This window comes from Lynx rufus, unplaced genomic scaffold (assembly GCF_022079265.1).
Source record: "Lynx rufus isolate CCGP_SWC_20201006 ecotype Redwood Valley unplaced genomic scaffold, mLynRuf1.p SCAF_4, whole genome shotgun sequence".
NCBI classification, from domain to species: Eukaryota; Metazoa; Chordata; class Mammalia; order Carnivora; family Felidae; genus Lynx; species Lynx rufus.
The window spans coordinates 11011694-11081789 of NW_025814856.1; the positions used below are offsets into that span (position 1 = coordinate 11011694).

At 49.3% G+C, this 70096-nt stretch overlaps 4 protein-coding genes across 4 annotated transcripts in view; all 4 read right to left on the bottom strand.

Annotated features, from left to right (window-relative positions):
- Positions 1-2959: 2959 nt before the first annotated feature.
- LOC124522909 (cytochrome P450 4F3-like) lies at positions 2960-19462 on the bottom strand. Its single transcript, XM_047094594.1, has 12 exons — positions 19271-19462; positions 14915-15059; positions 13247-13300; positions 13025-13152; positions 11454-11575; positions 10476-10746; positions 10078-10144; positions 9759-9888; positions 4086-4219; positions 3925-3989; positions 3658-3740; positions 2960-3266 (listed from the first exon to the last, which is right to left on the bottom strand). The coding sequence occupies exons 1-12, from the start codon at positions 19460-19462 to the stop codon at positions 3089-3091; spliced, it is 1569 nt and encodes a 522-aa protein (XP_046950550.1). The 3' UTR covers positions 2960-3088.
- A 13676-nt stretch (positions 19463-33138) lies between these two features.
- Positions 33139-41403, bottom strand: LOC124524017 (cytochrome P450 4F3-like). Its single transcript, XM_047096011.1, has 8 exons — positions 41296-41403; positions 40330-40600; positions 39932-39998; positions 39613-39742; positions 34173-34306; positions 34012-34076; positions 33744-33826; positions 33139-33353 (listed from the first exon to the last, which is right to left on the bottom strand). The coding sequence occupies exons 1-8, from the start codon at positions 41370-41372 to the stop codon at positions 33176-33178; spliced, it is 1005 nt and encodes a 334-aa protein (XP_046951967.1). The 5' UTR covers positions 41373-41403; the 3' UTR covers positions 33139-33175.
- Positions 41404-42858: 1455 nt separating this feature from the next.
- LOC124522910 (cytochrome P450 4F2-like) lies at positions 42859-50217 on the bottom strand. Its single transcript, XM_047094595.1, has 6 exons — positions 50093-50217; positions 49534-49726; positions 46941-47005; positions 44757-44836; positions 43090-43143; positions 42859-42995 (listed from the first exon to the last, which is right to left on the bottom strand). The coding sequence occupies exons 2-6, from the start codon at positions 49723-49725 to the stop codon at positions 42859-42861; spliced, it is 528 nt and encodes a 175-aa protein (XP_046950551.1). The 5' UTR covers position 49726; positions 50093-50217.
- Positions 50218-63402: 13185 nt separating this feature from the next.
- LOC124524715 (cytochrome P450 4F3-like) overlaps positions 63403-70096 on the bottom strand; it is a 10084-nt gene continuing 3390 nt past the window's right edge. Inside the window, exons 6-10 of the mRNA XM_047097104.1 lie at positions 69879-70008; positions 64429-64562; positions 64268-64332; positions 64000-64082; positions 63403-63609 (exon numbers count right to left, since the gene is read on the bottom strand). Coding sequence (XP_046953060.1) covers positions 63432-63609; positions 64000-64082; positions 64268-64332; positions 64429-64562; positions 69879-70008 — 590 coding nt within the window. The 3' untranslated portion in view covers positions 63403-63431. The remainder of the gene's footprint in view (positions 63610-63999; positions 64083-64267; positions 64333-64428; positions 64563-69878; positions 70009-70096) is intronic.

A 70096-nucleotide genomic window follows, 5' to 3' on the forward strand; every position in this document is an offset into this window, starting at 1 on the left:
TGGCTGCACCAGCTTGCGATCCCAACTAACCAGATCTTCTAATGATAATTTTCTTCACAGAAGATTGTCACATTTCCCAATACTTAAATTTAACTTTTGCGACTACAGCCTTTTACATGTTAGAATGCGATACAAAAAGAAGAGAGTACTTACCACCTACTGATTGAGTGATGTTGCACATGTTTGCTTATTCAGTCTCTCCATCAGTGTAACAAGGTGGCTATAACTGTATGGTAACAGAACTCAGCCTCAGAGAGACCAACAATTTCCCCCCCCCAAACAGCTAGTGAATAGCAGACTGTGATTGTGACCTTGGCAGTAAAACTCCAAGGTGCCGTGGATCCAGGGTCATCTGAACCTAACTGCATCTAGTTATCTGCCCCACCTTCCTTGAAGAGTAGTCTTACCTCCTTGATCCAGGATGAAGCTGCAGGTCCCCACATCACCCCAAGACGCAGCAAAGAAGAAAGGGGAAACTGGACAGAGAGAGTGTCTACCTCTCCATAAGGAGAGCTTCTAGAATTACCAGGTACTCTTTGACTTTTCCTATGGGACAGGGTATAGTCATTTAGCCAATCTAGTTTCAAGGAAAGCATTCAAATGCAATCTGTATTTCAGCCTGCCATGCACCTAAACTAAAAACTAAGGGTTATAGGAAGGCAAAAATGAATATGAGGAGACACAGTTAGCAGTCTCCAGCACAGTCCATCCTGTTGACAAAACATCCAATGTGTACCCCTCTCTCTAACCAGGAACATCCCCGGGGGAGCCAGTCTCAAAGACCACCTGCTCCCTCCATGTCGCCCAAATTCCAGGATCTCTGGAGGATGTGCTGTCCCCTCCCTTAAACCCTGATGTGAGCTTTTGTGGTCCAGAAATCTATACACTTAAAAGCAATCATCGCCCTGAATACGTTCAACAGTAGAGTGATAACTGGATCATCACCATTTAAAATTCCAACTGAGGGGTGCCTGGGTGGCTCAATTAGTAAAAGATCCTACCCTTGATTTTGACTCAAGGCATGATCTCACAGTCGTGAGACTGAGCCCCATGGTGAGCCCTGAGCTGGATGTGAAGCCTGCTTAAGATTCTCTCTTTCCCTGGTCCTCTGCCCCTCCCACACTTGCACGTGTTCTCTCTCTCTCTCTCTCTCTCACACACACACACACACACACACACAAACTAAAATGAAATGGATAAAATTCCAACTGAGACTTCGTGTTCCATTAATGGCAAGCTAGGTTATTGGGATTAACCTTTGAATTTAAAAAAACACAACTCTCATAGCTGGATACTTTTCCAATAACTTTTTTTTTAAGTTTACTGATCTATTTGAGAGAGACAGAGAGAGTGCAAGTGGGGGACGGGCAGAGAGAGAGAGAGAGAAAGAGAGAGAGAGAGAATCCCGAGCAGGCTCCACGCTGCCAGCACAGAGCCCCATGCAGCCCTCAAACCCACGAAACTGTGAGACCACGACCTGAGCCAAAACCAAGAGTCCTAACCAACTGAGCCACCCAGGTGCCCCCTTTTCCAATTTCTTAAATGCATAAATGACCTGAAAAGACAGTAAAGAATTACAAAGATGTCACTCAAGGGGCACCTGGGTGGCTCAGTCAGTTGGGCGTCCGACATCCGCTCAAGTCATGATCTCACAGCTCGTGAGTTCAAGCCCTGCATTGGGCTCTGCTGACAGCTCAGAGCCTGGAGCCTGCTTCCGATTCTGTCTCCCTCTTTCTCTGCCCGTCCCCCGCTTGTGCTGTGTCTCTCTCTCTCTCTCAACAATGAATAAATGTGTGGGGGGGAAATGTAACAAAGATGCTACTCAAATGAAAAAAGAAGCCTGGGGGCTCCTGGGTGGCTCAGTCAGTTGAGCATCTGACTTCGGCTCAGGTCATGATCTCATGGTCTGTGAGTTCGAGCCCCGCATCAGGCTCTGTGCTGACAGCTCAGAGCCTGGAGCCTGTTTCAGATTCTGTGTCTCCCCCTCTGTCTGACCCTCCCTCCCTCATTCTCTCTCTCTCTCTCTCTCTCTCTCCCTCTCTCTCTGTCAAAAATAAATAAACATTGAAAAAAAGAAAAGAAAAAAGAAACCTGGAGTTAAGGAGCATGAATTATACTTTTGCGCTGGAGCGAGTCAGGGAAGTGTGAAACTCTTTTGACGGCCTCACGGCCAGGGGAGACAAATCAAAGCCTAGAGTGACATGGGAAAGAAAACTTGTAAGAAGATCCTCCTTACATAGGTGGAAGCCTCCAGGAGCTACACTGCTCAGGGGGTGAACACACTGGTAGAGGGGACTACAAGTGTGACCTCTGCTGGAATTTAAACTGCCTTAGTGATCTTGGCACCACAAGCCTTGAACTCCATTGAACATCATCCTTGACCAGCAAGGCTCGAAGAATGCCTCCTAAAGAAAGCTACCTTCTCCAAATTCTACACATGTTATTTCAAATATGATAACGGATACTCAAGCAAAGATAAACAGGCACACGAGACCACTAACCCTACCCGTGAAAACTAGCAAAACAACAGACCAGATACCGGATACAATGATTGCCATGATCAGACACACAGGAGAAAGCATCGATGTTTATTTCAGTGAACATAGTGACCATGGAAACATAGTGAAGGATTCTGGGGTAAGAAAAGTTTGGGTATATTAGATAGGAACAGAGGTCAGAGTGGCCAGAGAGTAGTTGCACTATGGGTTCTCCACTGTGACCCAGGCTTCAAACATGCCCCTCAGTCAGTGTTTAACGGTGGTCCCTCTCCTACTCAAACACCTCCCATGGCTCCCTATTGCCTACAGGATAAAAGCCCTTATTGGGCTGTGGGAGAACCCGCAATCAGCATGGCGGGGTGGGGCGTGGTCAGCTGGAAAGGCTGCCAGGGTCCTGGGCTCACACACCAGCCTCCCCTCCACCCCGCCCCTCGCCATCGCCCTCCCACTGCGTTCCCGCAGTCCCGAGCGCCCCCTGCTGGCTGTCAGTGGCGCCCAGGCAGAAGAGACCACACAGGTCTAGTCCTGGGAATCCGCCAGGGGGCGTGTGTAGGGTCGGGGTGGATCCCAAGCCAGGGGGAGCTGGCGGGTCACTGGGGGCCCGCGCTCAGCGGCTCCACCCGCAGCCAAAGCCCGCCCTCAGCGCGCAGGATGATCTCAGGCTTCCTGCGCGGCTCCTCCTTGTCGGGCAGGACCCGAAAGCGCAGCAGCGTGAGTGCCAGGACCACCTTTATCTCGGTCAGGGCGAACGTCTGCCCGATGCAGTTCCTGCGGGCGGCAGTGGGCACTCACTCGCCAGGGACCCCAGCAGGTCCCGTCGCGCCCCGAACCTGGCCCGGGACCGCCAGCCCTGCCCGCAGGGATACCGGAGGGGACTAACCGTGCCCGGGACCCCCATACAGGGGTCCCTGAGCTTGGCTCAGATCTCAGCCTTGAGCTCCCAGACAGAGGGAAGGGGCTCTGAGCACACCGTGGAGCCCTCCTTGGACCCAGCCACCCCCCACTGCCCAGGCCTTTACCCCCAACCTCTGGAGGAGTGGAGAGAAGGAGAACCATCCTCAACACCCCCTCTCCCGCCCCCACAGCCACGTCTGGGATCTCAGGCCCAGGCCCCTGCCCTCACCACCTCATCCCCACCTCAGATGCCCGCTGCGCTCACCTGGGTCCCGCGGAGAAGGGAATAAAAGCCAGGGAAGACCTTTCCTTGATGTTTTGTGGGTCAAAGCGGAAAGGATTGTATACCTGGGGGCGGAGAGAGGCGGGACTGTTGGATGGGGTTTCCCAGGACAGCCGGCTTTGGAGACACAGGTGTGCCTTTATGGAGGGAGCGATTTGCCAGGTCAAAACCCTGAGCCCTCCCTTAGGCCCCGCTAGGGAAGTGGCCAAGCATGAGGGTGGGTGGAGGGGAGGGAGGGGGAGGCAGCACCTCAGGGTCTGGCCACACGGATGGATTGCGGTGGGTCCCCAAAATACTAAGGAGGCAGACAACACCTGTGGGAAGGGAGGGGCCAGTCAGGAAGGGTTTCACCCTGCCTGATGGGCCCCTCTTCCTGCCCACGAGGCTCCTCCCCCTGGTGTTGTGGGCACCTTTGGGGATGACCCGGCCATCTGGGAGCACGACGTCCTGGGTACAGCAGCGGGAGATGGCTGTGACCGGGGGGTGCAACCGCAGACTCTCCTTGATGCACATGGTCAGGAAAGGCAACAGGGCCAGGTCGTCCCTAAGGAAGCCCCCTAACGATTAGCCAGGGATCGAATCAGACTCCCACAGACCTCCAGCTGCTCCCCGGATTCTGTGTCTCCCTCTCTCTCTCTGCCCCTCCCTGTTCTCTCTCTCTCTCTCTCTCAAAAATAAATATTAAAAAAATATATTTTTAAGTATTTCTGAACAAAGCCCAACATTCACACGGTACCTTTAAAAGTTAGAAAGTCTAAAGTTATACAATTTATTTAAAAAGCAAAAAAAAATCTCTTTGCTGGACTTACCAGGTTATTTGAACAAACAAAAGGCACCCTCCTAGGTGGAATACCTAATATAACGGTGTGGATTGTTTCTAAGTTAATTAATGTATCCAATGCACGCAATTAAAATCTAGTTGGTGTTTTTGGAGCTTAGCAATCTTATTCAGTTTGAAAAACTTAAAGTTCGGGGCGCCTGGGTGGCTCAGTCGGTTAAGTGGCCGACTTCGCCCCAGGTCATGATCTCGCAGTCCGTGAGTTCGAGCCCGCGTCAGGCTCTGTGCTGACAGCTCAGAGCCTGGAGCCTGTTTCAGAATCTGTGTCTCCCTCTCTCTGACCCTCCCCGGTTCATGCTTTGTCTCTCTCTGTCTCAAAAATGAATAAACGCTAAAAACAAATAGAACGAAAAAAACTTAAAGTTCAAAATCTATGTCGATTTAAAAGACCAAAGAAAGAGAATCCATTCACTTGATATTAAGACCCATTACAAACGTATGGTGATAATTAAAAAATTAAATTAAATTAAATTAAATTAAATTAAATTAAATTAAAAGGCAGCAAAGCACTGTCGCAAGAACAGGAAAACAGACCCACAGAACAACATAGAGAGCTCAGAGATAAGTACATGAATAGGTGAAAACGTAGCATCCGGTAAAGGAAGCCCCGCCACCCCCAGAAAAGGGATGGTTCAGACACAGACACAGACACCCCCACAGTCTCACCAACACACAGTCCAAAAGAACTGAAACATCATGCACTCCACATATAAGATGGGGTCTTCTCTTACACATGAAAGGTAAAGAAATAAGGGTAAAAGAAGATGTAATATAGAAGACACCTCTGTTACCTATGAGTAGGAAAGAATTCTTAAAGCCCCAAAACATAAAACAGAAGACAAAAAAAAGAAAAGGAAAAGAAAGGAAAGAAAGAACGAAAGGAAGAATGAAAGAAAGAAAGAAAGGAAAGAAAAGAAAAAAACAAGAGAGGAAAGAAAAAAGAAAAGAAAAAACATGCACAGAATTAAGAATTTCTGTTTAACAAAGCACTCCATTCTATGGAACAATTAACATTCAGATGAGAGATTCACATAAGATAGTTGCAATAAATATATAGATCTAGAAGAATATCTGGAATAGACAAGGAATTCCTACCAATCAACAAGAGAGATGGCAGGCGACTCAAAAGAGTAGACAAAGGACATGGTCTAGAAATTCATGGGAGCTCAAACTCAGAGATTTAAAACATGAAGAGATGGGGCGCCTGGGTGGCTTGAGCATATGACTTCCGTTTGAGCATATGACTTCGGTTTACATCGTGATCTCGAGGTCCATGAGTTCGAGCCCCGTGTCGGGCTCTGTGCTGAGAGCTCGGAGCCTGGAGCCTGCTTTGGATTCTGTGTCTCCCTCTCTCTCTGCCCCTCCCCCACTTGTGCTCTCTCTCAAAACTAAATAAATAACCATTGAAAAGAAATAACTAAATAAAACGTGAAGAGATGCTCCAAGTCGCCGATTACCAGAGAAATGGAAATTATATAGCAATGGGATGTTACCTCATATGTATTGGAGTTGAGAATTAACAAGGAGGGTGATGGCAAAGCCCGGCTGAGGCACCGGGGTGGGGGGACTCCACTCACTGACAGTAAAGGTATGGACAGGAGCCACCACTCTGCAAGGCATTGGCATGGTCAAGGAAAGGCGATGTGTGTTTCATGACCCAGCAAGTTGGCTCTCAGCCTAGGACCTGGAGAGATTCTCAGACAGGTAGATAAAGACATGAACACCAAGAGGTTCCTTGTGGTCATGAGATGGAAACCTCCTGGATATTTAGGTCCAAGGGACTAGAGAGGAACTTTCCACATGACAGTCCAAAGCAACAATCTAAATGTACATGGAACCACGGATGTCTGACAAAGTCATAGTGCTATGTTTCTGAGAAAGATAAGAACCAGCAGCAGATCTGTGATATAACACATATCTGTGAATTTTTAAATTTGTTTGAATGTTTATTTATTTTTTGAGCGAGAGAGACAGCATGAGCAGGGAAGGGGCAGAGAGGGAGAGGGAGACAGAGAATCCGAAGCAGGCTCTAGGCTCTGAGCTGTCAGCACAGAGTCCAAGGTGGGGCTCAAATTCATGAATCACGAGATCATGACCTGAGCCAAAATCAAGAGTCGGACGTCCAACCAACTGAGCCACCCAGGTGTCCCATAAACAAAATATTTTTAATAAATGAACCCATTACAAGAAAACAAACAAGTTTTACAGTTTAGCATTAGAATGGGAAGGGCCTTTCTAAGCATTGAAAAAAAAAACAACAGAAGCTATAAAAAAAAGTTAATAAACGTGACTCCAAATAAATGAACAAAAACTAAAATAAAGTCAAAAGTCAATCCAGGAAAGAATTTTTGCATAACAGAAAACGAACTAAGTTTCTTTACATGTAAAGAGTCCTCACAAATCCATTTTAAAATGAAAAACAGAAAAAACTCAAAGTGAAAAGGGCAAATTATGCAAATTGAAGCTTCACAGAAAAAGAAATATGCATGGTTCATAAACATGAGAAAATCGTGCTCAGTTTTACCCATTCTTAACGTGATACTCATTAGGACAATGAAGTATTATATTCACCTACCAGATTGGCAAGAGTTTCAGAATTTCATTATGCACACTGTCAGCAATGATGCGAGAAAATTGTCACTCTCAAAATCTGTCTAGAGGAGTGGATTTGTCAAGAGCGATTACATTGTGAAAACTCAAATGGTCTTTGATTCAACAATTCCACACCCAGAAATTTGTTCTGGAGAGACATCCTCACATGGGAGCAAAAATCCGTGTGTACATGGATGTTTGGTACATCATGTTTATTACAGCATAAGGCTCCAAACTATACAAATGCCCTCGGCAGGGGAATGTTTACATAATTATGGTACATCCATATGATGGAATACTACACAGTTATCAAAAGGAGGAAATACAGATCATTAGTCCATTCAAACACTGCGGGGAAAATCGGTACAGAGGTGCTGAAAAGCAATTCAGCAATATCTGTCATCACTGAAAATCATCACATAAACGTCCCCAACAGAGGGGTGAGCTGAATAAAGTGTGCGATTTACAATTAGAGAGGAGGCGAAAACAACTGTTGAGAGAAAAGAGAAAAGAACAAGTAACCAAATGTGTGTGTGTGTTTCTATTAAAACCATTATAACTATAGAAATACATAGCTACAAGACCTTCTGAAAAGTCTGAAAGGACATATGACCAATTGATGTCCCTGGAGACCCCTCGGGAGACAGGGGATTGATTAGGCTTGGGGAGACAGCAACAAAGGTGGACCTAACCTTCTCCGTAGTGTTGCATTTTGTGCAAGGAAAAGAAAAGAAAGGACTTCTTCCCATTATGGATTTTGTAATTCAAAATTAATTTCCCAAAACTTACATCTGGAGGGGAAAGGAAAAGATCTTGAAGTTATATTGTCAGTGTGCATGCCTGAATGCTCTGTGTTTTCTCTCAGCTGTGGAGAGAAAAGACTATGCGCAAAATGAGAGAGACTGTGGGCACATAGGTGTGGGCAGAGATGATCATTGGAAGCACACCAGAGATCATCAAAGGTGGGGATGGGATTGGGGTGCTGGATAAGGCAGAGGCTTGTGTGAGGTAAGGAAATTACTTACCCCTGTGCTCATTTTGCAATATATACGTATATCAAACCCTCGTGGTGTATACCTTGTGTTGTATACACAGTATTTTATGTCAACTATATCTCAAAAGAACCGAGATTGAAAAAAGACAAAGGCTTATTATATCCATTGTAAAGCATTTTGCACGATTTGAATTGTTACCAAATGCACTAAGTGTTTGAAATTGAGAGACACACACAAACACTTCTCCACTTCACACAACTGCTGTACTGAGCCCTGCCTTGAAGTTGAAGGCACTACCTCCAAACTGTTCAGTCCAACATCTCCTCCCCATCCTTCAGCCCTTGGCCCCAAATCTCCCTGGGACCCCCAGGCTCCACCTCATCCCCTCCAGTTTGCAGATATGTTTCATTCGAATATCTGACTTGTCTCTCCCCTGCTCAAACATCTCCCATGGCTCCCCACTGCCTTCCGAAATTAGTCACGAATCTCCCTTCAAGAAAGAACGTGATGTCCAGCTCCAAGGAGTGCAGTCGGCTGACAGCCTCCAGTTAGAGGGTCTCTGGGCTCTGCAGCAGCATTCAAGCCAAGACCACACCCTCTTGGGCAGGTCCCAGCCACTGAGAGAGCATGGTGGGCCCCTAACTTTATGATCACTTCTGCCCAGTGTGAGACTCCCTCCCTGAGAGCAGTATCCCTGAACACTTTTATCTTTTATCCAATACTGGCTTCCCAGAGGACTTGAACTGACACCTTTGGAAAATCTTCACGTGGTTTCCAAAGCAGACCAAGAAGGGCTTCCATTACCAACTACCAGCTCCAGCCTCACTGGGAGCCTCTCAGATGCTTCACACTGTAAATTTCACAAGGATCCAGCCACGTTTACTTCCTCCCAAACACGCCAGGCCCACCGCTGCATGCCTCCATCGGGGCCTTTGCACAAGCTGTCTGTAAGGCCTGGAGCACTGCCCACTACCCAGTCCCAGAGGGCTGAATTCATATTTGCTTCTTTGCTACCCAGCCTCACCCCCTTCTTTCCTCCACGATCCAGCCTTGACCAAGTAGGACTTGAATGGGACTGGACATGGAGTTGACAAGGGCCGGCAGTGCAGACATGTTTACTGAACCAAGCAATGAGTAACGATTTTACCCTCAAGGACCACTTGTGAATCCCTGGAATAGATAGTAGGTGGGAATTAGATATAAGAGCAAAAATTAAGAGCAGGGGTCTTTAGTGGAAATGTGTAACTTCAGGCAGAAAAGCAAGGGAGAGAAGTTCATTTACTGAACGCACACTGGATGGCATCTGTTCTACACACACTGCCACGGTTCTCCAAGCAGCCCTTGGAGGAGACATTCCCTTACCTGTTCTGCCCCCATTTCCAGAGGAGAAAAGTGGCACTCAGAAAAGGGAATTGGTTTTATTCAAGTCACATAGCAAGCAAGCAGGGCAATAAATGTGGACACTCCAACCTTTCTGTTGCATAAGCTTGCTTTCCCCTGCTCTCCAGGCGGGGTACCATACCCTTGCCTCTGGGTGCTGCTCCTAGTCTCTCTAAGCAACAATGACACAATCAACAAAAAGTTCTTTCCCCTTCCCCAGCAGGGGAGCAGAGCCAATGAGAGGGGTTCCAGAACAGGACATGAGGACCCGCACTCACCATTCAATCTCTTTAGGCTCACGGTCCCTCAGGATCTCTTGCACCTCCTGCCGACAGCGCTCCTGATACTCTGGGTGCTTCGCAAGGTTGTACAGGACCCAGGAGAGACCACTGGCCGTGGTGTCATGGCCTGAGAGGCAGCCAGACAGGCTTGGGTCTCTGGGCTTGTTCAGCACCAGAGGGCGGACAGCGCCCTTCGTTAGGGCCCTCAGGGAGGATGGGGAAGGTGCAGTGGGATGGGGTGGTCCAGGGCCCACCTGCCAAGTACCTGGGATTGGACAGACTCCTACCCCCTGCACTCCCACACTGGGATGCTTACCCCCAAACATGAAGGTGTCAGCTTCAGCTCGGATATCCTCATGGGACAGTTCCTTCCCATCTTCATCCTGCAGAAAGGGCACGACCTCCTGAATCACACCGGCTCGGAGGGCACCTGAGTCTCGCCTGAAACAGTCCCTCAGGCTCCATCAACAAAGCAGGATTCGTCCCTCATCATCTCTAGAGCCCTATCCCACAGGTCTCCCTGTCTCCAGCTTTCTTTTCCCAAGCAGCCTTCTACAAAGTCACGTCTCAAACATATCCCTGACCTGTCTCTCCCTTCCTCAAGCACCTTCCATGGCTCCTCAGTACCCGCTGGGTCAAGTCCAAGTTCTCCCATCTGACTTTTGAAGTCAAGGTCCATTGTAACTCTTGAATTCTGATCCCAGGGAAGCCCACCTTGGCCAGCAGGAGCACATCAATGAAGTCCAAAGTCTTGGCCTTAGCCTTGGCCTTGAGGAAGTCATGGGAGCCCTCAGTAAGGAGGGAGCAGCGCCGCTCCTGGATGATGGCATCTGTGAAGTTGTGCACCAGGTCACAAGCCCTGCGGAAGCGCCGCCCATCAGGGGTGAGGTAGTACAGCAAGTCCGGGTGCAGGAAGATCTGCCTCTGTCGTTTCACCACAAGGGCGCTGAGCTCCAAGATGGCAGCAATATATTCACTGGGGCTCCTGAAGGGTCAGGCCATAGAGAACAGCTCCTTAACCCACATGAGGCCCTAGGAGTGCCTTCCAACCAGAACCTCAGAAGCATGTCCCTGCAAAACAGAGTGTCCTCCAGACATGCTTCTCTCTCCACCTGCCATGTCTGTAAATGGAATCATGGCCCAGACCCTGGGCAGACCTTGGGTATCACACTCATCTCTCTTCTGTCTTACACAGTATCTGCCCCTGCCCATTCTACTTAATTTCCCCCAAATCTGCCCCATTTTTGCCACCACATTCAAACTGCCTCCTCCTCAGATTCTGTGTCTATGTGACAGGTGGACCTCTCTAGAGTCCGATGTCCAAGAACAGCTTTGACCATGGCCTTCTTCTGCTCAAACTCCTCCCACATTCCATCCCTGGAAACCTCAGAATAAAGCTCAGAGCCTGTTGCTTCACTTTTGAATATCCTGAAGATTAGCACCGCATGCCAACCCTCCAATCACATTCCCAAGGTGGCACATGCTTTATTCATCCTAGTCCTGTTGGCCTTTACCAAACATTTTTGCTTACCTGAAACCTTACCTTTCTCTTTCCCTTCCTTGTCCTTCTTTGTCTCACTCTGATCCATCTCCTCCCGGAAGTCCCATCTGATCGCCCTGGCCAGCCCTCCCTTCTCCATCTACTCCCTTGGGTCTACGGTTCATGTTCCCAGGTCCTGAGAAAGCACTCACTCCTGGCAATTGCTGTCAAAACTGAAGACACATTTCTGCAGACTGTCCAGGGTCATGAGGCTGATGTGCTCAAACATGTCCAATCGGGTGCTGCCCTCTGAGACTAGGCGCTTCCACTTGGCCTGGACAGACAAAGGGGCAAATCTGGGGCAGGGACCTACCTCCCCTGAGCTCCCCCTCAGTCGCAATCTCCAGGATGGACTCCCCCAAACCCAGGCTCCTGGTCCTCCACCCCAGGCACCCATCTCCAGGGAGGATCAGGCTTGGGTGGGAATAGAAACTCTTACTATTAAGACCCAATAGCTGGGGGTCAGGAGACCTGACTTCAAATCCTGACTCTGCTTCCTACACCCCTGTGTGCCCTTGGTCAACTCACTACTGCCCTCTGGACTCCACCTGTCAAAGCTTCAGTAACAGTTAAGATGACTTGCTCTGTTGTCAGACAAACCAGGTTGGAATCCCAACTCCATTTATTAGCTCACTTGCTAGCTGTGTGATTGGAGCATGCTCCCTAACCTCTCTGAGCCTCAGTTTCATCACCTGTAATGAGACAATAATCATCATCTCTACCTTATATGGTTGTGGAAATGAAATAAGACAACGTGTGCAATAGAACTGGTGCATGAGGGGCAGTGGGGAGGCTCAGTCGGTTACGTGTCCAGCTTGGGCTCAGGTCATGATCTCATGGTTCCTGATATACACCAAGAGTTAAGTAACCATTAGCTATCACCCTCATCTTCATCATTATCATAGAGGTAGGCGACTGCTGCAAAAATGTCTCCATTTTTTCATCCCTCCCTGTACCTTCACCCTTTGCAATGAGGTTTGGCAGATCTTCCATTAGGAGGTAACACCTCCTTCTCCAGCTCTTGAATTGGAGCTGGATGTGGGACTTGCTTCCACCAACAGAAGAAGGTGGAGGTCCTGGTTGCCTGTTCTGAAACTAGGCTTCAAGAGGTACTGCATGTTTCTGCTTGTTCTCTTGGAGCCCAGGGTCTACCATGCGATCAAGCCTAGGCTAGCCTACTGGAAGATGAGGGACAAATGCAGGAGTCTGGTTGTCCCACCAAGGCCATCCTAGACTAGCCAACCATTAGCCAAGCCCCAAATATGTGGCAGAGCTGAGCCTGGGAAAGCAGAGCTGTCTCCCAAAACCAGCCATGGCCACAGACACGTGAGTGATTCCAGCCAAAATAAGAACTATTCTCCAGACTCATCATTTGGCGAGCAATAAAACACAAATCCTTTCAACCTCATGAGCTTTAAGGTGCAGTTCAGTGAACAAAGAGCTACCATACAATCTTCATCATTAGTGTCTCAAGTTTCACAGAGTTTCAGTGAGGCAGATTAGAAGCTAACACCTTCTGAGCACCTACCATGTGCCAGGACCATGATTCCATTACATCATCTTGACCACCCTTTAAGAAGGGCTTATAATCCTCACTTGACAGATGGGGAAACCGATGCTTGGAGAAGAAATAGAATGGCCCGAAAGTGATCTAGCAAGGCCAGGTCTCGAGGCCACTCCCCTTTTCCCCAGGCTCCAGCCGGGGCCCTGGGTTTCAACTCACATGCATGATGTCTGCACTTTTGTTGAAAATCTTCACATAGGATTTCAAGATTTCAAAGTGGAAGGCAGGTGTCAGCAAACGACGGTGGTGGCTCCACTTGTCACCAGCAGTCAGCAGGAGCCCATCCCCTAGTAGAGGCAGCCACGAGGAGTAGGCAAGGGCAGTGCTTTCCCCTGAGACCCCAAGGTTGTCCCCAACCTCCTTCACTTAACAGTTACTCACCCAGCCAGGGCCTCAGGAATCTGTAGAAAAACGTATCCCTGGGCACGATGGTGGCTGGCAGGAGACACAGATCATCAGGGGCCATAGAGAAGACGCAGGGATGGGCTTTGGGTTTGGGGGTGGAGGATCCAAGCCAGGGGAATGCATACCCCCTCCAACCTCCATAGTGGGAATTGTATAGTGCAGAGTGGGGAGGTGAGGGGGGACAAGACCAGGCTGCAGCACACAGCAGAGCAAAGGCAGAGCCCATGGACCTACACATAGGTACTTAGATGCTCCCGACAATACGGCACAACACACCCAACATGCCTTGACATGGCTCCTTGCCGGTCCAACATGTTCGAAACACCCAAGCACCAATCAGCACTCCAGGAAATGCCTTTACAGGGACCTAGGACATCACACCTGTCCCAGAACCCTCTGACATCTCCTGGGACTTCTGACATGGCCCCAACACATGGTAACGTGCCCTGACACGAAACAACATGCCTAACACACACTGGCCTCAAGCAGCATCCTCTGAATGGACCCAAAGACAATCTGACATGACCTCAGTGTGTCTCATAGACGGACCCTGGCAGGACTTAAATATGGTCCCACTAATGTCCCAGACATGGCCCAGGTGTGACCTAGCCTTTCTCAGGATTCTCTTCCATCCCATAGTTATCATCAAGTGCTTAGGCTCAGGGGCTCCTCTGTCCTTAAGAGACCAAACAATGTTGCCACCTCAGATGCTGAGCTCCCCCCACCACAAAGAGCTGCCACTGCTCCCTCGTGCCTCTAGACCAGCTCCCCACAACACTCTGTGGATCTTCCCCCACAACACTCTGGCCATCTCCCTACCCCAAATCCCCTTCCAACTAAAGGTCCCTCCTACCAGAGGCAGTTAGGGCAGCCAAGAACACACAGAAGAAGTAACAGAAAGCCTTCGGCATGCTATGTGACCTTGAGAAGTTTTTAAGCCTCCTGGAGCCTCCGTTTCCTCACCCAGGAAATGCCCCCCTAGCAGAGATGCCAGTGAATGGACATCTGTGGTATCTGCCTATCCATCCCCTTCTGGAACTAACACCTCGCTCCTCTTCCTCCTTCAGTCCAAGTAGCTAGGGAGGGTGGCCATGCCACTCCATCCTCCGTTCCAGAGCTGAACATATGACCCTAACCCTTAACAATCAAGTTGCGTTGGCTAGACGAACAATTGGTCCCTGTGACCCAAGCCAGGCCAATTTAAGAGAATCCTGCAACTCTTTCTGGGTCTGCAGAGAATGAGCTCACATTTCCATGGGTGTTGAGCTTCTTAGACTCATCTTTGTCAGCATGAGAGTGAAGCTGTCACCGAGGAACACAGAACTACAAGAGAGAGACAGATTCTCAAGGGCACTGTTTGAAGACTGGATCCAACCATGCCTGAAGAGAACATTCCTTCAGTTTTTCAGTCAATAGATTCCCTTTCTTCTCTTAGACCAACATTGCTGAATTTCCACCACTCAAAATTGAAAACGACTGGGAACCAGAGAGAGCCAGGGACCTGCCCAGAGTCGCCCAGCAGGTTAATGGCAGGTCTCCATCAATACTACCCACTTCCCTGCTCAACCTGGTCTGTCCAGAGGTGCGAAGAACTGGGAACAGGGACAAGGGAATGCCTGGGTCGGGTGCTCCTGCGAGAGATACCTGGGGCCTGGAGCAGGGGGGCAACGAATTTAGGGTGGACGAACCGCAGAACTGGGTAGATGGGCCCCATCCACCACAGGTGAACATCACGGAAGCTGTGGCTCAGACTCTCCCTGAACCTCAAGCCTTCTTCATTGCTCTTTACCTGGGGATGGCAGGGTGGAGGAGGAAGGCCAGGTCAGGTAGCAGCCCCAGAAGCTTCCAACTGCCCACTGCATCCCCCCTTCTGCCTGCATTATTAGTCTACACCTCTACATCTCACCAAGTCAGCTTCCCTTTGTTGGTCTGTTTGTCTCTTTTTGTGTGTCTATCTATGTGCCTCTCCCTCTCCCTTCACTCTCACAATCTTCATCTGTTTCCTTAGGTAGGTGAGAGACAGCCAGATGATAATTGCTAGATGATGGAGAGCTACATGATGATGATAGATAGATAGATAGATAGATAGAGATAGAGAGATAGATAGAGATAGATAGATGATAGAGAGATAGATACATAGGGAGAGAGAGAGAGTGAGGGGGAAAGAGAGAAGAGGGATGACAGATAAATGGGAAGATAGTTGGATGGATGCATGAACAGACAGACAGACAGATGGACAGACAGATAGATGGATGGATGGATGGGTGGATGGATGGACAGACGTATGGATGCATGCATGCATTCATGCTTGGGTGGATGGATGAAGAGAGAAAGGAAAGACATGAGAGATGGATTGGTAGATGATAGATGATATGTGTTTGTGTATGTTTCTTTTACATTCTCTGTATGTCCTCTCTGACTCCCTCACTTTTTCTCTGTACCTCTCTTTCTTCACCTCTATTTCTCTCTCTATCTCTCCCACTCCCCATGTCTGTGTCTCCTAACCTCTACACCCTCCATGGCTCCCCAGAACCCTCAGAATAAACCCCCTGCCCCCACACAGTCCTGCAGCCCCGCTGTCTCTGCTGTCCCCTCCACCTTCTCCCTGCCTCTCACCAGCATTGCTCTTTATGCACTCAACTCATGGTTGCTCAAATCCCTGGTGCTCGCAAGGCAGTGGGGTGGCTCAGTTGGTTAGGCATCTGATTCTTGATTTTGGCATGGGTCATGATATCACAATTCATGAGTTCAAGAGCTGAACCGACACTGTGGAGCCTGCTTGGAATTCTCTCTCCCACCCACTCTCTCCCTCTGCCCCTCCCCCACTCATGCATGTTCTCTCTCTCTCTCTCAAAAAATAAATTAACTTTAAAAAAAACAGGTGTTTGCTCTGTCGCCTACAGGCCTCTGAGTGGACTATTCCTCTCCACAGTATATACTTTCTCTTCTTTTCTTAAAAAATTCCTACCCATCAGTCCAGACCCCCTTCCAACAACTCCTTCTCTAAGAAGCCTCCCAGCCTACCCAAACAGCAGATGCCTTGCTTCCTCTCTGAGTTCCCCTTACCCCTGTCTCTCCGTCAGACCCACTCTGACCACACAGGATTGAGGGTGTCTCTAGTTCTACATGTCAAGATTGGGGTTTCCCCAAGACATTACCTGGGACTGAGCCTCCCCAAGGACACTCCTGAAGCAGTGTCCAGAAGAAAGCAATGACCAAGGTCACCCAAGAGCAGAAAGGACCTTGGAATCCACAGGGACCTCACAGAAGCCTGGCAGGGAGGGGTACGTGGCCCTCAGATGCTGCCACAGTGCCCATGGCCACATATTCCAGATGGGTACCTGTGGCATGATGACAGAGCAGGCAATGCCACGGTGGCAAGAAATGCTGGGAGCCCAAGCAGATCATAAACATGGCGAGTAGGCAGCCACCAGCTGAATTAAGACCCTCAAGCCCTGCTCTGTGGGGTGGACCTACAAGCAAGACAGGGGCCATCACCTCCACAGAAGGAGCCACGGCAAGTTCCCCTGCAACCTCTGCAGTGGTCAGTGTGTACAGACTCTGCATAGATGGAGGGGATCTCTGTTTCTTCCTGCTCCTTCCCATGGGGACAGAGGGATCCCGAAAGACTCTCCATGTCCCAAGGGTCCCTCCCAGGACACAGGGAGAAGACATGCTCTCTGCCCCCAGAGAGGCCGACCTTGGCGTGAGAAGTCAGATCTTTCTTCTCCTGGGAGTCGTTCCAATCTCAGGGAGGTGCCCACGGGAACAGCAGGGTGGCCTCACATTTTGTACTGGGGCTTGTTCCCCTGTCCTGTCATGCCCTAGCCAGTCCACACAGCTGCCCCCCGCTCCCCAGAGGGTGAAGGTATGCAGACCTTCCAGCTCTGACAGACCCCAGGACACAGGTGTGAGCTCTGCCCATCAGTCAGGAGGGCAGCTCCCACCTACGTCCTCTTCTGCCCGCTAGCTTGCATGGTGCATCCCATCTGTCTGTCTGTCTGTGTGTCTACCTGTCTATCTACCTCTACCTATGAACCTATGGACTATATGAACCTATCCCCTGAACCTATGGACTCCCCCATCAGCCGTGCCTTTTACAAATGAAGAAACCCAGGCTGCGTCCCCCAAAAGGAGAAGGAGGGGGGCTTGCCTCCCAGTGAGGCATCCTCTCTGATCCCACGTGAAGCCCCATCCTGGCCTGACAAATACTTCCAGGTGCTCCAGAGAGGTGAATACAAGTCATTTTCACTTTTGGGACTGTTCCCTGCTCCCTAAGAACCCTGAGGCATTTGAGGAGATTGGCCCAGAGAGGGAGAGTGACTCAGCTGAGGTCACACAGCAAGTGGGACTGGAGGAAGGAAGAGTGACCAAGACCAGCCTCCATGGCCAAGCCCTCATAGGAGGTGTAGGAACTGTAATTTTATAACATTCCTGCAACCTCCATAACTTGCTGAGAAATTGCCAACACCCAGAATATCAGGTAACATTCAGGACAAGCTTAGGGCATCCTGTTGTATAATGAGCTGGTTTGTGGGGTGGCCGGGGTGCAGCTGGCCCCTGTCCCTGTGGCATTGGATGACCAAGGGAGGTGATGGTAAGTTCATCCAAACCTAGAACAAGGCCTCCACCATGACATTATCACACAGTTATTAAGTGCCAACTGTATGTCAGCTCCTGAGCCGGGCATTACAGATATCAATCTATCCCCAGTGCCCCTGTCTAGTGAGAGAGAGAAAAAGAGAGATAATAAACAAATAACTGGACAATTAACTGTTTGAGTGTTAGCAGGACCAAGTCACAGGTCAAGGTCTAGGGGGGGAAGTCAAGGGAGGCTCGTAGAAATTACACCTGAGCTGAAAATGCAACCAGAAAAGGAGGGATCGACCCAGAGGCTACAGGAAGGGAAGCCCTTCCAGGCAAAGGAGCAGCACAAGCAAAGGGCCTGAGGTAGGAAGGGTTTGGCTCGTGGAGGAGAGAAAGCAGGAGCTTGGAGGGTCCAGGGTGTGCACGGGGCCAGGAGGGCAGCAGAGCCTGGCCAGGCAACACGTGGTCTGTCTCTAGAATGATGATGAGTCTTACAGAATGGTTTTCAGCTGAGTAGTGGTGTTAAGAGAAGTGAAATTTCAGAAAAACCTCTCCAGGGTTAAAGACAGAAAGGACCACAGGGGAGACTGGGGCTGGAGAGCTGGAAGCTTATAATTCCTTTGTGGTGGGAGTTGATGGCCCCCTTGGGAGTCAGAGCCCCCCCAGGTGAGGCAATGGCCTGGGGAGCCAGAGAAGAGGACGGGTGGGTTAGGACCCTGAAGGCTCCCCGCATGGAAAGGTGGGGTGAGGAAGAGCCAAGTGGAGACCAGGGCCAGGTGGTGTGCGAGAACCCAGAGGACAAGCAAGTTCTGGGCAGCTGCCATGGTCAGCAGGGCCAGATTGCTTCCGGGGGGTGATGAGGTCATGGTCATGTCCTGGAAACATGACAGGGGTGGGAACCAGGCAGGAGTGGGTGAAGACGGGCAGACGAGATGCCGGCACTGAGTGAAATAGGTTTGGTCACAAAGGTCAAGGCCAGGGTGATTCCTTCTGAAAGGGGAAGTGGTAAAGTTTTATGCCAGTTGGGCAATGGGGCCCGTTGATGTATCTTGGGAGTGAAAGGCAAGATCACAAAAAGGAGGCAGAGGAAAAGGGCGCACAGCCCACTGCTCTCCTCCAGCCCAGCAGCACCCCATGGCGGGAGAGGGGAGCAGAGGTCAGAACTGATTCCTTTGGGGAAGCCAAACCCCACAGAGGCGATGTGTTTGCCTGAGGCCAGCAAACATGGGCCAGGCAGGGAGCGGACCGTGCACGGTGGCCCCTGGCAAGATTGTGGGGACACCGGGGAACTTGGCTCTTTGCAGCCCTTCTCTGCTGTCCCAGACCCCAGCCCCACCTCAGGTCCCAGTTCCCCACCCCTGGGAAAGTGCATCCACCCCGATGCCCCAGGCCCGTCCTGCCACCCACACTCACCAGTCCCAGGTGACCCCAAAACCAGCTCTGTTTCGGGGGCTGTGGGAAACACCGGAGGCGGCAGCAGGTGTCATAGAAGCTGTAGCTCCAGGCCAGGACGCGGGCCAAGAGCCAGGAGACCCCCACCAGCAGCAGGAGCAGCCATGGGGAGGCTGCCACCTGCCCAAGTCCCAACCAGGACAGGCTCAGCATCCTGGAGGCAGAGGGGACAGATTTTCCTGAGGCCGAGGAAATGGGCCCAAGGGTGAGCTCTCTGGACTCTTCAGGAACAGAGGGAGAGCCCCTCCCCCACACCGGGATGGGAGGGGCAGGGAGAGAGAAGGGTAGGCATGGTGAGTGCTCAGCACTGGGCAAATGGTGATTCAGAGAGGGGAGGAGGACTTAGACAATTCCAGAGGGAGAGGCAGAGTGAGTGAGAGGGAGAAAAAGAAAGACAGAGACACAGAGAGATAGCTAACCACCCACCAGTTGCCACACTGCTCTCAGCGGCTCTCTGGAGCCACCCCACCCTTGGGCAGCATCCTTTGCTACCCAGGATCAAGACCCCCCAGCCAGGTACCTTCAGACCACGGCAGCTTATCCACACAGCTTCCTCTCCCCGCTCTTGGAAAGTCTTTGTCCCTGGCGCCTGACCTAGGGGACACTGGCAGTGGCCAGGCTAAACCAGCCAATTCCTGCTGCCTGCTTACCTCCTCCCCACCTGGCCGTGGCCCAACTAGTAGGTGGGGGAGGGGACTTCCGTGTTATAAAGAGAGTATGGGATTGGATCCTCAGAACTCAGCACCTCCCATGTGGGGGTGAGGGATCTGTGGAGGGATGGGCAAAGTGACTCCTGGGCGCCAAGCTAACAGCCACCACTGCCCTTTCAAGGCCAGCAGGGCACAGCAGGGAAATGCTTGAACGTGAGAGTTAGGTGCCATGGGGGCAGGGTCCAGCCAAGCCTAGTCTCAAAACATCTCTGGGGCTCCTTCCACATATGAGGCAGGTCAGAGGCATGCACCATTTCCCAGAGCAGAATCAGGAAGCCTCGGGTCTCCGGGCTGCACAGCCTGGCAGGAGTTCAAGCCCGGCCTCCAAGCAGCCTAGGGCCTGGGCTGACACAAGACCACAGGGGGCAGGAACAAAAAGCCCTTCTGGCTGGGGTTTACCCTCATCAGACTCAGGGGGTAAAGGGCCCAGTGGAAAGTAGGCACCTGGAGGTGAGGGGGTAAGGCTGCATGAGGCCAGGAGAGGGAGGGGGGCCCAGACAGAGCTGGGAGACCCTGCACGCAGTTCAGCCCCCCCCCTGGCTGTGACCTTGGGCTGTGCCGGCCCTCTCTAGGCTCAATCTTGCCATCTGGGAAATGGGATGTCAGATGAGGGCCTGAGAGGGGGACAGAAGACGGTTCCACAGGAAGGTAGGAAAGATCAGGGACCCCCAAAAAAGATAAGTGGCCAAGAAAGAGCTCGTGACTAGTGTGTGCTGCTCTGTGCCAGCGTTCCACGTAAAGTAAACCTACTGTTTGCAGAAGACTGTCTGTTAAGTGCGCCTACTATGTACTGGGTACCACAAAAAGTGTGCCACAGTGTGTTGGGAATGATACATGAAGTGTGCCTACCACAAGCCAGGTACGTCGTATAAAGTACACCCACTGTGCGCCCCTTCTGTTTGACACAAATCCTATCAACTGTATGCCAGGTGTTGACCTAAAGCATGCCTACATGTGCTGGGGACCCTCTACAAGGCATGCCTACTAAGTGCTAGGTGCTCTCCATAAAGCACACCTACTGTGTGTTGGGTGTTCCATGAAAAGTATACCTACTGTGAGCCCGGTGCCCTCTTAGAGCTCTCCTACTGTGTGGCAGGTGCTTTACGTAAAATAAGCATACTCTGTGCAAAGTACTTTACATAAAACATGCCTACTGTGTGCCATGTACTCTTTGCTGTGTACTCTGCAAAAACCTTGACTACTGTGTGGCAGGTGCTCGACATTAAGCATGCCCACTGAGTGCCAGGTACTGTGCATAAAATGCTCCTTCTGTGTGCCAGGTACTCTATGTGAAGTAAACCTATTGTGCACCAGATATTCTGCCAATGAGATAATGCAACATCTCTGCCCCCTCTCCCCCTGAGCCCTGCCAACTCTCTGGGCCAGTGGCCTGGAATCAGAGAGAGAGAGATCCAGGCGATGACATCCATAGGAGGGAAGATGCCTATTGAACAGCAGAGCAAACTGAGGCTCAGAGAAAGCAAGCCTCTGCCCAAGTTGCAGAGCTGGGAGGATCCCAGGTCTGCCACACTCCCACGCCCGGGCCAAGCTTGGCAAAGCTACTGAGCAGGGGACGGCCCAAGAGTCATCCTGACACGGGCAGAGTGCTGTGAAGACCCCAAACCTCCCTCTCCCTCCGGCCAGGGGGTCCAGGTGGCTGGTCCTGAAGCCCTCCGTGGGGTGGGTAGCACCCTTTTCCCACCCCACCCCCAGATTTTTGCCCCCTCCATGGAGGCAGCCCTCCCCTGCTGGCAGGCCAATCCATATCAGGGCCTGGAGGCAAGGTCAGAGTACAATGATCCAGGCAGAATCCTGGACACACAAGAGAAAGAGCACCCAGTGCCTAGAGTGGCTCAGCTCACTGTGCACCTACTTTGTGCCCGGAATGGGCAGGCAGCTACAGCAGGAATGGCATTTGTCCACATGAGCCACGATCCCATTTTAAGCCCTGTAGATACATTATCCACGATTTTCTCCCTATTGTACAGCTCTCCCAAGTCACATAGCCGGTGGAGCCGGCCTGGGCACCGGGGCAGCCCCACCTTCCCACTAGGCGCCCTGACCCACTCAGCCACGCTCCTTCCCCTCTGCAGATGGGCATTTCGTTAGCGCCACCTCCTAAGATAGCAGGAATAATTTTAAAAGCCGACGCACGTAAAACACATAGGACAGAAGAAGGGCGGGCTTAGTACATGCCACTCACTGTTCTCGCTGCTGTTGTTGTGGTGCAATTTTCCAACAGCCCCACAATTCACGAGCCCGTTTTGACAGAGGAGGAACCAGAGATTGAGACAGGTGAGGCAACTTGCTACAGCCCCACAGCTAATGAGGTGAATATGACAGCACAGACGGCAGCAGAGCCTAGAACATAGTACGTGCTCATTACATATCTGGGGATGAAAGAAAGGTTTGCAGCCATGAGTTCTAAGGATCGGTGACTCAGTGTGGTCCTCAGACCTCCACTGTAGGCATCACCTGAGAGCTTGCGGGACATTCAGAACCTCGCACCCCGGCCCAGAAATATTGACTCCCAACTGCGTCTAAGTAGATCCTCAGGAAAAGTGTACATGCCTTCAAGCTTTAAGAAATGTTGCTTTAAGACCTCTGAGTCCAGGTTCTGCAGAGAAAGTGGGGAGGGGAAAGGCTTCACTTCTCGGCTTCCCAGTTTTATCTTGTTTTGTTTCAGTCATAACGTAAGGAGAAAAGAAATCTAAATCTCCAGGAGTTGTTCACACAACCACGTGTCTACTGACCATCTGTTGTGTGGGGGGCACACAATTTTAGGCACCGGGGATGCAGCAGTGAACACAGACTCCACTGTCAAGGGCCTCGCATCTGGTGGGCAGACGGGCGGTGATGCAGTAAATGATCAAGAACATAACAGACCATGATAAGGGGCGAGCCGAGGGGAGGGTCGCACCTTCAGCCTGGCATCAGGGCGAGCAGAGACCTGGAGGAAGAGGGAGCGTCACCAGGGGCAAGCGTGGGGCAGGATACCCATGCTGCACAAAAAGGCAGGTGGCTTGTTGTTCTTTTGACACGGGGGCTAAGAGCACACACATGCAAGATCACACAAGTGACCAAGGCCAAGGCAGCTGGCAAAATCCGGCCCCATACGGAAGCTATAAGTAGGTGGTGAACTTTGATGAGCCATACCAAGGACTAAAACCCCACAGGGCCTCTGGGCAATGGCCCGCAGCCAGACACAGAAAGGCAGAGGTTGACTGCCACAGAGGTCAACCCCCATCCCCCAACCCACAACCCCCAGGGATCAAGAAGGCAGAGTCTACTGGCCCGGGGCTCCCCCTGACTCTTGAGGCAGGAAGCCTCAGGTGTGGACATTCTGCTCTGAGCCAGAGAAGGATCAGAGCGTCCCCAGTGGTTTCTCATCCAACAAGGAATGTCTCAGCTGCCAAATGACACAAGCCTGGCTTATGCAATGGCCCCCAGCCACACACAGAAAGGCAGAGGTTGACCTCCCCTCCAGACGTCAACCCCCATCCACACCCAGAGCCGGGAAGTGGACAAGTGTGTGTCAGACCAGAGGTGGCAGTCACTCTGTGAGTCACCAGCTTTGGGCACAGCCTATCACCCCTCTGAGCCTCAGTCTTCATGTCTGTAAAGTGGGCTTGGTGAAACCTCACAGGGCAATGCAAGCATTCTATCAGACCCCATCAGGGAGAGTAGGGGAAAGGACCTTTCAAAGTGACATGCGACGGAAATGTTTCCATTTGTGACAACATGGGAGGACGGATGGACCTTGAGGACATTATCCTAAGTGAAATAAACCAAACAGAGAAAAACAAGTACCATATGATCTCACTTATATGTATTCTTTAAGAAAATGAACTCATAGAAATAGAGAACACCCTGCTGGTGGCCAGAATGGTATAGGGAATGGGTGAAATGGGTGAAGGAGGTTAAAGGTACAAATTACTGGTTATAAAATAAATCAGTCCTAGGGATGCAATGCAAAGCTTGGTGACCATATTTAATAGCACTGTATTGTATATTTGAAATTGCAAAGAGAGTAGATCTTAAAAGCTCTTATCACGAGACAAAGAACAGTCTATCGCTACCTGTGGAGATGGGTGTTCACTAGACTTTTCGCGGTGATCGTTTTGCAATATATGCACATGTGGAGTCATGCTGTGCACCTGAAACTACTATAATGTTATATGCTGATCATACCTCAATGAAAAATTGGCATGAGTAATGAGCTCGTCTACGGCTAAAGTTTCTGAATATGTGTGTGGATCTGTGTGTGTGCATGTTTGCATATGCCCTGAGAAAATTCCAGAAGAATCCACACATGACAGTGGAAGTGGGCAAAGTACAAGTGGAGTCTGGGTCCTTCTCACGTGCTACTTGTCTCACGCTTTCTCTCTCCCACAGTGTGCTGCTATAATTTTTATCAGGAAAACACAAATTTCAGAGGAAACAAGGATTGTCACAGTGGGGGAAGGGGCCCATGGTTGGTGCACAGAACAGGTGAGCAGTTTTTCTTTTGTGACCCCATGAAGACACCTCTCCCAGGAGTCAGCCTGGGGTCCCTCTACACCAAGCAGGGAGGCTGCCTGGTGGCTGGAGTCTCTCTTTTCCTTTCCTCGGCCTTTGGGAAGGAACAGGCTCCGGTTTCAGCCCAACAGAGTTCGGATCCCAGCCCTGCACCTCGCTGGCTGTGTGACCTTGCACAAGTCACTTGTCCTCTCCGTGCTTCATGCCCTCCTCAGTAAGATGGAAAGGGGGACTTACACCTCCCAGGTAGTTTGTTCTTCAACAACAACAACAGCAACAACAACAAAAACTGTACCAGAGACTCTACGCCAGACATGGTGCTTCAACCCGAGACCCAGGATGAACAAAACACATAAGGTCTCTGGATGGTGGTGCTCATGTCTGATGGGAGAAGCCGATGGGAAACAAGACCAAGTCAGATGGTGGGGTGGTAGTGAAGGAAATTAACAGAATGGAAACCAGCAAGTGACCAAGGAGGCGATCGGGGAGGGCTGCCCTGTGGAGTTGACCTCTGAGCGGAAACCTGAGTGACATGGAAGAGTGAACAGTGAATAACGATCGCTCTTTGCTCCTAAAGCCACAGCAGGACTGTAAACACCCGGCACAGAGTGAGGTAATCAAATGGCTTGAAAACTCTGTCATTCCTCCTTCCTTCCTCAGACATGCTGAGGTAAACAAAGACAATGGAGGCAATTTCACTCAGTATCCATCTGTGAGGGAAGCAGGAACCAGCCCTGTAGGGAGATCCACGGTGGTGAAATGTGGCCCAGAACTCAAGCTGGAAACGGTTGTTCCATTTCAGTCGCCGTAATAAAGATCAGGAAACCCAGCCAGCCCCCAAAGCATGTCAAGGGCCAGACCCATAAGCTGGAGTTTCCAGCTTCTTGGCATAAGGACCAGGAGAGCAAAAAGCTGGCTTTGGAAAAAGAAGGCTGAAGGGAAACTTCAGGAAAGTCCTGGGGCCCCAAAACAGCTGCATCACCTTCCCCTGCACAGGACTTTTGGGGTGGTGCCAGCTCTGGAAAGTAGTCAGACCACCCCCACCACTGCAGCAGTGGGGGTCGCAATCAACAGAGATCATCCCTGGAGGGTAAAAGGCTATTTCTCATGCAAAAGCCAAGGAGGGGGGCCCCAAGGACGTCACAGAAAAACAAAAACAAAACCAGAAAGGCGTGCAAGGGAACACGCAGGATTTTGCCCCCCCTCCCATTCTGATGTCTGCTTAGCCAGCAGACAAGGGAGCCACCCTGGTGCAGAGGAACTGTTGAACCCCCCCTCTGCGGAGACATGTGGAGTGGACACCAACCCAGCTCAAGACACTGGGCTACCACAGGAGTCTCTGGCCACCTCCCTACAGCCTCTTGGGGTCAAATGAGAATATGGCGTTGGGTCAGTGGTGGGCACCTGCAGGCAATCCGAGGAGATTAGAGAAATGGGGTCCATTCTCTGCCGAAGGCTACCTCCACTCTCCGTGACAGTGAAGCTCCCTGGATTCCAGAAATAGCTACTCTTTGGCCCCATCAACCTGGCAGTGTTGGCGGCTTTCAGCTGATGCTAGCCCCAGGACGCTGCACTAGCCTCCACGGTTTCCCTTGGCCCTGCCCAGAGCTTTGTAAAGGGCTGCGTCTTCCAGTCACCCTTATTTAACCACTTAAGGTCCCTGCCCATTACAGCCTTTAGCGACTTCAAGATACACACTGTCACACCCTCACACACACACACACACACACACACACCAATGCATCCACGCGTGCACACACTTGCACGCTTACACACGCACACTCACCGTGCACACACAAACACACATGCACACAGATTTACACACATGCTCCCCTCCATGCACCCAATTACGTGGATACACTCACATACACACACCCTCGCACATGCATACACACAGTAGCACGAACGCACATACAGTCACACATACACTTAGACACACACACGCTCACACACATGTTGAATTAATGGAGACCAGGGGCCAGGCCAGAGCCTGTTGTCCCAAAAATTTCCAGCAGAGGGCGCCGCCCACACACCCAAGAAAGGAAAGAGACCCACAGCAGTGAGTGACAGCAGGCTCCTGTCCTTCAGAATCAATACACGCAGGTGCAGCAGAGTCCTGGAGATCGATGGGCTTCTTGCCTCTCCTCCTCCCTCTCTCATGAATTCACCATCACAGTCCTTAGCAGAAACTCAAAGCCTGTTTGTAGTGCAAGAGGAGACACTGAACACAAGTAGAGCTCACCCTTTGGAGGAGTTAGCTGCATGGTGGAGGGAAGAAATGGTTCATTAGTGGGAAAGTGGGTCAAGGGAAGGGACTTTTTAAGACTGAGGAAACAACAACATTTTCTGTGTTCCAATGGGAATTACCTAATGGAGTTCAGGATACATGATCAATATACAAGAATGTATACAGAAGACATTCTACCTAGAATATAAAACATAGAAATTGTATTTCTATATTCCAGGGACTAGAAAACTATGCTCCATGGACCAATCTGGCCTGTGGTCTGTTTTCATATGGTCTATAAACTAAGAGGTGTTTTTATAGTTTAAGAGGACTGTACGGGACACCTGGGTGGCTCAGTCGGTTCAACGTCCGACTTTGCTCAGGTCATGATCTCACGGTCTGTGAGTTCAAGCCCTGCATCAGGCTCTGTGCTGACAGCTCAGAGCCTGGAACCTGCTTCAGATTCCGTGTCTCCCTCTCCCTCTCTGCCCCTCCCCCAATCACACTCTGTCTCTGTCTCTCCCTCTCTCAAACATAAGACGATTGTAAAAGGAGAAGAGGGGCAAGAGGAAGAGGAGATCCTGAATGGGATGTGCAAAGCCTAAAATGTTTCCCATATGGTCCTTTGCAGAAAAAGAATGCCAAATCTGCTGGATAGAAGCAATAAACAATCGGAACAATATTTCCATATACCCATTTTAAAGTATTATGCACCAGAAAAAGTGAAATCCTGAGGTATAAATCTAACAAAATGTATTCCAGATTTCTATGAAGAAAATTTGAAAACACTTGTGGAAGAAACCCAAGAAGGCCCAAATTCATGGAGAGAGAAGCAATATTCATGGATTGAAACACTCCACCTTGTGAAGATAGTAAGGGTCTGCAAATTGATTTATAGATTTGAAGAAATCACAACCCTAATCCCAGCAGGACTTTTTGTAGAAATAGATAAGCTGATTATAAAATGTACATGAAATTGCAAAAGACTTAGAATAGCCAAAAATTTCTTGACAAGGACAATTTTAATGGAAGCTTTGCATTGGTTTGCATTTCCCTAAGGTCTAATGATGTTGTCCATCTTGTCATGCACTTATTGGACAATGAGAGAGCACTTTTTAAACAGAAGATGACGTGGAAATGTAAATGCACATTTTAGATGTAAATATACTTTTTACTTGCATAACATTACATACGAATACAAGCTGGAAGTATACGTGAGAAAATATGAAGGGATTATTTTGACTTGTTGGAATAAGTGATTTTTATTTCTTACTTTTTCTTCTTGGTGTTTTCTTCTAGGAAGACGTATTATTTTGGGGCACCTGGGTGGCTCAGTCAATTGGGCCTTTTACTCTTTTTTTTAGGACTAATTATTTTAAGTTTACTTATTTATTTTGAGAGAGACAGAGAGAGAGTGCAAGCAGGGGAAGGGCGGTGGGCTGGTGGGGGGACAAAGGATCTGAAGTGTGGGCTCTGTGCTATTAACACAGAGCCCAATGTGGGGCTTAAACTCATGAACCGTGAGAAGGTGGTCTGAGCTGAAGTCAGATGCTTAACTGACTGAACCACCCAGGTGCCCCAGGAGCATCTGACTCTTGATTTCACCTCCGGTCATGGTCCCAGGGTAGTGACATCAAGCTACGTGGGTTCGCTCTCCCCATCCCTCTGCCTCTCACTCCACTGGCATTTTCTTAAAAAAAAAAAATCAGATGTATCACTTTGGGAATATGAAAAAAAATTTTGGTTTATTTATTTATTGGATGTGCGGGGGGGGGGGCGGGCAGAGGAAGAAGGAGAGAGAATCCCAAGCAGGCTCCACGCTGTCAGTGCAGAGCCCAACATGCGGCTCGAACCCACGATCCTTGAGATCATGACGTAAGCAGAAACCAAGAGTTGGACGCTTAACCCCCTGAGTCACTCAGGCACCATAATGGGAAAAGTAATTTTAGTTAAGAACTCGGCAAGAAAAACATGTTATTTTCAACTTAGAATATAGTAAATATTTATTCATTTCAGGTTGCAATGTTCCTTTCTTATTTTGCAGTCACTAGGCCTCCTGGGCCCCCCATCTGTGGGCCCAGAAAGGTTTTGAGGCCCTGGACACAGTAGCCCAGGGCAAGTACTCCTACAGCTTGAGAGGAGGGAGTCCAGGAGCGGCCGCTGTCCCAGGTGCTGAAGGAGGCCCTTCCACTCCCACCCCCCACCCCCCACCTTCTTTTCTCTCTTGGGACCCTCGTGACCTCCACCTCTTGAAACACCTAAGCAAAAATGAAGTCCAGATCATGCCTCTTTAGACGGATTTTTTTTTTTTTTTTTTTTTTTTTTAGTTCCTAGCTTCAAGGCCAGCTTGGCATCAAAGGCCCTTGAAGTTACTCAGAGGTAACTATGGATATTCAAAACATATTGGATCTTCTTTTTTTCTTTTTCTTTTGATTTAAACATTCGTTATTTTAATCTTTTATAATTTACGTCCAAATTAGTTCGCATTTGGTGCGACAATGATTTCAGGAGTAGATTCCTTAGTGCCCTTACCCATTTAGCCCATCCCCCCTCCCACAACCCCTCCGGTTGTTCCCTCCAGTTTGTTACCCTCAGTTTGTTCTCCCTATTTAAGAGTCTCTTCTGTTTTGTCCCCCTCCCTGTTTTTATATTATTTTTGTTTCCCCTCCCTCATGTTCACCTGTTTTGTCTCTTAAAGTCCTCATATGAGTGAAGTCATATGATATTTGTCTTTCTCCGATTGATTAATTTCACTTAGCGTAATACCCTCCAGTTCCATCCACGTAGTTGCAAATGGCAAGATTTCATTCTTTTTCATCGCTGAGTAATACTCCATTGTGTGTGTGTGTATATATATATATATATATATATATATATATATATATACCACATCTTCTCTATCCATTCATCCATCAATGGACATGTGGGCTCTTTCCATACTTTGGCTATTGTCGAAAGCGCTGCTCTAAACATTGGGGTGCATGTGCCCTTTTTACATAGCACACCTGCTTCCCTTAGATAAATACCCGGTAGTGCAATTGCTGGGTTGTACGGTAGTTCTATTTTTGGTTTTTTGAGGAATCTCCATAATGTTTTCCAGCATGGCTGCACCAGCTTGCGTTCCCAACTAACTAGATCTTCTAATGATAATTTTCTTCACAGAAGATTGTTACATTTCCCAACACTTAAATTTAACTTTTGTGACTACAGCCTTTTAAATGTTAGAATGCGATACAAAAAGAAGAGAGTACTTACCACCTACTGATTGAGTGATGTTGCACATGTTTGCTTATTCAGTCTCTCCATCAGTGTAACAAGGTGGCTATAACTGTATGGTAACAGAACTCAGCCTCAGAGAGACCAATAATTTCCCCCCACCCAAACAGCTAGTGAATAGCAGACTGTGATTGTGACCTTGGCAGTAAAACTCCAAGGTGCCGTGGATCCAGGGTCATCTGAACCTAATTGCATCTAGTTATCTGCCCCACCTTCTTTGAAGAGTAGTCTTACCTCCTTGATCCAGGATGAAGCTGCAGTCCCCACATCACCCCAAGACGCAGCAAAGAAGAAAGGGGAAACTGGACAGAGGGAGTGTCTACCTCTCCATAAGGAGAGCTTCTTGAATTACCAGGGACTCTTCGACTTTTCCTATGGGACAGGGTATAGTCATTTAGCCAATCTAGTTTCAAGAAAAGCTTTCAAATGCAATCTGTATTTCGGCCTGCCATGCACCTAAACTAAAAATAAGGGTTATAGGAAGGCAAAAATGAATATGAGGAGACACAGTTAGCAGTCTCCAGCACAGTCCATCCTGTTGACAAAACATCCAATGTGTACCCCGCTCTCTAAACCAGGAACATCCCTGGGGGAGTCATCTCAAAGGCCACCTGCTACCTCCATGTAGCCCAAATTCCAGGATCTCTGGAGGATGTGGTGTCACCTCCCTTAAAGCCTGATGTGAGCTTCTGTGGTCCAGAAATCTATACACTTAAAGGCAATCATCGCCCTGAATACGTTCAACAGTAGAGTGATAACTGGATCATCACCATTTAAAATTCCAACTGAGGGGTGCCTGGGTGGCTCAGTTGGTTAAAGGTCCTACCCTTGATTTTGACTCAAGGCATGATCTCACAGTCGTGAGACTGAGCCCCACGGTGAGCCCTGAGCTGGATGTGAAGCCTGCTTAAGATTCTCTCTTTCCCTGGTCCTCTGCCCCTCCCACACTTGCACGTGTTCTCTCTCTCTCTCTCTCTCTCTCACACACACACACACACACACAAACTAAAATGAAATGGATAAAATTCCAACTGAGACGTCGTGTTCCATTAATGGCAAGCTAGGTTCTTGGGATTAACCTTTGAATTTAAAAAAACACAACTCTCATAGCTGGATCCTTTCCAGTTACTTTTTTTTTAAGTTTACTGATTCACTTGAGAGAGACAGAGACAGTGCAAGTGGGGGACGGGCAGAGAGAGAGAGAGAGAGAGAGAGAGAGAGAATCCCGAGCAGGCTCCACGCTGCCAGCACAGAGCCCCATGCAACCCTCAAACCCACGAAACTGTGAGACCACGACCTGTGCCAAAACCAAGAGTCAGGGGCGCCTGGGTGGCGCAGTCGGTTAAGTGTCCGACTTCAGCCAGGTCACGATCTCGCGGTCCGTGAGTTCGAGCCCCGCGTCGGGCTCTGGGCTGATGGCTCAGAGCCTGGAGCCTGTTTCCGATTCTGTGTCTCCCTCTCTCTCTGCCCCTCCCCCGTCCATGCTCTGTCTCTCTCTGTCCCAAAAATAAATAAACGTTGAAAAAAAAATTAAAAAAAAAAAAAAACAAGAGTCAGACGCCTAACCAACTGAGCCACCCAGGTGCCCCCTTTTCCAATTTCTTAAATGCATACATGAACTGAAAAGACAGTAAAGAATTACAAAGATGTCACTCAAGGGGCACCTGGGTGGCTCAGTCAGTTGGGCGTCTCACTTCGGCTCAGGTCATGATCTCACAGCTCGTGAGTTCAAGCCCTGCATCGGGCTCTGCTGACAGCTCAGAACTTGGAGCCTGCTTCCGATTCTGTCTCCCTCTCTCTGCCCATCCCCCGCTTGTGCTCTGTCTCTCTCTGTCTCTCAACAATGAATAAATGTGGGAAAAAATTGTAACAAAGATGCCCCTCAAATGAAAAAGAAGCCTGGGGGCTCCTGGGTGGCTCAGTCAGTAGAGCATCTGACTTCAGCTCAGGTCATGATCTCACGGTCTGTGAGTTCGAGCCCCGCATCAGGCTCTGTGCTGACAGCTCAGAGCCTGGAGCCTGTTTCAGATTCTGTGTCTCTCCCTCTGTCTGACCCTCCCCCGCTCATGCTCTGTCTCTGTCTCTCTCTCTCTGTCAAAAATAAATAAATATTTAAAAAAAGAAAAAAAAGAAACCTGGAGTTAAAGGAGCATGAATTATACTTTTGTGCTGGAGCGAGTCAGGGAAATGTGAAACTCTTTTGACGGCCTCACGGCCAGGGGAGAAAAATCAAAGCCTAGAGTGACATGGGAAAGAAAAGTTGTAAGAAGATCCTCCTTACATAGGTGGAAGCCTCCAGGAGCTACACTGCTCAGGGGGAGAAGACACCGGCAGAGGGGACTGCAAGTGTGACCTCTGCTGGAATTTAAACTGCCTTAGTGATCTTGGCACCACAAGCCTTGAATTCCATTTAACATCATCCTTGACCACAAGGCTCGAAGAATGCCTCCTAGAGAAATCTACCTTCTCCAAGTTCTACACATGTTATTTCAAATATGATAATGGATACTCAAGCAAAGATAAACAGGCACACGAGACCACTAACCCTACCCGTGAAAATTAGCAAAAACAACAGACCACATAACGGATACAATGATTGCAATGATCAGACACATAGGAGAAAGCATCGATGTTTGTTTCAGTGAACATAGTGACCATGGAAACATAGTGACGGATTCTGGGGTAAGAAAAGCTTGGGTATATTAGATAGGAACAGAGGTCAGAGTGGCCAGAGAGTAGTGCCACTATGGGTTCTCCACTGTGACCCAGAACTTCAAACATGCCCCTCAGTCAGTGTTTAACGGTGGTCCCTCTCCTACTCAAACACCTCTCATGGCTTCCTATTGCCTACAGGACAAAAGCCCTTATTGGGCTCTAGGAGAACCCGCAATCAGCATGGAGGGGGGGGGCGTGGTCAGCTGGAAAGGCTGCCAGGGTCCTGGGCTCACACACCAACCTCCCCTCCACCCCACCCCTCGCCCTCGCCCTCCCACTGCGTTCCCGCAGGTCCCGAGCGCCCCCTGCTGGCTATCAGTGGCGCTCGGGCAGAGGAGACCACACAGTTCTAGTCCTGGGAATCCGGCAGGGGGCGTGTGTAGGGTCGGGGTGGATCCCAAGCCAGGGGAAGCTGGCGGGTCACTGGGGGCCTGCGCTCAGCGGCTCCACCCGCAGCCAAAGCCCGCCCTCGGCGCGCAGGATGATCTCAGGCTTCCTGCGTGGCTCCTCCTTGTCGGGCAGGACCCGAAAGCGCAGCAGCGTGAGCGCCAGGACCACCTTTATCTCGGTCAGGGCGAACGTCTGCCCGATGCAGTTCCTGAGGGCGGCAGTGGGCACTCACTCGCCAGGGATCCCAGCAGGTCCCATCGCGTCCCGAACCAGACCCGGGACCGCCAGCCCCGCCCGCAGGGATACCGGAGGGGACTAACCGTGCCCGGGCCCCCATACGGAGGTCCCAGAGCTTGGCTCAGATCTCAGCCCTGAGCTCCCAGACAGAGGGAAGGGGCTCTGAGCACACCGTGGAGCCCTCCTTGGACCCAGCCACCCCCCACTGCCCAGGCCTTTACCCCCAACCTCTGGAGGAGAGGAGAGAAGGAGAACCATCCTCACCACGCCCTTTCCCGCCCCCACAGCCACGTCTGGGATCTCAGGCCCAGACCCCTGCCCTCACCACCTCATCCCCACCTCAGATGCCCGCTGCGCTCACCTGGGTCCCGCGGAGAAGGGAATAAAAGCCAGGGAAGACCTTTCCTTGATGTTTTGTGGGTCAAAGCGGAAAGGATTGTATACCTGGGGGCGGAGAGAGGCGGGACTGTTGGATGGGGTTTCCCAGGACAGCCGGCTTTGGAGACACAGGTGTGCGTTTCATGGAGGGAGTGACTTGCCAGGTCAGAACCCTGAGCCCTCCCTTAGGCCCAGCTAGGGAAGTGGCCAAGCATGAGGGTGGGTGGAGGGGAGGGAGGGGGAGGCAGCACCTCAGGGTCTGGCCACACGGATGGATTGTGGTGGATCTTGAAAATATTAACGAGGCAGATAACACCTGTGGGAGGGGAGGGGCCAGTCAGGAAGGGTTTCACCCTGCCTGATGGGCCCCTCTTTCTGCCCACGAGGCTCCTCCCCCTGGTGTTGTGGGCACCTTTGGGGATGACCCGGCCATCTGGGAGCACGATGTCCTGGGTACAGCAGCGGGAGATGGCTGTGACCGGGGGGTGCAACCGCAGACTCTCCTTGATGCACATGGTCAGGAAAGGCAACAGGGCCAGGTCGTCCCTAAGGAAGCCCCCTAACAATTAGCCAGGGATCGAATCAGACTCCCACAGACCTCCAGCTGCTCCCCGGATTCTGTGTCTCCCTCTCTCTCTGCCCCTCCCTGTTCTCTCTCTCTCTCTCTCAAAAATAAATATTAAAAAAATTTTTTTAAGTATTTCTGAACAAAGCACAACATCACACAGTACCTTTAAAAGTTAGAAAGTCTAAAGTTATACAATTTATTTAAAAAGGAAAAAAAATTTCTTTGCTGGACTTACCAGGTTATTTGAACAAATAAAAGGCAGCCACCTAAATGAAATACCTAATATAACGGTGTGGATTCTTTCTAAGTTAATTAATGTATCCAATGCACCCAATTAAAATCTAGTTGGTGTTTTTGGAGCTTAGCAATCTTATTCAGTTTGAAAAACTTAAAGTTCAAAATCGATGTCGATTTAAAAGACCAAAGTAAGAGAATCCATTCACCTGATATTAAGACCCATTACAAACGTATGGTGATAATTAAAAATTAAATTAAATTAAATTAAATTAAATTAAAAGGCAGCAAAGCACTGTTGCAAGAACAGGAAAACAGACCCACAGAACAAGATAGAGAGCTCAGAGACAAGTACGTGAATAGGTGAAAACGTAGCATCCGGTAAAGGAAGCCCCGCCACCCCCAGAAAAGGGATGGTTCAGACACAGACACAGACACCCCCACAGTCTCACCAACACACACTCGAAAAGAACTGAAGCATCATGCACTCCACATAAAAGATGGGGTCTTCTCTTACACATGAAAGGTAAAGAAATAAGGGTAAAAGAAGATGTAATATAGAAGACACCTCTGTTACCTATGAGTAGGAAAGAATTCTTAAAGCCCCAAAACATAAACCAGAAGACAAAAAAAAGAAAAGGAAAAGAAAGGAAAGAAAGAAAGAAAGAAAAAAAGAAAGAAAGAAAGAAAAGAAAGAAAAGAAAAAAACAAAAGAGAAAAGAAAAAAGAAAAGAAAAAACATGCACAGAATTAAGAATTTCTGTTTAACAAAGCACTCCATTCTATGGAACAATTAACATTCAGATGAGATATTCACATAAGATAGTTGCAATAAATATATAGATCTAGAAGAATATCTGGAATAGACAAGGAATTCCTACCAATCAACAAGATAGATGGCAGGCGACTCAAAAGAGTAGACAAAGGACATGGTCTAGAAATTCATGGGAGCTCAAACTCAGAGATTTAAAACATGAAGAGATGGGGCGCCTGGGTGGCTTGAGCATATGACTTCCGTTTGAGCATATGACTTCAGTTTACATCGTGATCTCGAGGTCCATGAGTTCAAGCCCCGTGTCGGGCTCTGTGCTGAGAGCTCGGAGCCTGGAGCCTGCTTTGGATTCTGTGTCTCCCTCTCTCTCTGCCCCTCCCCCGCTTGTGCTCTCTCTCAAAACTAAATAAATAACCATTGAAAAGAAATAACTAAATAAAACGTGAAGAGATGCTCCAAGTCGCCGATTACCAGAGAAATGGAAATTATATAGCAATGGGATGTTACCTCATATGTATTGGAGGTGAGAATTAACAAGGTAGGTAATGGCAAAGCCCGGCTGAGGCACCGGGGTGGGGGGACTCCACTCACTGACAGTAAAGGTATGGACAGGAGCCACCACTCTGCAAGGCATCGGCATGGTCAAGGAAAGGCGATGTGTGTTTCATGACCCAGCAAGTTGGCTCTCAGCCTAGGACCTGGAGAGATTCTCAGACAGGTAGATAAAGACATGAACACCAAGAGGTTCCTTGTGGTCATGAGATGGAAACCTCCTGGATATTTAGGTCCAAGGGACTAGAGAGGAACTTTCCACATGACAGTCCAAAGCAACAATCTAAATGTACATGGAACCACGGATGTCTGACAAAGTCATAGTGCTATGTTTCTGAGAAAGATAAGAACCAGCAGCAGATCTGTGATATAACACATATCTGTGAATTTTTAAATTTGTTTGAATGTTTATTTATTTTTTGAGCGAGACAGACAACATGAGCAGGGAAGGGGCAGAGAGGGAGAGGGAGACAGAGAATCCGAAGCAGGCTCTAGGCTCTGAGCTGTCAGCACAGAGTCCAAGGTGGGGCTCAAATTCATGAATCACGAGATCATGACCTGAGCCAAAATCAAGAGTCGGACGTCCAACCAACTGAGCCACCCAGGTGTCCCATAAACAAAATATTTTTAATAAATGAACCCATTACAAGAAAACAAACAAGTTTTACAGTTTAGCATTAGAATGGGAAGGGCCTTTCTAAGCATTGAAAAAAAAAAACAACAGAAGCTATAAAAAAAAGTTAATAAACGTGACTCCAAATAAATGAACAAAAACTAAAATAAAGTCAAAAGTCAATCCAGGAAAGAATTTTTGCATACAGAAAACGAACTAAGTTTCTTTACATGTAAAGAGTCCTCACAAATCAATTTTAAAATGAAAAACAGAAAAAAACTCAAAGTAAAAAGGGCAAATTATGCAAATTGAAGCTTCACAGAAAAAGAAATATGCATGGTTCATAAACATGTGAAAATCGTGCTCAGTTTTACCCATTCTTAAAGTTATATTCATTAGGATAATGAAGTATTATATTCACCTACCAGATTGGCAAGAGTTTTAGAATTTCATTATGCACACTGTCAGCAAAGATGCAAGAAATTGTCACTCTCAAAATCTGTCTACAGGAGGGGATTTGTCAAGAGCGATTACATTGTGAAAACTCAAATGGTCTTTGATTCAGCAATTCCACACCCAGAAATTTGTTCTGGAGAGACATCCTCACATGGGAGCAAAAATCAGTGTGTACATGGATGTTTGGTACATCATGTTTATTACAGCATAAGGCTCCAAACTATAGAAATGACCCTCGGCAGGGGAATGTTTACATAATTATGATACATCCATATGATGGAATACTACACAGTTATCAAAAGGAGGAAATACAGATCACTGGTCCTATCAAACACTGCGGGGTAAATCGGTACAGAGGTGCTGAAAGGCAATTCAGCAATATCTGTCATCACTGCAAATCATTACATAAACGTCCCCAACAGAGGGGTGAGCTGAATAAAGTGTGCGATTTACAATTAGAGAGGAGTCCAAAACAACTGTTGAGAGAAAGGAGAAAAGAACAAGTAACCAAATGTGTGTGTGTGTTTCTATTAAAACCATTATAACTATAGAAATACATAGCTACAAGACCTTCTGAAAAGTCTGAAAGGACATACGACCAATTGATGTCCCTGGAGACCCCTTGGGAGACAGGGGATTGATTAGGCTTGGGGGGACAGCAACAAAGGTGGACCTAACCTTCTCCGTAGTGTTGCATTTTGTGCAAGGAAAAGAAAAGAAAGGACTTCTTCCCATTATGGATTTTGTAATTCTAAATTAATTTCCCAAAACTTACATCTGGAGGGGAAAGGAAAAGATCTTGAAGTTATATTGTCAGTGTGCATGCCTGAATGCTCTGTATTTTCTCTCAGCTGTGGAGAGAAAAGACTATGCGCAAAATGAGAGAGACTGTGGGCACATAGGTGTGGGCAGAGATGATCATTGGAAGCACACCAGAGATCATCAAAAGTGGGGATGGGATTGGGGTGCTGGATAAAGCAGAGGCTTGTGTGAGGTAAGGAAAGTATTTACCCCTGTGCTCCTTTTGCAATATATACGTATATCAAACCCTCGTGGTGTATACCTTGTGTTATATACACAGTATTTTATGTCAACTATATCTCAATAGAACCGAGATTGAAAGAAGACAAAGGCTTATTATATCCATTGTAAAGCATTGCGCACCATTTGACGGGTTACCAAGTGCATTGTTTGAAGTTGAGAGACACACACAAACACTTCTCCACTTCACACAACTGCTGTACTGAGCCCAGCCTTGAAGTTGAAGGCACTACCTTGAAGTCCTTGAAGTTGAAGGACTGAAGTGTTCAGTCCACCATCTCCTCCCCATCCTTCAGCCCTTGGCCCCCAATCTCCCTGGAACCCCCAGGCTCCACCTCATCTCCTCCAGTTTGCAGATATGTTTAAATCGAATATCTGACTTGTCTCTCCCCTGCTCAAACATCTCCCATGGCTCCCCACTGCCTTCCGAAATTAGTCACGAATCTCCCTTCAAGAAAGAACGTGATGTCCAGCTCCAAGGAGTGCAGTCAGCTGAGAGCCTCCAGTTAGAGGGTCTCTGGGCTCTGCAGCAGCATTCAAGCCAAGGCCACACTCTCTTGGGCAGGTCCCAGCCACTGAGAGAGCATGGTGGGCCCCTACTTTCTGATCACTTCTGCCCAGTGTGAGACTCCCTCCCTGAGAGCAGTATCCCTGCACACTTTTATCTTTTATCCAATACTGGCTTCCCAGAGGACTTGAACCGACAGCTTTGGAAAATCTTCACGTGGTTTCCAAAGCAGACCAAGAAGGGCTTCCATTACCAACTACCAGCTCCAGCCTCACTGGGAGCCTCTCAGATGCTTCACACTGTAAATTTCACAAGGATCCAGCCACGTTTACTTCCTCCCAAACACGCCAGGCCCACCGCTGCATGCCTCCATCAGGGCCTTTGCACAAGCTGTCCATAAGGCCTGGAGCACTCTCCACTACCCATTCCCAGAGGGCTGAATTCATATTTGCTTCTTTGCTACCCAGCCTCACACCCTTCTTTCCTCCATGATCCAGCCTTGACCAAGTAGGACTTAAACGGGACATGACATGGAGTTGAGAAGGGCCGGCAGTGTAGACATGTTTACTGAACCAAGCAATGCATAACTTTTTTTACCCTCAAGGACCACTTGTGAATCCATGGAATAGATAGTAGGTGGGAATTAGATATAAGAGCAAAAATTAAGAGTAAGGGTCTTTAGGGGAAATGTGCAACTTCAGGCAGAAAAGCAAGGGAGAGAAGTTCATTTACTGAACACACACTGGATGGCATCTGTTCTACACACATTGTCATGGTTCTCCAAGCAGCCCTTGGAGGAGAGATTCCCTGACCTGTCCCGCCCCCATTTCCAGAGGAGAAAAGTGGTACTCAGAAAAGGGAATTGGTTTTATTCAAGTCACATAGCAAGCAAACACGGCAATAAATGTGGACACTTCAATCTTTCTGTTGCGTAAGCCTGCTTTTCCCTGCTCTCAAGGCTGGGTACCATACCCTTGCCTCTGGGTTCTGCTCCTAGTCTCGCTAAGCAACAATGACACAATCAACAAAAAGTTCTTTCCCATTCCCCAGCAGGGGAGCAGAGCCAATGAGAGGGGTTCCAGAACAGGACATGAGGACCCGCACTCACCATTCAATCTCTTTAGGCTCACGGTCCCTCAGGAGCTCTTGCACCTCCTGCCGACAGCGCTCCTGATACTCTGGGTGCTTCGCGAGGTTGTACAGGACCCAGGAGAGACCACTGGCCGTGGTGTCATGGCCTGAGAGGCAGCCAGACAGGCTTGGGTCTCTGGGCTTGTTCAGCACCAGAGGGCGGACAGCGCCCTTCGTTAGGGCCCTCAGGGAGGATGGGGAAGATGGGGTGGGATGGGGTGGTCCAGGGCCCACCTGCCAAGTCCCTGGGATTGGACAGACTCCTACCCCCTGCAGTCCCACACTGAGATGCTTACCCCCAAACATGAAGGTGTCAGCTTCAGCTCGGATATCCTCATGGGACAGTTCCTTCCCATCTTCATCCTGCAGAAAGGGCACAACATCCTGAATCACACCGGCTCGGAGGGCACCTGAGTCTCGCCTGAAACAGTCCCTCAGGCTCCATCACCAAAGCAGGATTCGTCCCTCATCACCTCTAGAGCCCTATCCCACAGGTCTCCCTGTCTCCAGCTTTCTTCTCCCAAGCAGCCTTCTACAAAGTCATGTCTAAAACATATCCCTGACCTGTCTCTCCCTTCCTCAAGCACCTTCTGTGGCTCCTCAGTACACGCTGGGTCAAGTCCAAATTCTCCTATCTGACTTTTGAAATCAAGGTCCATTGTAACTCTTGAATTCTGATCCCAGGGAAGCCCACCTTGGCCAGCAGGAGCACATCAATGAAGTCCAAAGTCTTGGCCTTAGCTTTGGCTTTGAGGAAGTCATGGGAGCCCTCAGTAAGGAGGGAGCAGCGCCGCTCCTGGATGATGGCATCTGTGAAGTTGTGCACCAGGTCACAAGCCCTGCGGAAGCGCCGCCCATCAGGGGTGAGGTAGTACAGCAAGTCCGGGTGCAGCAAGATCTGCCTCTGCCGTTTCACCACAAGGGCGCTGAGCTCCAAGATGGCAGCAATATATTCACTGGGGCTCCTGAAGGGTCAGGCCATAGAGAACAGCTCCTTAACCCACATGAGGTCCTAGGAGTGCCTTCCAACCAGAACCTTAGAAGCATGTCCCTGCAAAACAGAGTGTCCTCCAGGCATGCTTCTCTCTCCGCCTGCCATCTCTGTAAATGTAATCATGGCCCAGACCCTGGGTATCACACTCATCTCTCTTCTGTCCTACACAGTATCTGCCCCTGCCCAACCTCCTTACTTTCCCCCAAATCTGCCCCATTTTTGCCACCACATTCAAGCTGCCTCCTCCTCAAATTCTGTGTCTGTGTGACAGTTGGTCCTCTCTAGAGTCCAATGTCCAAGAACAGCTTTGACCATGGCCTTCATCTGCTCAAACACCTTCCACCTTCCATCCCTGGAAACCTCAGGATAAAGCTCAGACCCCTTTGCTTCACTTTTCAATATCCTTAAGATTAGCCCCCCTGCCAACCCTTCAATATCATTCCCAAGGTGGCACATGCTTTGTTCATCCTCGTCCTGTTGGCCTTTATCAAGCATTTTTGCTTACCTGAAACCTTACCTTTCTCTTTCCCTTCCTTGTCCTTCTTTGTCTCACTCTGATCCATCTCCTCCAGGAAGTCCCAACGGATCGCCCTGGGCAGCCCTCCCTTCTCCATCTACTCCCTTGGGTCTACGGTTCATGTTCCCAGGTCCTGAGCAAGCACTCACTCCTGGCAATTGCTGTCAAAACTGAAGACACATTTCTGCAGACTGTCCAGGGTCATGAGGCTGATGTGCTCAAACATGTTCAATCGGGTGCTGCCCTCTGAGACTAGGCGCTTCCACTTGGCCTGGACAGACAAAGGGGCAAATCTGGGGCAGGGACCTACCTCCCCTGAGCTCCCCCTCAGTCCCAATCACCAGGATGGACTCCCCAAAACCCACACTCCTGGTCCTCCACCCCAGGCACCCATCTCCAGGGAGGACAAGGCTTGGGTGGGAATAGAAACCCTTACTATTAAGACCCAATGGCTGGGGGTCAGGAGACCTGAGGTCAAATCCTGGCTCTGCTTCCTACACCCCTGTGTGCCCTTGGTCCACTCACTGCTGCCCTCTGGACTCCACCTGTCAAAGCTTCAGTAACAGTTAAGATGACTTGCTCTGTTGTCAGACAAACCAGGTTGGAATCCCAAATCCATTTATTAGCTCACTTGCTAGCTGTGTGAACGGGAGCAGGCTCCCTAACCTCTCTGAGCCTCACTTTCATCACCTGTAATGAGACAATAATCATCATCTCTACCTTATATGGTTGTGGAAATTAAATAAGACAACGTGTGCAATAGAACTGGTGCATGAGGGGCAGTGGGGAGGCTCAGTCGGTAACGTGTCCAGCTTGGGCTCAGATCATGATCTCATGGTTCCTGATATACACCAAGAGCTGAGTAACCGTTAGCTCTCACCCTCATCTTCATCATTACCATAGAGGTAGGCGACTGCTGCAAAAGTGTCTCCATTTCTTCATCCCTCCCTGTACCTTCACCCTTTGCAATGAGGTTTGGCAGATCTTCCATTAGGAGGTAAAACCTCTTTCTCCAGCTCTTGAATTGGAGCTGGATGTGGGACTTGCTTCCGCCAACAGAAGAAGGTGGAGGTCCTGGTTGCCTGTTCTGAAACTAGGCTTCAAGAGGTACTGCATGTTTCTGCTTGTTCTCTTGGAGCCCAGGGTCTACCATGCGATCAAGCCTAGGCTAGCTTACTGAAAGATGAGGGACAAATGCAGGAGTCTGGTTGTCCCACCAAGGCCAACCTAGACTAGCCAACCATTAGCCAAGCCCCAAATGTGTGGCAGAGCTGAGCCTGGAAAAGCAGAGCTGTCTCCCAAACCCAGCCACGGCCACAGACACGTGAGTGATTCCAGCCAAAATAAGAACTATTCTCCGGACTCATCATCTTGCGAGCAATAAAACACAAATTCCTTCAACCTCATGAGTTTTAAGGTGCAGTTCAGTGAACAAAGAGCTACCATACAATCTTCATCATTAGTGTCTCAAGTTTCACAGAGTTTCAGTGAGGCAGATTAGAATCTAACACCTTCCGAGCACCTACCATGTGCCAGGACCATGATTCCATTACATCATCTGGACCACCCTTTAAGAAGGGCTTATAATCCTCATTTGACAGATGGGGAAACTGATGCTTGGAGAAGAAATAGAATGGCCCGGAAGTCATCTAGCAAAGCCAGGACTCCAGGCCACTCCCCTTTTCCCAAGGCTCCAGCCAGGTCCCTGTGTTTCAACTCACATGCATGATGTGTGCACTTTTGTTGAAAATCTTCACATAGGATTTCAAGATTTCAAAGTGGAAGGCAGGTGTCAGCAAACGACGGTGGTGGCTCCACTTGTCACCAGCAGTCAGCAGGAGCCCATCCCCTAGTGGAGGCAGCCACGAGGAGTCGGCAAGGGCAGTGCTTTCCCCTGAGACCCCAAAGTTGTCCCCGACCTCCTTCACTTAACAGTTACTCACCCAGCCAGGGCCTCAGGAATCTGTAGAAAAACGTGTCCCTGGGCACGATGGTGGCTGGCAGGAGAGACAGATCATCAGGGTCCATAGAGAAGAGGCAGGGATGGGCTTTGGGTTGGGGGGTGGAGGATCCAAGCCAGGGGAATGCATACCCCCTCCAACCTCCATAGTGGGAATTGTATAGTGCAGAGTGGGGAGGTGAGGGGGGACAAGACCAGGCTGCAGCACACAGGAGAGCAAAGGCAGAGCCCATGGACCTACACATAGGTACGTAGATGCTCCCGAAAATAGGGCACAACACACCCAACATGCCTTGACATGGCTCCTTGCCGGTCCGACATGTTCGAAACACCCAAGCACCAATCAGCACTCCAGGAAATGCCTTTACAGGGACCTAGGACTTCACACCTGTCCCAGAACCCTCTGACATCTCCTGGGACTTCTGACATGGCCCCAACACATGGTAACGTGCCCTGACACGAAACAACATGCCTAACACACACTGGCCTCAAGCAGCATCCTCTGAATGGACCCAAAGATAATCTGACATGACCTCAGTGTGTCTCATAGATGGTCCCTGGCAGGACTTAAATATGGTCCCATTAATGTCCCAGACATGGCCCAGGTGTGACCTAGCCTTTCTCAGGATTCTCTTCCATCCCATAGTTATCATCAAGTGCTTAGGCTCAGGGGCCCCTCTGTCCTTAAGAGACCAAACAATGTTGCCACCTCAGATGCTGAGCTCCCCCCACCACAAAGAGCTGCTACTGCTCCCTCGTGCCTCTAGACCAGCTCCCCACAACACTCTGTGGATCTTCCCCCACAACACTCTGGCCATCTCCCTACCCCAAATCCCCTTCCAACTAAAGGTCCCTCCTACCAGAGGCACTTAGGGCAGCCAAGAACACACAGAAGAAGTAAGAGAAAGCCTTCGGCATGCTATGTGACCTTGAGAAGTTTTTAAGCCTCCTGGAGCCTCCGTTTCCTCACCCAGGAAATGCCCCCCTAGCAGAGATGCCAGGGAATGGACATCTGTGGTATCTGCCTGTCCATCCCCTTCTGGAACCAACACCTCGCTCCTCTTCCTCCCTCAGACCAAGTATCTAGGGAGGGTGGCCATGCCACTCCATCCTCCGTTCCAGAGCTGAACATAGGACCCTAACCCTTAACAATCAAGTTGCCGTGACCAGAGGAAGAATTGGTCCCTGTGACCCAAGCCAGGCCAATTTAAGAGAATCCTGCAACTCTTTCTGGGTCTGCAGAGAATGAGCTCACATTTCCATGGGGGTTGAGCTTCTTAGACTCATGTTTGTCATCATGAGAGTGAAGCTGTCACCAAGGAACACAGAACTGCAAGAGAAAGACAGATTCCCAAGGGCACTGTTTGAAGACTGGATCCAACCATGCCTGAAGACAACATTCCGTCAGCTTTTCAGTCAATAGATTCCCTTTCTTCTCTTACACCAACATTGCTGAATTTCCACCACTCAAAATTGAAAACGACTGGGAACCAGAGAGATCCAGGACCTGCCCAGAGTCGCCCAGCAGGTTAATGGCAGGTCTCCATCAATACTACCCACTTCCCTGCTCAACCTGGTCTGTCCAGAGGTGCGAAGAACTGGGAACAGGGACAAGGGAATGCCTGGGTCGGGTGCTCCTGCGAGAGATACCTGGGGCCTGGAGCAGGGGAGCAACGAACTTAGGGTGGAAGAACCGCAGAATTGGGTAGATGGGCCCCATCCACCACAGGTGAACATCATGGAAGCTGTGGCTCGGACTCTCCCTGAACCTCAAGCCTTCTTCATTGCTCTTTACCTGGGGATGGCAGGGTGGAGGAGGAAGGCCAGGTCAGGCAGCAGCCCCAGAAGCTTCCAACTGCCCACTGCATCCCCCCTTCTGCCTGCATTATTAGTCTACACCTCTACATCTCACCAAGTCAGCTTCCCTTTGTTGGTCTGTTTGTCTCTTTTTGTGTGTCTATCTATGTGCCTCTCCCCCTCCCTTCACTCTCACAATCTTCATCTGTTTCCTTAGGTAGGTGAGAGACAGCCAGATGATAATTGCTAGATGATGGAGAGCTACATGATGATGATAGATAGATGATAGATAGATAGATAGATAGAGATAGAGAGATAGATAGAGATAGATAGATGATGGAGAGATAGATACATAGGGAGAGAGAGAGAGTGAGGGGGAAAGAGAGAAGAGGGATGACAGATAAATGGGAAGATGGTTGGATGGATGCATGGACAGACAGACAGACAGATGGACAGACAGATGGATGGATGGATGGGTGGATGGATGGACAGACGTATGGATGCATGCATGCATTCATGCTTGGGTGGATGGATGAAGAGAGAAAGGAAAGACATGAGAGATGGATTGGTAGATGATAGATGATATGTGTTTGTGTATGTTTCTTTTACATTCTCTGTATGTCCTCTCTGACTTCCTCACTTTTTCTCTGTACCTCTCTTTCTTCACCTCTATTTCTCTCTCTATCTCTCCCACTCCCCATGTCTGTTTCTCCTAACCTCTACACCCTCCATGGCTCCCCAGAACCCTCAGAATAAACCCCCTGCCCCCACACAGTCCTGCAACCCTGCTGGCTCTGCTGTCCCCTTCACCTTCTCCCTGCCTCTCACCAGCACTGCTCTTTATGCACTCAACTCATGGTTGCTCAAAACCCCGGTGCTCACAGGGCAGTGGGGTGGCTCAGTTGGTTAAGCATCTGACTCTACATCTTGCACAGGTCATAATCTCACGGTTCGTGATTTCAAGAGCTTTACTGACAGTGTGGAGCCTGCTTGGGATTCTCTCTCCCACTCTCTCCCTCGGCCCCTCCCCCACTCATGCATGTTCTCGCTCTCTCTCTCTCTCTGTCTCTCAAAATACAAAATAAACTTTAAAAAAAAAACAGGTGTTGCTCTGTCGCCTCCAGGCCTTTGAGTGGGCTATTCCTCTCCATAGTATGTACTTTCTCTTCTTTTCTTAAAAAATTCCTACCCATTGTATATATATACAATGGAATACTATGTGGCAATGAGAAAAAATGAAATATGGCCTTTTGTAGCAACGTGGATGGAACTCGAGAGTGTAATGCTAAGTGAAATAAGCCATACAGAGAAAGACAGATACCATATGGTTTCACTCTTATGTGGATCCTGAGAAACTTAACAGGAACCCATGGGGGAGGGGAAGGAAAAAAAAAAAAGAGGTTAGAGTGGGAGAGAGCCAAAGCATAAGAGACTGTTAAAAACTGAGAACAAACTGAGGGTTGATGGGGGGTGGGAGGGAGGGGAGGGTGGGTGATGGGTATTGAGGAGGGCACCTTTTGGGATGAGCACTGGGTGTTGTATGGAAACCTATTTGTCAATAAATTTCATATATATAAAATAAAAAAAAAATTCCTACCCATCAGTCCACACCCCCTTCCAACAACTCCTTCTCTAAGAAGCCTCCCAGCCTACCCAAACAGCAGATGCGTTGCTTCCCCTCTGAGTTCCCCTTACCGCTGTCTCTCCGTCAGACCCACTCTGACCACACAGGATTGAGGGTGTCTCTAATTCTACATGCCCAAGATTTGGGTTTCTCCAAGACAATACCTGGGACTGAGCCTCCCCAAGGACACTCCTGAAGCAGTGTCCAGAAGAAAGCAATGACCAAGGTCGCCCAAGAGCAGAAAGGACCTTGGAATCCACAGGGACCTCACAGAAGCCTGGCAGGGAGGGGTACGTGGCCCTCAGATGCTGCCACAGTGCCCATGGCCACATATTCCAGATGGGTACCTGTGGCATGATGACAGAGCAGGCAATGGCACGGTGACAGAAATGATGGGAGCCCGAGCAGATCATAAACCCTGCGAGTAGGCAGCCACCAGCTGAATTAAGACCCTCAAGCCCTGCTCTGTGGGGTGGACCTACAAGCAAGACAGGGGCCATCACCTCCGCAGAAGGAGCCACGGCAAGTTCCCCTGCAACCTCTGCAGTGGTCAGTGTGTCCAGACTCTGCATAGATGGAGCGGATCTCTGTTTCCTCCTGCTCCTTCCCTTGGGGGCAGAGGGATCCCGGAAGACTCTCCATGTCCCAAGGGTCCCTCCCAGGACACAGGGAGAAGACATGCTCTCTGCCCCCAGAGAGGCCGACCTTGGCTTGAGAAGTCAGATCTTTCTTCTCCTGGGAGTCGTTCCAATCTCAGGGAGGTGCCCACGGGAACAGCAGGGTGGCCTCACGTTTTGTCCTGGGGCTCCTTCCCATGTCCTGTCATGTCCTGGCCAGTCCACACAGCCCCCCCGCTCCCCAGATGGTGAAAGTGTGCAGACCTTCCAGCTCTGACATACCCCAGGACACAGGTGTGAGCTCTGCCCATCAGTCAGGAGGGCAGCTCCCACCTACGACCTTTTCTGCCCGCCAGCTTGCATGGTTCATCCCATCTGTCTGTCTGTCTGTCTGTCAGTCTATCTGTCTATCCACCTCTACCTATGAACCTATGGACTATCTATGAACCTATCCCCTGAACCTATGGACTCCCCCATCAGCCATGCCTTTTACAAAGGAAGAAACCCAAGCCACGTCCCCCAAAAGGAGAAGGAGGGGGGCTTGCCTCCCAGTGAGGCATCCTCTCCGATCCCACGGGAAGCCCCATCCTGGCCTGACAAATACTCCAGATGCTCCAGACAGGTGAATACAAGTCATTTTCACTTTTGGGACTGTTCCCTGCTCCCTAAGAACCCTGAGGCATTTGAGGAGATTGGCCCAGAGAGGGAGAGTGACTCAGCTGAGGTCACACAGCAAGTGGGACTGGAGGAGGGAAGAGTGACCAAGACCAGCTTCCATGGCCAAGCCCTCATAGGAGGTGTAGGAATTGTAATTTTATAACATTCCTGCTACCTCCATAACTTGCTGAGAAATTGCCAACACCCAGAATGTCAGGTAATACTCAGGACAAGCTTAGGGCATCCTGTTGTGTAATGAGCTGGTTTGTGGGAGGGCAGGGGTGGAGTTGGCCCCTGTCCCTTTGGCATTGGATGGCCAAGGGAGGTGTTGGTAAGTGCATCCAAACCTAGAACAAGGCCTCCACCATGACATTATCAAACAGTTATGAAGTGCCAACTGTATGTCAGCTCCTGAGCCGGGCATTATAGATATCAATCCATCCCCAGTGCCACTGTCTAGTGAGAGAGAGAAAAAGAGAGATAATAAACAAATAACTGGACAATTAACTGTTTGAATGTGAGCAGGACCAAGTCACAGGTCAAGGTCAAGGGGGGGAAGTCAAGGGAGGCTCGTAGAAATTACACCTGAGCTGAAAATGCAACCAGAAAAGGAGGGATCGACCCAGTGGCTGCAGGAAGGGAAGCCCTTCCAGGCAAAGGAGCAGCACAACCAAAGGGCCTGAGGTAGGAAGGGTTTGGCTCGTGGAGGAGAGAAAGCAGGAGCTTGGAGGGTCCAGGGTGTGCACGGGGCCAGGAGGGCAGCAGAGCCTGGCCAGGCAACACGTGGTCTGTCTCTAGAATGATGATGAGTCTTACAGAATGGTTTTCAGCTGAGTAGTGGTGTTAAGAGAAGTGAAATTTCAGAAAAACCTCTCCAGGGTTAAAGACAGAAAGGACCACAGGGGAGACTGGGGCTGGAGAGCTGGAAGCTTATAATTCCTTTGTGGTGGGAGTTGATGGCCCCCTTGGGAGTCAGAGCCCCCCCAGGTGAGGCAATGGCCTGGGGAGCCAGAGAAGAGGACGGGTGGGTTAGGACCCTGAAGGCACCCCGCATGGAAAGGTGGGGTGAAGAAGAGCCAAGTGGAGACCAGGGCCGGGTGGTGTGCGAGAACCCAGAAGACAAGCAAGTTCTGGCAGCTGCCGTGGTCAGCAGGGCCAGATTGCTTCCGGGGGGTGATGAGGTCATGGTCATGTCTGGAAACATGACAGGGGTGGGAACCAGGCAGGAGTGGGTGAAGACGGGCAGACGAGATGCCGGCACTGAGTGAAATAGGTTTGGTCACGAAGGTCAAGGCCAGGGTGAATACTTCTGAAAGGGGAAGTGATCAACTTTTATCCCAGTTGGGCAATGGGGCCCATTGATGTATCTTGGGAGTGAAAGGCAAGATCACAAAAAGGAGGCAGAAGAAAAGGGCGCACAGCCCACCCCTCTCCTCCAGCCTAGCAGCACCCCATGGCGGGAGGGGGGGGCAGAGATCAGAACTGATTCCTGTGGGGAAGCCAAAACCCAGAGAGGTGATGTGTTTGCCTGAGGCCAGCAAACATGGGCCAGGCAGGGAGCGGACCGTGCACGGTGGCCCCTGGCAAGATTGTGGGGACACCGGGGAACTTGGCTCTTTGCAGCCCTTCTCTGCTGTCCCAGACCCCAGCCCCACCTCAGGTCCCAGTTCCCCACCCCTGGGAAAGTGCATCCACCCTGATGCCCCAGGCCCGTCCTGCCACCCACACTCACCAGTCCCAGGTGACCCCAAAACCAGCTCTGCTTCGGGGGCTGTGGGAAACACCGGAGGCGGCAGCAGGTGTCATAGAAGCTGTAGCTCCAGGCCAGGACGCGGGCCAAGAGCCAGGAGACCCCCACCAGCAGCAGGAGCAGCCATGGGGAGGCTGCCACCTGCCCGAGTCCCAGCCAGGACAGGCTCAGCATCCTGGAGGCAGAGGGGACAGATTTTCCTGAGGCCGAGGAAATGGGCCCAAGGGTGAGCTCTCTGGACTCTTCAGGAACAGAGGGAGAGCCCCTCCCCCACACCGGAATGGGAGGGGCAGGGAGAGAGAAGGGTAGGCATGGTGAGTGCTCAGCACTGGGCAAATGGTGATTCAGAGAGGGGAGGAGGACCTAGACAATTCCAGAGGGAGAGGCAGAGTGAGTGAGAGGGAGAAAAAGAAAGACAGAGACACAGAGAGATAGCTAACCACCCACCAGTAGCCACTCTGCTACCAGAGGCTCTCTGAAGTCACCCCACCTTTGGGCAGCATCCTTTGCTACCCAGGATCAAGACCCCCCAGCCAGGTACCTTCAGACCACGGCAGCTTATCCACACAGCCTCCTCTCCCCGCTCTTGGAAAGTCTTTGTCCCTGGCGCCTGACTTAGGGGACACAGGCAGTGGCCAGGCTAAACCAGCCAATCCCTGCTGCCTGCTTACCTCCTCCCCACCTGGCAGTGGCCCAACTAGTAGGTGGGGGAGGGGGACTTCCGTGTTATAAAGAGAGTATGGGATTGGATCCTCAGAACTCAGCACCTCCCATGTGGGGGTGGGGGATCCGTTGAGGGATGGGCAAAGTGACTCCTGGGCGCCAAGCTAACAGCCACCCCTGCCCTTTCAAGGCCACAGGACACAGCAGGGAAAAGCTTGAACGTGAGACTTCAGGTGCCATGGGGGCAGTGTCCAGCCAAGCCTAGTCCCAAAACATCTCTGGGGCTCCTCTCCACGTACGAGGCATGTCACAGGCATGCATGATTTCCCAGAGCAGAATCAGGAAGCCTCGGGCCTCCGGGCTACACAACCTGGCAGGAGTTCAAGTCCTGCCTCCAAGCAGCCTAGGGCCTGGGCTGACACAAGACCACAGGGGGCAGGAACAAAAAGCCCTTCTGGCTGGGGGTTACTTGCATCAGACTCAGGGGGTAAAGGGCCCAGTGGGAAGAAGGCACCTGGAGGTGAGGAGGTAAGGCTGCAGGAGGCCAGGAGAGGAAGAAGGGCCCAGACAGAGCAGGAAGACCCTGCACGCAGTTCAGCCCCCTCCTGGCTGTGACCTTGGGCTGTGCCGGCCCTCTCTAGGCTCAATCTTGCCATCTGGGAAATGGGATGTCAGATGAGGGCCTGAGAGGGGGACAGAAGACGGTTCCACAGGAAGGTAGGAAAGATCAGGGACCCCCAAAAAAGATAAGTGGCCAAGAAAGAGCTCGTGACTAGTGTGTGCTGCTCTGTGCCAGCGTTCCACGTAAAGTAAACCTACTGTTTGCAGAAGACTGTCTGTTAAGTGCGCCTACTATGTACTGGGTACCACAAAAAGTGTGCCACAGTGTGTTGGGAATGATACATGAAGTGTGCCTACCACAAGCCAGGTACGTCGTATAAAGTACACCCACTGTGCACCCCTTCTGTTTGACACAAATCCTGTCAACTGTATGCCAGGTGTTGACCTAAAGCATGCCTACATGTGCTGGGGACCCTCTACAAGGCATGCCTACTAAGTGCTAGGTGCTCTCCATAAAGCACACCTACTGTGTGTTGGGTGTTCCATGAAAAGTATACCTACTGTGAGCCCGGTGCCCTCTTAGAGCTCTCCTACTGTGTGGCAGGTGCTTTACGTAAAATAAGCATACTCTGTGCAAAGTACTTTACATAAAACATGCCTACTGTGTGCCATGTACTCTTTGCTGTGTACTCTGCAAAAACCTTGACTACTGTGTGGCAGGTGCTCGACATTAAGCATGCCCACTGAGTGCCAGGTACTGTGCATAAAATGCTCCTTCTGTGTGCCAGGTACTCTATGTGAAGTAAACCTATTGTGCACCAGATATTCTGCCAATGAGATAATGCAACATCTCTGCCCCCTCTCCCCCTGAGCCCTGCCAACTCTCTGGGCCAGTGGCCTGGAATCAGAGAGAGAGAGATCCAGGCGATGACATCCATAGGAGGGAAGATGCCTATTGAACAGCAGAGCAAACTGAGGCTCAGAGAAAGCAAGCCTCTGCCCAAGTTGCAGAGCTGGAAGGATCCCAGGTCTGCCACACTCCCAAGCCCGGGCCAAGCTTGGCAAAGCTACTGAGCAGGGGACGGCCCAAGAGTCATCCTGACACGGGCAGAGTGCTGTGAAGACCCCAAACCTCCCTCTCCCTCCGGCCAGGGGGTCCAGGTGGCTGGTCCTGAAGCCCTCCGTGGGGTGGCTTGCACCCTCTTCCCACTCCACCCCCAGATTTTTGCCCCCTCCATGGAGGCAGCCCTCCCCTGCTGGCAGGCCAATCCATATCAGGGCCAGGAGGCAAGGTCAGAGTACAATGATCCAGGCAGAATCCTGGACACACAAGAGAAAGAGCACCCAGTGCCTAGAGTGGCTCAGCTCACTGTGCACCTACTTTGTGCCAGGAATGGGCAGGCAGCTACAGCAGGAATGGCATTTGTCCACATGAGCCACGATCCCGTTTTAAGCCCTGTAGATACATTATTCACGATTTTCTCCCTATTGTACAGCTGTCCCAAGTCACATAGCCGGTGGAGCCGGCCTGGGCACCGGGGCAGCCCCACCTTCCCACTAGGCGCCCTGACCCACTCAGCCACGCTCCTTCCCCTCTGCAGATGGGCATTTCGTTAGCGCCACCTCCTAAGATAGCAGGAATAATTTTAAAAGCCGACGCACGTAAAACACATAGGACAGAAGAAGGGCGGGCTTAGTACATGCCACTCACTGTTCTCGCTGCTGTTGTTGTGGTGCAATTTTCCAACAGCCCCACAATTCACGAGCCCGTTTTGACAGAGGAGGAACCAGAGATTGAGACAGGTGAGGCAACTTGCTACAGCCCCACAGCTAATGAGGTGAATATGACAGCACAGACGGCAGCAGAGCCTAGAACATAGTACGTGCTCATTACATATCTGGGGATGAAAGAAAGGTTTGCAGCCATGAGTTCTAAGGATCGGTGACTCAGTGTGGTCCTCAGACCTCCACTGTAGGCATCACCTGAGAGCTTGCGGGACATTCAGAACCTCGCACCCCGGCCCAGAAATATTGACTCCCAACTGCGTCTAAGTAGATCCTCAGGAAAAGTGTACATGCCTTCAAGCTTTAAGAAATGTTGCTTTAAGACCTCTGAGTCCAGGTTCTGCAGAGAAAGTGGGGAGGGGAAAGGCTTCACTTCTCGGGTTCCCAGTTTTATCTTGTTTTGTTTCAGTCATAACGTAAGGAGAAAAGAAATCTAAATCTCCAGGAGTTGTTCACACAACCACGTGTCTACTGACCATCTGTTGTGTGGGGGGCACACAATTTTAGGCACCGGGGATGCAGCAGTGAACACAGACTCCACTGTCAAGGGCCTCGCATCTGGTGGGCAGACGGGCGGTGATGCAGTAAATGATCAAGAACATAACAGACCATGATAAGGGGCGAGCCGAGGGGAGGGTCGCACCTTCAGCCTGGCATCAGGGCGAGCAGAGACCTGGAGGAAGAGGGAGCGTCACCAGGGGCAAGCGTGGGGCAGGATACCCATGCTGCACAAAAAGGCAGGTGGCTTGTTGTTCTTTTGACACGGGGGCTAAGAGCACACACATGCAAGATCACACAAGTGACCAAGGCCAAGGCAGCTGGCAAAATCCGGCCCCATACGGAAGCTATAAGTAGGTGGTGAACATTGATGAGCCATACCTACGACTAAAACCCCACAGGGCCTCTGGGCAATGGCCCGCAGCCAGACACAGAAAGGCAGAGGTTGACTGCCACAGAGGTCAACCCCCATCCCCCAACCCACAACCCCCAGGGATCAAGAAGGCAGAGTCTACTGGCCCGGGGCTCCCCCTGACTCTTGAGGCAGGAAGCCTCAGGTGTGGACATTCTGCTCTGAGCCAGAGAAGGATCAGAGCGTCCCCAGTGGTTTCTCATCCAACAAGGAATGTCTCAGCTGCCAAATGACACAAGCCTGGCTTATGCAATGGCCCCCAGCCACACACAGAAAGGCAGAGGTTGACCTCCCCTCCAGACGTCAACCCCCATCCACACCCAGAGCCGGGAAGTGGACAAGTGTGTGTCAGACCAGAGGTGGCAGTCACTCTGTGAGTCACCAGCTTTGGGCACAGCCTATCACCCCTCGAAGCCTCAGTCTTCATGTCTGTAAAGTGGGTTTGGTAAAACCTCACAGGGCAATGCAAGCATTCTATCAGACCCCATCAGGGAGAGTAGGGGAAAGGACCTTTCAAAGTGACATGCGAAGGAAATGTTTCCATTTGTGACAACATGGGAGGACGGATGGACCTTGAGGACATTATCCTAAGTGAAATAAACCAAACAGAGAAAAACAAGTACCATATGATCTCACTTATATGTATTCTTTAAGAAAATGAACTCATAGAAATAGAGAACAACCTGCTGGTGGCCAGAATGGTATAGGGAATGGGTGAAATGGGTGAAGGAGGTTAAAGGTACAAATTACTGGTTATAAAATAAATCAGTCCTAGGGATGCAATGCAAAGCTTGGTGACCATATTTAATAGCACTGTATTGTATATTTGAAATTGCAAAGAGAGTAGATCTTAAAAGCTCTTATCACGAGACAAAGAACAGTCTATCGCTACCTGTGGAGATGGGTGTTCACTAGACTTTTCGCGGTGATCGTTTTGCAATATATGCACATGTGGAGTCATGCTGTGCACCTGAAACTACTATAATGTTATATGCTGATCATACCTCAATGAAAAATTGGCATGAGTAATGAGCTCGTCTACGGCTAAAGCTTCTGAATATGTGTGTGGATCTGTGTGTGTGCATGTTTGCATATGCCCTGAGAAAATTCCAGAAGAATCCACACATGACAGTGGAAGTGGAGAGAGTACAAGTGGAGTCTGGGTCCTTCTCACGTGCTACTGGTCTCACGCTTTCTCTCTCCCACACTGTGCTGCTATAATTTTTATCAGGAAAACACAAATTTCAGAGGAAACAAGGATTGTCACAGTGGGGGAAGGGGCCCATGGTTGGTGCACAGAACAGGTGAGCAGGTTTTCTTTTGTGACCCCATGAAGACACCTCTCCCAGGAGTCAGCCTGGGGTCCCTCTACACCAAGCAGGGAGGCTGCCTGGTGGCTGGAGTCTCTCTTTTCCTTTCCTCGGCCTTTGGGAAGGAAAAGGCTCCGGTTTCAGCCCAACAGAGTTCGGATCCCAGCCCTGCACCTCGCTGGCTGTGTGACCTTGCACAAGTCACTTGTCCTCTCCGTGCTTCATGCCCTCCTCAGTAAGATGGAAAGGGGGACTTACACCTCCCAGGTAGTTTGTTCTTCAACAACAACAACAACAGCAACAACAACAAAAACTGTACCAGAGACTCTACGCCAGACCTGGTGCTTCAACCCGAGACCCAGGATGAACAAAACAGATAAGGTCTCTGGATGGTGGTGCTCATGTCTGATGGGAGAAGCCGATGGGAAACAAGACCAAGTCAGATGGTGGGGTGGTAGTGAAGGAAATTAACAGAATGGAAACCAGCAAGTGACCAAGGAGGCGATCGGGGAGGGCTGCCCTGTGGAGTTGACCTCTGAGCGGAAACCTGAGTGACATGGAAGAGTGAACAGTGAATAACGATCGCTCTTTGCCCCTAAAGCCACAGCAGGACTGTAAACACCCGGCACACAGTGAGGTAACCAAATGGCTTGAAAACTCTGTCATTCCTCCTTCCTTCCTCAGACATGCTGAGGTAAACAAAGACAATAGAGGCAATTCCCCTCAGTATCCATCCGTGAGGGAAGCAGGAACCAGCCCTGTAGGGAGATCCAAGGTGGTGAAATGTGGCCCAACACTCAAGCTGGAAACGGTTGTTCCATTTCAGTCGCCGTAATAAAGATCAGGAAACCCAGCCAGCCCCCAAAGCATGTCAAGGGCCAGACCCATAAGCTGGAATTTCCAGCTTCTTGGCATAAGGACCAGGAGAGCAAACAAGCTGGCTTTGGAAAAAGAAGGCTGAAGGGAAACTTCAGGAAAGTCCTGGGCCCCAAAATAGCTGCATCACCTTCCCCTGCACAGGACTTTTGGGGTGGTGCCAGCTCTGGAAAGGAGTCAGACCACCCCCACCACCCCAGCAGTGGGGGTCACCATTAACAGAGTTCATCCCTGGAGGGTAAAAGGCAATTTCTCATGCAAAAGCCAAGGAGGGGGGCCCCAAGGACATCACAGGAAAACAAAAACAAAACCAGAAAGGCGTGCAAGGGAACACGCAGGATTTTGCCCCCCCTCCCATTCTGATGTCTGCTTAGCCAGCAGACAAGGGAGCCACCCTGGTGCAGAGGAACTGTTGAACCCCCCCTCTGCGGAGACATGTGGAGTGGACACCAACCCAGCTCAAGACACTGGGCTACCACAGGAGTCTCTGGCCACCTCCCTACAGCCTCTTGGGGTCAAATGAGAATATGGCGTTGGGTCAGTAGTGGGCACCTGCAGGCAATCCGAGGAGATTAGAGAAATGGGGTCCATTCTCTGCCGAAGGCTACCTCCACTCTCCGTGACAGTGAAGCTCCCTGGATTCCAGAAATAGCTACTCTTTGGCCCCATCAACCTGGCAGTGGTGACGGCTCTCAGCTGATGCTAGCCCCAGGACGCTGCACTAGCCTCCACGGTTTCCCTTGGCCCTGCCCAGAGCTTTGTAAAGGGCTGCGTCTTCCAGTCACCCTTATTTGACCACTTAAGGTCCCTGCCCATTACAGCCTTTAGCGACTTCAAGATACACACTGTCACACCCTCACACACACACACACACACACACACACCAATGCATCCACGCGTGCACACACTTGCACGCTTACACACGCACACTCACCGTGCACACACAAACACACATGCACACAGATTTACACACATGCTCCCCTCCATGCACCCAATTACGTGGATACACTCACATACACACACCCTCGCACATGCATACACACAGTAGCACGAACGCACATACAGTCACACATACACTTAGACACACACACGCTCACACACATGTTGAATTAATGGAGACCAGAGGCCAGGCCAGAGCCTGTTGTCCCAAAAATTTCCAGCAGAGGGCGCCGCCCACACACCCAAGAAAAGAAAGAGACCCACAGCAGTGAGTGACAGCAGGCTCGTGTCCTTCAGAATCAATACACGCAGGTGCAGCAGAGTCCTGGAGATCGATGGGCTTCTTGCCTCTCCTCCTCCCTCTCTCATGAATTCACCATCACAGTCCTTAGCAGAAACTCAAAGCCTGTTTGTAGTGCAAGAGGAGACACTGAACACAAGTAGAGCTCACCCTTTGGAGGAGTTAGCTGCATGGTGGAGGGAAGAAATGGTTCATTAGTGGGAAAGTGGGTCAAGGGAAGGGACTTTTTAAGACTGAGGAAACAACAACATTTTCTGTGTTCCAATGGGAATTACCTAATGGAGTTCAGGATACATGATCAATATACAAGAATGTATACAGAAGACATTCTACCTAGAATATAAAACATAGAAATTGTATTTCTATATTCCAGGGACTAGAAAACTATGCTCCATGGACCAATCTGGCCTGTGGTCTGTTTTCATATGGTCTATAAACTAAGAGGTGTTTTTATAGTTTAAGAGGACTGTACGGGACACCTGGGTGGCTCAGTCGGTTCAACGTCCGACTTTGCTCAGGTCATGATCTCACGGTCTGTGAGTTCAAGCCCTGCATCAGGCTCTGTGCTGACAGCTCAGAGCCTGGAACCTGCTTCAGATTCCGTGTCTCCCTCTCCCTCTCTGCCCCTCCCCCAATCACACTCTGTCTCTGTCTCTCCCTCTCTCAAACATAAGACGATTGTCAAAGGAGAAGAGGGGCAAGAGGAAGAGGAGATCCTGAATGGGATGTGCAAAGCCTAAAATGTTTCCCATATGGTCCTTTGCAGAAAAAGAATGCCAAATCTGCTGGATAGAAGCAATAAACAATCGAAACAATATTTTCATATACCCATTTTAAAGTATTATGCATCAGAAAAAGTGAAATCCTGAGGTATAAATCTAACAAAATGTATTCCAGATTTCTATGAAGAAAATTTGAAAACACTTGTGGAAGAAACCCAAGAAGGCCCAAATTCATGGAGAGAGAAGCAATATTCATGGATTGAAACACTCCACCTTGTGAAGATAGTAAGGGTCTGCAAATTGATTTATAGATTTGAAGAAATCACAACCCTAATCCCAGCAGGACTTTTTGTAGAAATAGATAAGCTGATTATAAAATGTACATGAAATTGCAAAAGACTTAGAATAGCCAAAAATTTCTTGACAAGGACAATTTTAATGGAAGCTTTGCATTGGTTTGCATTTCCCTAAGGTCTAATGATGTTGTCCATCTTGTCATGCACTTATTAGACAATGAGAGAGCACTTTTTAAACAGAAGATGACGTGGAAATGTAAATGCACATTTTAGATGTAAATATAATTTTTACTTGCATGACATTACATACGAATACAAGCTGGAAGTATACGTGAGAAAATATGAAGGGATTATTTTGACTTGTTGGAATAAGTGATTTTTATTTCTTACTTTTTCTTCTTGGTGTTTTCTTCTAGGAAGACGTATTATTTTGGGGCACCTGGGTGGCTCAGTCAATTGGGCCTTTTACTCTTTTTTTTAGGACTAATTATTTTAAGTTTACTTATTTATTTTGAGAGAGACAGAGAGAGAGTGCAAGCAGGGGAAGGGCGGTGGGCTGGTGGGGGGACAAAGGATCTGAAGTGTGGGCTCTGTGCTATTAACACAGAGCCCAATGTGGGGCTTAAACTCATGAACCGTGAGAAGGTGGTCTGAGCTGAAGTCAGATGCTTAACTGACTGAACCACCCAGGTGCCCCAGGAGCATCTGACTCTTGATTTCACCTCCGGTCATGGTCCCAGGGTAGTGACATCAAGCTACGTGGGTTCGCTCTCCCCATCCCTCTGCCTCTCACTCCACTGGCATTTTCTTAAAAAAAAAAATCAGATGTATCACTTTGGGAATATGAAAAAAAATTTTGGTTTATTTATTTATTGGATGTGCGGGGGGGGGGCGGGCAGAGGAAGAAGGAGAGAGAATCCCAAGCAGGCTCCACGCTGTCAGTGCAGAGCCCAACATGCGGCTCGAACCCACGATCCTTGAGATCATGACGTAAGCAGAAACCAAGAGTTGGACGCTTAACCCCCTGAGTCACTCAGGCACCATAATGGGAAAAGTAATTTTAGTTAAGAACTCGGCAAGAAAAACATGTTATTTTCAACTTAGAATATAGTAAATATTTATTCATTTCAGGTTGCAATGTTCCTTTCTTATTTTGCAGTCACTAGGCCTCCTGGGCCCCCCATCTGTGGGCCCAGAAAGGTTTTGAGGCCCTGGACACAGTAGCCCAGGGCAAGTACTCCTACAGCTTGAGAGGAGGGAGTCCAGGAGCGGCCGCTGTCCCAGGTGCTGAAGGAGGCCCTTCCACTCCCACCCCCCACCCCCCACCTTCTTTTCTCTCTTGGGACCCTCGTGACCTCCACCTCTTGAAACACCTAAGCAAAAATGAAGTCCAGATCATGCCTCTTTAGACGGATTTTTTTTTTTTTTTTTTTTTTAGTTCCTAGCTTCAAGGCCAGCTTGGCCTCAAAGGCCCTTGAAGTTACTCAGAGGTAACTATGGATATTCAAAACATATTGGATCTTCTTTTTTTCTTTTTCTTTTGATTTAAACATTCGTTATTTTAATCTTTTATAATTTACGTCCAAATTAGTTCGCATTTGGTGCGACAATGATTTCAGGAGTAGATTCCTTAGTGCCCTTACCCATTTAGCCCATCCCCCCTCCCACAACCCCTCCGGTTGTTCCCTCCAGTTTGTTACCCTCAGTTTGTTCTCCCTATTTAAGAGTCTCTTCTGTTTTGTCCCCCTCCCTGTTTTTATATTATTTTTGTTTCCCCTCCCTCATGTTCACCTGTTTTGTCTCTTAAAGTCCTCATATGAGTGAAGTCATATGATATTTGTCTTTCTCCGATTGATTAATTTCACTTAGCGTAATACCCTCCAGTTCCATCCACGTAGTTGCAAATGGCAAGATTTCATTCTTTTTCATCGCTGAGTAATACTCCATTGTGTGTGTGTGTGTGTGTATATATATATATATATATATATATATATATATATACCACATCTTCTCTATCCATTCATCCATCAATGGACATGTGGGCTCTTTCCATACTTTGGCTATTGTCGAAAGTGCTGCTCTAAACATTGGGGTGCATGTGCCCTTTTTACATAGCACACCTGCTTCCCTTAGATAAATACCCGGTAGTGCAATTGCTGGGTTGTACGGTAGTTCTATTTTTGGTTTTTTGAGGAATCTCCATAATGTTTTCCAGCATGGCTGCACCAGCTTGCGTTCCCAACTAACTAGATCTTCTAATGATAATTTTCTTCACAGAAGATTGTCACATTTCCCAAAACTTAAATTTAACTTTTGTGACTACAGCCTTTTAAATGTTAGAGTGCGATACAAAAAGAAGAGAGTACTTACCACCTACTGATTGAGTGATGTTGCACATGTTTGCTTATTCAGTCTCTCCATCAGTGTAACAAGGTGGCTATAACTGTATGGTAACAGAACTCAGGCTCAGAGAGACCAATAATTTCCCCCCACCCAAAGAGCTGGTGAATAGCAGACTGTGATTGTGACCTTGGCAGTAAAACTCCAAGGTGCCGTGGATCCAGGGTCATCTGAACCTAACTGCATCTAGTTATCTGCCCCACCTTCTTTGAAGAGTAGTCTTACCTCCTTGATCCAGGATGAAGCTGCAGTCCCCACATCACCCCAAGACGCAGCAAAGAAGAAAGGGGAAACTGGACAGAGGGAGTGTCTACCTCTCCATAAGGAGAGCTTCTTGAATTACCAGGGACTCTTCGACTTTTCCTATGGGACAGGGTATAGTCATTTAGCCAATCTAGTTTCAAGAAAAGCTTTCAAATGCAATCTGTATTTCGGCCTGCCATGCACCTAAACTAAAAATAAGGGTTATAGGAAGGCAAAAATGAATATGAGGAGACACAGTTAGCAGTCTCCAGCACAGTCCATCCTGTTGACAAAACATCCAATGTGTACCCCGCTCTCTAAACCAGGAACATCCCTGGGGGAGTCATCTCAAAGGCCACCTGCTACCTCCATGTAGCCCAAATTCCAGGATATCTGGAGGATGTGGTGTCACCTCCCTTAAAGCCTGATGTGAGCTTCTGTGGTCCAGAAATCTATACACTTAAAGGCAATCACCGCCCTGAATACGTTCAACAGTAGAGTGATAACTGGATCATCACCATTTAAAATTCCAACTGAGGGGTGCCTGGGTGGCTCAGTTGGTTAAAGGTCCTACCCTTGATTTTGACTCAAGGCATGATCTCACAGTCGTGAGACTGAGCCCCACGGTGAGCCCTGAGCTGGATGTGAAGCCTGCTTAAGATTCTCTCTTTCCCTGGTCCTCTGCCCCTCCCACACTTGCACGTGTTCTCTCTCTCTCTCTCTCTCTCTCTCTCTCACACACACACACACACACACAAACTAAAATGAAATGGATAAAATTCTAACTGAGACTTCGTGTTCCATTAATGGCAAGCTAGGTTCTTGGGATTAACCTTTGAATTTAAAAAAACACAACTCTCATAGCTGGATCCTTTCCAGTTACTTTTTTTTTAAGTTTACTGATTCACTTGAGAGAGACAGAGACAGTGCAGGTGGGGGACGGGCAGAGAGAGAGAGAGAGAGAGAATCGCGAGCAGGCTCCACGCTGCCAGCACAGAGCCCCATGCAACCCTCAAACCCACGAAACTGTGAGACCACGACCTGTGCCAAAACCAAGAGTCAGGGGCGCCTGGGTGGCGCAGTCGGTTAAGTGTCCGACTTCAGCCAGGTCACGATCTCGCGGTCCGTGAGTTCGAGCCCCGCGTCGGGCTCTGGGCTGATGTCTCAGAGCCTGGAGCCTGTTTCCGATTCTGTGTCTCCCTCTCTCTCTGCCCCTCCCCCGTTCATGCTCTGTCTCTCTCTGTCCCAAAAATAAATAAACGTTGAAAAAAAAATTAAAAAAAAAAAAAAACAAGAGTCAGACGCCTAACCAACTGAGCCACCCAGGTGCCCCCTTTTCCAATTTCTTAAATGCATACATGACCTGAAAAGACAGTAAAGAATTACAAAGATGTCACTCAAGGGGCACCTGGGTGGCTCAGTCAGTTGGGCGTCTGACTTCGGCTCAGGTCATGATCTCACAGCTCGTGAGTTCAAGCCCTGCATCGGGCTCTGCTGACAGCTCAGAACTTGGAGCCTGCTTTCGATTCTGTCTCCCTCTCTCTGCCCATCCCCCGCTTGTGCTCTGTCTCTCTCTGTCTCTCAACAATGAATAAATGTGGGAAAAAATTGTAACAAAGATGCCACTCAAATGAAAAAAGAAGCCTGGGGGCTCCTGGGTGGCTCAGTCAGTAGAGCATCTGACTTCAGCTCAGGTCATGATCTCACGGTCTGTGAGTTCGAGCCCCGCATCAGGCTCTGTGCTGACAGCTCAGAGCCTGGAGCCTGTTTCAGATTCTGTGTCTCCCCCTCTGTCTGACCCTCCCCCGCTCATGCTCTGTCTCTGTCTCTCTCTCTCTGTCAAAAATAAATAAATATTAAAAAAAAAAGAAACCTGGAGTTAAAGGAGCATGAATTATACTTTTGTGCTGGAGCGAGTCAGGGAAATGTGAAACTCTTTTGACGGCCTCACGGCCAGGGGAGAAAAATCAAAGCCTAGAGTGACATGGGAAAGAAAAGTTGTAAGAAGATCCTCCTTACATAGGTGGAAGCCTCCAGGAGCTACACTGCTCAGGGGGAGAAGACACCGGCAGAGGGGACTGCAAGTGTGACCTCTGCTGGAATTTAAACTGCCTTAGTGATCTTGGCACCACAAGCCTTGAATTCCATTTAACATCATCCTTGACCACAAGGCTCGAAGAATGCCTCCTAGAGAAATCTACCTTCTCCAAGTTCTACACATGTTATTTCAAATATGATAATGGATACTCAAGCAAAGATAAACAGGCACACGAGACCACTAACCCTACCCGTGAAAATTAGCAAAAACAACAGACCACATAACGGATACAATGATTGCAATGATCAGACACATAGGAGAAAGCATCGATGTTTGTTTCAGTGAACATAGTGACCATGGAAACATAGTGACGGATTCTGGGGTAAGAAAAGCTTGGGTATATTAGATAGGAACAGAGGTCAGAGTGGCCAGAGAGTAGTGCCACTATGGGTTCTCCACTGTGACCCAGAACTTCAAACATGCCCCTCAGTCAGTGTTTAACGGTGGTCCCTCTCCTACTCAAACACCTCTCATGGCTTCCTATTGCCTACAGGACAAAAGCCCTTATTGGGCTCTAGGAGAACCCGCAATCAGCATGGAGGGGGGGGGGCGTGGTCAGCTGGAAAGGCTGCCAGGGTCCTGGGCTCACACACCAACCTCCCCTCCACCCCACCCCTCGCCCTCGCCCTCCCACTGCGTTCCCGCAGGTCCCGAGCGCCCCCTGCTGGCTATCAGTGGCGCTCGGGCAGAGGAGACCACACAGTTCTAGTCCTGGGAATCCGGCAGGGGGCGTGTGTAGGGTCGGGGTGGATCCCAAGCCAGGGGAAGCTGGCGGGTCACTGGGGGCCTGCGCTCAGCGGCTCCACCCGCAGCCAAAGCCCGCCCTCGGCGCGCAGGATGATCTCAGGCTTCCTGCGTGGCTCCTCCTTGTCGGGCAGGACCCGAAAGCGCAGCAGCGTGAGCGCCAGGACCACCTTTATCTCGGTCAGGGCGAACGTCTGCCCGATGCAGTTCCTGAGGGCGGCAGTGGGCACTCACTCGCCAGGGATCCCAGCAGGTCCCATCGCGTCCCGAACCAGACCCGGGACCGCCAGCCCCGCCCGCAGGGATACCGGAGGGGACTAACCGTGCCCGGGCCCCCATACGGAGGTCCCAGAGCTTGGCTCAGATCTCAGCCCTGAGCTCCCAGACAGAGGGAAGGGGCTCTGAGCACACCCAGGAGCCCTCCTTGGACCCAGCCACCCCCCACTGCCCAGGCCTTTACCCCCAACCTCTGGAGGAGAGGAGAGAAGGAGAACCATCCTCACCACGCCCTTTCCCGCCCCCACAGCCACGTCTGGGATCTCAGGCCCAGACCCCTGCCCTCACCACCTCATCCCCACCTCAGATGCCCGCTGCGCTCACCTGGGTCCCGCGGAGAAGGGAATAAAAGCCAGGGAAGACCTTTCCTTGATGTTTTGTGGGTCAAAGCGGAAAGGATTGTATACCTGGGGGCGGAGAGAGGCGGGACTGTTGGATGGGGTTTCCCAGGACAGCCGGCTTTGGAGACACAGGTGTGCCTTTCATGGAGGGAGCGATTTGCCAGGTCAGAACCCTGAGCCCTCCCTTAGGCCCCGCTAGGGAAGTGGCCAAGCATGAGGGTGGGTGGAGGGGAGGGAGGGGGAGGCAGCACCTCAGGGTCTGGCCACACGGATGGATTGTGGTGGGTCCCGAAAATACTAACGAGGCAGATAACACCTGTGGGAGGGGAGGGGCCCGTCAGGAAGGGTTTCACCCTGCCTGATGGGCCCCTCTTCCTGCCCACGAGGCTCCTCCCCCTGGTGTTGTGGGCACCTTTGGGGATGACCCGGCCATCTGGGAGCACGACGTCCTGGGTACAGCAGCGGGAGATGGCTGTGACCGGGGGGTGCAACCGCAGACTCTCCTTGATGCACATGGTCAGGAAAGGCAACAGGGCCAGGTCGTCCCTAAGGAAGCCCCCTAACGATTAGCCAGGGATCGAATCAGACTCCCACAGACCTCCAGCTGCTCCCCGGATTCTGTGTCTCCCTCTCTCTCTGCCCCTCCCTGTTCTCTCTCTCTCTCTCTCTCTCTCAAAAATAAATATTAAAAAATTTTTTTTAAGTATTTCTGAACAAAGCCCAACATTCACACGGTACCTTTAAAAGTTAGAAAGTCTAAAGTTATACAATTTATTTAAAAAGGAAAAAAAATTTCTTTGCTGGACTTACCAGGTTATTTGAACAAATAAAAGGCACCCTCCTAAGTGAAATACCTAATATAACGGTGTGGATTCTTTCTAAGTTAATTAATGTATCCAATGCACCCAATTAAAATCTAGTTGGTGTTTTTGGAGCTTAGCAATCTTATTCAGTTTGAAAAACTTAAAGTTCAAAATCGATGTCGATTTAAAAGACCAAAGTAAGAGAATCCATTCACCTGATATTAAGACCCATTACAAACGTATGGTGATAATTAAAATTTAAATTAAATTAAATTAAATTAAATTAAAAGGCAGGAAAGCACTGTTGCAAGAACAGGAAAACAGACCCACAGAACAAGATAGAGAGCTCAGAGACAAGTACGTGAATAGGTGAAAACGTAGCATCCGGTAAAGGAAGCCCCGCCACCCCCAGAAAAGGGATGGTTCAGACACAGACACAGACACCCCCACAGTCTCACCAACACACACTCGAAAAGAACTGAAGCATCATGCACTCCACATAAAAGATGGGGTCTTCTCTTACACATGAAAGGTAAAGAAATAAGGGTAAAAGAAGATGTAATATAGAAGACACCTCTGTTACCTATGAGTAGGAAAGAATTCTTAAAGCCCCAAAACATAAACCAGAAGACAAAAAAAAGAAAAGGAAAAGAAAGGAAAGAAAGAAAGAAAGAAAGAAAGAAAAAAAGAAAGAAAGAAAAGAAACAAAAGAAAAAAACAAAAGAGAAAAGAAAAAAGAAAAGAAAAAACATGCACAGAATTAAGAATTTCTGTTTAACAAAGCACTCCATTCTATGGAACAATTAACATTCAGATGAGATATTCACATAAGATAGTTGCAATAAATATATAGATCTAGAAGAATATCTGGAATAGACAAGGAATTCCTACCAATCAACAAGAGAGATGGCAGGCGACTCAAAAGAGTAGACAAAGGACATGGTCTAGAAATTCATGGGAGCTCAAACTCAGAGATTTAAAACATGAAGAGATGGGGCGCCTGGGTGGCTTGAGCATATGACTTCCGTTTGAGCATATGACTTCGGTTTACATCGTGATCTCGAGGTCCATGAGTTCGAGCCCCGTGTCGAGCTCTGTGCTGAGAGCTCGGAGCCTGGAGCCTGCTTTGGATTCTGTGTCTCCCTCTCTCTCTGCCCCTCCCCCACTTGTGCTCTCTCTCAAAACTAAATAAATAACCATTGAAAAGAAATAACTAAATAAAACGTGAAGAGATGCTCCAAGTCGCCGATTACCAGAGAAATGGAAATTATATAGCAATGGGATGTTACCTCATATGTATTGGAGGTGAGAATTAACAAGGTACGTAATGGCAAAGCCCGGCTGAGGCACCGGGGTGGGGGGACTCCACTCACTGACAGTAAAGGTATGGACAGGAGCCACCACTCTGCAAGGCATCGGCATGGTCAAGGAAAGGCGATGTGTGTTTCATGACCCAGCAAGTTGGCTCTCAGAATAGAATCTGGAGAGATTCTCAGACAGGTAGATAAAGACATGAACACCAAGGGGTTCATTGCGGTCATGAGATGGAAACCTCCTGGATATTTAGGTCCAAGGGACTAGAGAGGAACTTTCCATATGACGGTCCAAAGCAACAATCTAAATGTACATAGAACCACGGATGTCTGACAAAGTCATAGTGCTATGTTTCTGAGAAAGATAAGAACCAGCAGCAGATCTGTGATATAACACATATCTGTGAATTTTTAAATTTGTTTGAATGTTTATTTATTTTTTAAGCGAGAGAGACAGCATGAGAAGGGAAGGGGCAGAGAGGGAGAGGGAGACAGAGAATCCGAAGCAGGCTCTAGGCTCTGAGCTGTCAGCACAGAGTCCAAGGTGGGGCTCAAATTCATGAATCACGAGATCATGACCTGAGCCAAAATCAAGAGTCGGACGTCCAACCAACTGAGCCACCCAGGTGTCCCATAAACAAAATATTTTTAATAAATGAACCCATTACAAGAAAACAAACAAGTTTTACAGTTTAGCATTAGAATGGGAAGGGCCTTTCTAAGCATTGAAAAAAAAACAACAGAAGCTATAAAAAAAAGTTAATAAACATGACTCCAAATAAATGAACAAAAACTAAAATAAAGTCAAAAGTCAATCCAGGAAAGAATTTTTGCATAACAGAAAATGAACTAATTTTCTTTACATGTAAAGAGTCCTCACAAATCAATTTTAAAATGAAAAACAGAAAAAAACTCAAAGAAAAAAGGGCAAATTATGCAAATTGAAGCTTCACAGAAAAAGAAATATGCATGGTTCATAAACATGTGAAAATCGTGCTCAGTTTTACCCATTCTTAAAGTTATATTCATTAGGATAATGAAGTATTATATTCACCTACCAGATTGGCAAGAGTTTTAGAATTTCATTATGCACACTGTCAGCAAAGATGCAAGAAATTGTCACTCTCAAAATCTGTCTACAGGAGGGGATTTGTCAAGAGCGATTACATTGTGAAAACTCAAATGGTCTTTGATTCAGCAATTCCACACCCAGAAATTTGTTCTGGAGAGACATCCTCACATGGGAGCAAAAATCAGTGTGTACATGGATGTTTGGTACATCATGTTTATTACAGCATAAGGCTCCAAACTATAGAAATGACCCTCGGCAGGGGAATGTTTACATAATTATGATACATCCATATGATGGAATACTACACAGTTATCAAAAGGAGGAAATACAGATCACTGGTCCTATCAAACACTGCGGGGTAAATCGGTACAGAGGTGCTGAAAGGCAATTCAGCAATATCTGTCATCACTGCAAATCATTACATAAACGTCCCCAACAGAGGGGTGAGCTGAATAAAGTGTGCGATTTACAATTAGAGAGGAGTCCAAAACAACTGTTGAGAGAAAGGAGAAAAGAACAAGTAACCAAATGTGTGTGTGTGTTTCTATTAAAACCATTATAACTATAGAAATACATAGCTACAAGACCTTCTGAAAAGTCTGAAAGGACATACGACCAATTGATGTCCCTGGAGACCCCTTGGGAGACAGGGGATTGATTAGGCTTGGGGGGACAGCAACAAAGGTGGACCTAACCTTCTCCGTAGTGTTGCATTTTGTGCAAGGAAAAGAAAAGAAAGGACTTCTTCCCATTATGGATTTTGTAATTCTAAATTAATTTCCCAAAACTTACATCTGGAGGGGAAAGGAAAAGATCTTGAAGTTATATTGTCAGTGTGCATGCCTGAATGCTCTGTATTTTCTCTCAGCTGTGGAGAGAAAAGACTATGCGCAAAATGAGAGAGACTGTGGGCACATAGGTGTGGGCAGAGATGATCATTGGAAGCACACCAGAGATCATCAAAAGTGGGGATGGGATTGGGGTGCTGGATAAAGCAGAGGCTTGTGTGAGGTAAGGAAAGTATTTACCCCTGTGCTCCTTTTGCAATATATACGTATATCAAACCCTCGTGGTGTATACCTTGTGTTATATACACAGTATTTTATGTCAACTATATCTCAATAGAACCGAGATTGAAAGAAGACAAAGGCTTATTATATCCATTGTAAAGCATTGCGCACCATTTGACGGGTTACCAAGTGCATTGTTTGAAGTTGAGAGACACACACAAACACTTCTCCACTTCACACAACTGCTGTACTGAGCCCAGCCTTGAAGTTGAAGGCACTACCTTGAAGTCCTTGAAGTTGAAGGACTGAAGTGTTCAGTCCACCATCTCCTCCCCATCCTTCAGCCCTTGGCCCCCAATCTCCCTGGAACCCCCAGGCTCCACCTCATCTCCTCCAGTTTGCAGATATGTTTAAATCGAATATCTGACTTGTCTCTCCCCTGCTCAAACATCTCCCATGGCTCCCCACTGCCTTCCGAAATTAGTCACGAATCTCCCTTCAAGAAAGAACGTGATGTCCAGCTCCAAGGAGTGCAGTCAGCTGAGAGCCTCCAGTTAGAGGGTCTCTGGGCTCTGCAGCAGCATTCAAGCCAAGGCCACACTCTCTTGGGCAGGTCCCAGCCACTGAGAGAGCATGGTGGGCCCCTACTTTCTGATCACTTCTGCCCAGTGTGAGACTCCCTCCCTGAGAGCAGTATCCCTGCACACTTTTATCTTTTATCCAATACTGGCTTCCCAGAGGACTTGAACCGACAGCTTTGGAAAATCTTCACGTGGTTTCCAAAGCAGACCAAGAAGGGCTTCCATTACCAACTACCAGCTCCAGCCTCACTGGGAGCCTCTCAGATGCTTCACACTGTAAATTTCACAAGGATCCAGCCACGTTTACTTCCTCCCAAACACGCCAGGCCCACCGCTGCATGCCTCCATCAGGGCCTTTGCACAAGCTGTCCATAAGGCCTGGAGCACTCTCCACTACCCATTCCCAGAGGGCTGAATTCATATTTGCTTCTTTGCTACCCAGCCTCACACCCTTCTTTCCTCCATGATCCAGCCTTGACCAAGTAGGACTTAAACGGGACATGACATGGAGTTGAGAAGGGCCGGCAGTGTAGACATGTTTACTGAACCAAGCAATGCATAACTTTTTTTACCCTCAAGGACCACTTGTGAATCCATGGAATAGATAGTAGGTGGGAATTAGATATAAGAGCAAAAATTAAGAGTAAGGGTCTTTAGGGGAAATGTGCAACTTCAGGCAGAAAAGCAAGGGAGAGAAGTTCATTTACTGAACACACACTGGATGGCATCTGTTCTACACACATTGTCATGGTTCTCCAAGCAGCCCTTGGAGGAGAGATTCCCTGACCTGTCCCGCCCCCATTTCCAGAGGAGAAAAGTGGTACTCAGAAAAGGGAATTGGTTTTATTCAAGTCACATAGCAAGCAAACACGGCAATAAATGTGGACACTTCAATCTTTCTGTTGCGTAAGCCTGCTTTTCCCTGCTCTCAAGGCTGGGTACCATACCCTTGCCTCTGGGTTCTGCTCCTAGTCTCGCTAAGCAACAATGACACAATCAACAAAAAGTTCTTTCCCATTCCCCAGCAGGGGAGCAGAGCCAATGAGAGGGGTTCCAGAACAGGACATGAGGACCCGCACTCACCATTCAATCTCTTTAGGCTCACGGTCCCTCAGGAGCTCTTGCACCTCCTGCCGACAGCGCTCCTGATACTCTGGGTGCTTCGCGAGGTTGTACAGGACCCAGGAGAGACCACTGGCCGTGGTGTCATGGCCTGAGAGGCAGCCAGACAGGCTTGGGTCTCTGGGCTTGTTCAGCACCAGAGGGCGGACAGCGCCCTTCGTTAGGGCCCTCAGGGAGGA

Bases quoted from the DNA above. Each gene is read 5' to 3' on its own strand.
- LOC124524017 (XM_047096011.1), bottom strand. From the start codon at position 41,372: ATGTTTGAGCACATCAGCCTCATGACCCTGGACAGTCTGCAGAAATGT. The intron at 34,077-34,172 runs GTGCCCACAACA...CCCCTCCCACAG, and splicing joins TGGCCGGGTCATCCCCAAAG to GTGTTATCTGCCTCGTTAAT. The intron at 33,827-34,011 runs GTGCTGCCTCCC...CTCCGCCCCCAG, and splicing joins CCGTGTGGCCAGACCCTGAG to GTATACAATCCTTTCCGCTT.
- LOC124522910 (XM_047094595.1), bottom strand. From the start codon at position 49,725: ATGCTGAGCCTGTCCTGGCTGGGACTCGGGCAGGTGGCAGCCTCCCCA. The intron at 47,006-49,533 runs GTGAGTGTGGGT...TCTTGCTTGTAG, and splicing joins TTTGGGGTCACCTGGGACTG to GTCCACCCCACAGAGCAGGG. The intron at 43,144-44,756 runs GTATCTCTCGCA...CTCTCCTGCCAG, and splicing joins TCCCCTGCTCCAGGCCCCAG to CCACCATCGTGCCCAGGGAC.
- LOC124522909 (XM_047094594.1), bottom strand. From the start codon at position 19,462: ATGCTGAGCCTGTCCTGGTTGGGACTTGGGCAGGTGGCAGCCTCCCCA. The intron at 13,301-14,914 runs GTATCTCTCGCA...GTCTCCTGCCAG, and splicing joins CCCCCTGCTCCAGGCCCCAG to CCACCATCGTGCCCAGGGAT. The intron at 10,145-10,475 runs GTGGGCTTCCCT...CCCTTTCTGCAG, and splicing joins ATGTGCTCCTGCTGGCCAAG to GATGAAGATGGGAAGGAACT.